General features: G+C 39.9%; 2 long non-coding RNA genes across 2 annotated transcripts; both read right to left on the minus strand.

Annotated features, from left to right (window-relative positions):
• Positions 1-5,256: 5,256 nt before the first annotated feature.
• On the minus strand, positions 5,257-30,307 carry LOC147361324 (uncharacterized). The gene is made up of 4 exons (XR_015137567.1): positions 30,015-30,307; positions 27,389-27,510; positions 8,751-8,942; positions 5,257-5,361 (listed from the first exon to the last, which is right to left on the minus strand). It is a non-coding gene; the product is annotated as an uncharacterized LOC147361324 (long non-coding RNA).
• Positions 30,308-49,621: 19,314 nt separating this feature from the next.
• On the minus strand, positions 49,622-50,988 carry LOC147361325 (uncharacterized). The gene is made up of 2 exons (XR_015137570.1): positions 50,335-50,988; positions 49,622-49,934 (listed from the first exon to the last, which is right to left on the minus strand). It is a non-coding gene; the product is annotated as an uncharacterized LOC147361325 (long non-coding RNA).
• Between the last annotated feature and the right edge of the window lie 9,960 nt (positions 50,989-60,948).

A 60,948-nucleotide genomic window follows, 5' to 3' on the forward strand; every position in this document is an offset into this window, starting at 1 on the left:
ATCACCCAAGGAGACTGACAGAGGACTCTATCCAAAAACATGTCCCCATGATTTGAAAGGAAGGAAAAAGAACATATCAAACCATCACTGTCCTTAAGGCTTCTGCCTGAAAGTAACACATAGCACATGCCTGAGTTCATAGAATAGAATATATAATTCATTTACAGAATAGATTATCAGTGGACCCATGTTTATTTTTAGCAGGAATCTGCTGGAGCTGAGTAGCAATTATTTCTTTGAAGATGTGTGCACACACAAATTTGCCAAAATCTTCATTACATTCTAAAGTCTCCCTGACATGGAGACACATGCTAGTTGCCATTCACTACTGCACTTTCAATTTTTTATATCATAATCTTTTTAATAGCAGCAATAAAAATAAAATGAAATATTTGTCTATACCCATGGAAGAAAAAGAAAAGGAGAACAAGAGAATTGAGTGTTTAAAGAAAAATGGAATAGATCTTATTTCATCATAGAAGTGAAGAATACTCCTATGAATTCAGCCTGCAAACAAGGCATATTTTCCTGCACACTCATTTACTTTACCTTGCTTTGAATTGTCCCCTCAAAATCTATGCTGAACTTCTAACCCCCTATACCTCAGAATGTAACCTTATTTATAAATAGAGTCCTCTCAGAGGTAATTCCCTAGTGGCTCAGATAGTAAGGAATCTGCCTGCAATGCAGGAGACCCAGGTTTGACACTGGTGGAGAAGGAAAAGGCTACCCACTCCCCTATTCTGACCTGGAGAATTCCATGGACTACAGTCCATGGGGCCACAAAAAGTTGGACAGGACTAAGCAACTTTCACTTCACTTCAGGACACTGGAGAAGAAAATGACAACCCATTCCAGTATTTTTGCCACAGAATTCCATCGACAGAAGGAACCTGGTGGGCTACAGTTCATGGGGTCGCAAAGAGTCAGACACTTTCACATTTTCACAGATGTAATTAGTTAAAATGAGATCATCCTAGGGTAGGGTAAATCCTTAATCACCTACAACTAGTCCCTTTAAAAAAAAGATGGAAAAGACACAGGGAGAGAATGCCACGTGACCACAGAGGCAGAGATTGAATTTATGCCGCACAAGCCAATAAACCCTTGGGCAACCAGAAGTAGGGCAGGATCCTCCTCCAGATACTTCAAAGGAAGCAAGCCCTGGCGAGACCTTGGTTTTGATCTAGAGTTGTCAGGGAATGAATTCCCATTGTCTAAAGCCACCCAGATGGTGGTACTTTTTTTCACTGCTGCCCTGGGAAACTAAAACTCTCTAAGCCCTGCAGGACCACACCCTCCTACTGAGAGCGCTGAGGAAACATGGACCCGGGAGAGTTCTGCATCTGTCTCTCCAAGTGAAGACTCCCTTCTTCTGGTTTATGTTTCATGGTGACACAACAGACTGAAGAAATCTTTCTGATCCTGATAGTGTCAGTCAGCAAGCCATGAACAATTTATTGCCAGTTGGTGGCCATGGACATAGGGTTATAGACTTTGTAGATTAACTGCTATAGGATCCACAATCCCATCAGAAAACTGGGTTCTCCAAGGAGGGGCATGTGAGCGCTACAAATCACAAGAGTCCAGAGTCGAGAGTTTAGAGCAGCGAGCAGGGAGTCAATATTCCAAGTAAACCAGCTGGGGTTAAAGTCCAACCAGAGAGCATAAGCCAAAAGATCATTCCAGAGGGTAAGGATGGAGTGTAGTCTCAGGTTTAGAGCAGAGAAGTAAATCCATATAAGGAGCACAGTGAACAATGACAATTCCTCCTAGGACAGAGATTCAGCTGTCCCTGCAGGGGTGGGTCTAGCAAGTCTCAACAGAGACCACACGAGACAGGCGAGACAGCACAGCAGAGGCACACAGAGCCGGTCCACAGCTGCTCTCCCTGCACTGCCTTCAGAGCTCTTTCAGAGAAGGGTCACATCCATCAAAGTGAGGTGAGCATATTTACCTGACTCAAGTACCCAAACCACGGCCTGGAGATGACTCACGAACTTACAAGATGCTGTATTGTCAACAGGAAAAAATAGCCTATTTTGCCTGTAAATACCATGTCATTTGGGAAATGATATTTTAATTGCCTGTTGGTAGTCTAGTCTTGTTTTTTAATCTTACAATTCAGGGCTTAATGTCTTCTCATTTGTGTTGTGTCAAAACTGTCCTCACTGCATTGTGTTTGCTATGCTTTCTCTATTTCTCACAAATCACACAATTTTTTATAAGGGGATTCAACTTTTATCTTTGTTTTCCATCATGTTCAATTAATTATAAGTCTCCTTCATCATTTCTCTCTCCTGTACATGCAAAGATACATCAATGCTGCTGCTGCTGCTGCTGCTAAGTCGCTTCAGTCGTGTCCAACTCTGTGCGACCCCATAGACTGCAGCCGACCAGACTCCCCCATCCCTGGGATTCTCCATTTCCTTCTCCAAAGATACATCAATACTAAAGGGCTAATTAATTTGGACTTTTATCCTTTGCTGCTTCCCTGTACATGTTAGCAGAATGGCCAGAGCACATTGTTTGCTAGTCAATTTTATAATAAGCATAAATTTTCATTCTTAAACAATCATTGATCTAAATAACCAACCATAAGAAAATCATTAAGAAAACTAAGCAGTTGCCATGTGATGGAAGGTTAGGCACCGCTAAACATGATGTTTAAAAATAATTTTTCATATCTTGAGAAAAGACTCACAATAAGTGAAAAGCCAGAATATAATATACAATAACATTATTATTCTAATTTATGTAAAAATATGTGTGTTAAACGCTAGGGAGTATTTCTTTCTTTTGTTCATCCTTCCTGTGCTTTTCAAAATTCCAATCATAAGTAACTATTATTTTTATAATCAGAAAAAGATAAACTCATAAAAAAATTTTGGAACTTGAATGGTATTTACACTATCTAGAATTACCTTAGAAGAATTCATAATTTTCACTCAAACTCATTGAACAATTTTCCCAATAAAAAATAAGAAATAAATTTTTATATTTATATTTAGACTACAACATTCACACTTGGGCATATGATCTGTCAGGGAAGTATTCCATAATGACACTGGAATCCAAAATGAGAGTCTGCAAACTGATTCTTATAGAGTGAAATAGTAAATATTTTCAGCTTTGCAGACTATGTGGTCCTTGTTGCAACTCTGTATACTCAGCTCTGTTGTGGCACCTTAATAGCCACAGGCAATGCTTAACCAAAGGACATGGCTGTGTTCCAATAAAACTTTATTTACAAAAACAGATGGTAGTTTGCTGATTCCTACTCTAGAGCACTGCATCTCAAACTTTAATGGGCAAAACAATCACCTGAGGATTTAGCAAAAAAGAATTCAGATTCAGATTCAGCAGGTCTACATTGGAGTCTGAGAGTCAGCATCTCTAACAAGTTCCCAGGAGATGCTATTGCTACTGGTCTGAGGACAACACTTTGAATAGCAAGGCAGAGTATCTGTTTTATCAGCCACATAACATATAGATTCTCTTGAGGTAAACTTCAGTAGGATATGATAATACACTGTTTATCCACAATGTTTGCATATAGTAATAATATTTGGGGCTTTCCAGGTGGCGCTAGTGTTGAAGAATCTGTCTGCCAGTGCAGGAGACACAGGAGCTGTAGGTTCAATGCCTGGGTTGGGAAGATCCCCTGGAGTTGGAAATGACACCCTACTCTAGTATTCTTGCCTGGAAAATTCTATGGGCAAGAAGCCTGGCAGGCTACAGTCCATGGGGTCGCAAAGAGTTGGATATGACTGAGTGACAGAGCAGATGGTATGTTAATTTTTTTTTTTTTACCTTATGGCTTGTTTTATTGAAACTAATTAAGGACATTAAGTGAGAGATTCAGTGCAGTTCAGTCACTCAGTCGTGTCCAACTCTGCAACCCCATGAACTGCAGCACGCCAGGCCTCCCTGTCCATCACCACCTCCTTGAGTTTACCCAAACTCATGTTCATTGAGTCAGTGATGCCAGGGGATGGATAATTTTAAATATTTAAAAAATAGTTTACTTAAGCAAATTATTAGTTGACTTTCGTGTAGACAAAAATTCATTTATTTATTCATTCAATAAATATTTACATTCCTTCTAGACTTTAAATTGCCAATTTCTTGGGATATAAGAATAAAGAAAACATGGTCCCTGCCTTCAAGGAGCTTATCATCAAAAGGGAGAGGCAAAGTCTTTTTGCAAAGTCTTTAGGTTGTAGAGAGAGATGTTGTTGCCCGATGCTGAAAATGCAGCCACTTATCAAACCGTGTCATGGAGGCATCCATCTTCTAACATGTCACCATGGCCATTTCCCTAAATATCCCTTCAGAACTTGCTATTTTAAGGGAATATTGTGAATGTAACCCCAGATTCCCTCAAGACTCATCACTTGAGGTACTCAGGAGTTCATGCTAGCTGAAATAAATCAAGTCTTGCTTTCCAAAGTCAGTATGGGCAAACCAAACTCCTGAAGCCCCCCAAATTTGCACCACTCATATTTTAAATCATTTGATGGCAACTTCATCTTTCCTGTTGTTCTAGTCAGCCATCCTTGACCCCTTCCTCTCTCTAGAACAACAAATTGTCTTAGCTTTACTTGCAAAATATATCCAGAATCTAACCATTTCTTAGACTTCCACTGTTTACCACTTCCTATGCTACCACAAGCTTCCATCTAAGTGACTGCAGTATTATCTTAGCTGACCTCCTAGACTGGAGACTATTCTCCACACAGCAATCTAAGAGATCCTCTTAAATGTAATCATGTCATTCTCTCCTCAAAACCCCACACAGTCTCCCCATTCACTCAGAGCAAATCCTTATAAAGGACTACAAGCATTCTGATCTGGTCCAGATCACTTTTCTGATCTCATTTCCTTCTACTCTCCCCCTTGTTCATTCTCCTCTGGTCACTCTGGCCTCCTTGAAGTTGCTAGACCATGCCAACCACATTCTCACCATAGGGCCGTTGTTCTAGCTACACCTGCTGCCTAGAACACATTTCCCTCAGGTGCCTGCTTGACTAATTCCCTCCTTCCTCCAATTCTTTGTTTAGATAATCCCCTTCTTAATGATTCATAGTCTGACCACCTACTTTCACTACAAATACACTCAGAATCTCACTATTTTGCTCTTTAAAATATTTTTTGCACATATCACTGCCTAGCAAACTAGACAATATTATATTTATTATTTATTGTATTAATCAGTTTGGGCTGCCATAACAAAATATACTATAGACTAGGTGACTTGAAAAACAATAATTTATTTCTCACAGTTTTGGAGGCTGGGAATTCCAAGTGAGGGCCCTCTTCTAGCTTGAAGGCCACTGTCTTCTTGCTGTGTCCTCACTTCTGGAAAGAGAAGAAGCCATCAATCTGGTGTCTCTACTTAAAGGGCACTAATTCTATCATGGGGGCTCCACTCTCATGATTTTGTGTAGTACAATTACCTCCTAAAAGGCCCCATTGTCAAATACCATCAGACTAGGGATCAGCATGTAAAGTTTAGGAACACAGTTCAACCCATTGCACTTATCTCCATCTTGCCCAAATTGTGTGTAAATTCCACAAGAATATAAATCTAATTTTGTTCACTGAAGCATCTCCAACCCTAAGAAGAGTGCTCAGCACAGATATGCTAATGACTGAGTGAGTTCTATCCCACTGTACCAACATAGGACCTTTTGTACCCTTTGAAAGTCTTCACAGTCATTTGAGCAAGTCTTCAGGAGTGTTTCCCATGAGTTCATGAATAGTCATTTCAGGTCTTTGCACTGTTGATGGTTGTTCATAATGATTCTTGACGGCACCTCCCACTCACCCCTGCTGCCAGCCCCATAACTATTAAAATGACACCCTGACTGTGCCAAGGACAGACAAATCTCTTGAATCTGCAAAGTAGCAAAGTACATTCTCTGAGGCCCTTGCTGAGGTGGTTTTAAAGCAATGGAGAGAATGCTCACCATTCTCATTTGTGGCCATGCATTGTTCCCTGGTGGCTCAGACGGTAAAGCATCTGTCTACAATGCGGGAGACCCGGGTTAGATCCCTGGGTTGGGAAGATCTGCTGGAGAAGGAAATGGCAATCCACTCCAGTACTATTGCCTGGAAAATCCCGTAGACAGAGGAGCCTGGTAGGCAACAGTCCATGGGGTCGCAAAGGGTTGGACAAGACTGAATGACTTCACTTACTTACTTACTTCACTTATTGTCTCTATGGCCCCACAACAGGCCTGCATATACAAGCATGTGGGCTACTGGCCCTGTACACTCCTCTGAAAGTTCAGAAATGTCTGAATTCCACCAACAGATGCAACTTCAAGTTCACTCATTCTTCACTTCCAGAATGATGCTTCTAAATTGTGCTGGTGGATGGGTAGATAATGTAAATATGCTACTTTGTCAAGAAGTTGGCCCTTGGCTTATTGAGTACTACTCTTAAGGCTCAAACCATTACTGTGGTATCCAAATTGTGAAGATTAATTGAAAAAGCATGTACCCAACAAACCACACCTAACCCAAAGTGCATAAGACACTTGTGGTGTAGTTTCTTGAAAATAAGGCATTAAACGAATAAAGAAAAGCTTTCTTGTTATACATTATTCAAAGGCAATTTGGATAACATCTTGTTATACATTATTCAAATGCAATATTTCACAATATCAAATAAATACTCAAAAATGCCCCATGGCCAAAGGATATATCAATATTGGATGAAGTTCATTCACAATATTTTATTTAGAAACAATTTAAGAGTCTGAGTCTATTACTTTTATAAATGTAAATTGGGTGGCTTTTTTCGTTCACTTTTACATTCCCTTTCCTTCAGACCAATCTAGTGCAGTGTTTCTGTTTTCATCAGAGGCCAGATGAGTATCAGGCAGAGAATCAAGAGACCTGCTGTGGTAGCATGGGGCTGTGTGGTGGTGTGCAGTCTGTGTCTCAATTTCCTTGTTGATAAAAAGAAAGGTTTGGATCAGATCATCTCTAATATTCAGCAATATGTTTTCATGATTCCATGTTTTAAGAAGAACCAACTGAATTTTAAGGGTCAGAAATGACTTGTTATCAGTGTATGTGCAAACTCATCATTAAGCAATCATTTCATTTTTAAAAGTTCAAAAACAATTACTTACATTGTAATTATATTGCTTAAAATTTCTACATATACTATAGGAGAATTACTTCCTGAAGTATGCTATACTAACATAATTATTTCAACTTTACAGATTCATTTATTTGGTCAACATTTTTTGAGCACCTAGCATATTTCAGGTATTATGTTAAGTCTTGAGTGTAAGTGTACATCATCACAACATAGTCTCTGCTTTTAAGGATTAGGTGAATAAGATAAAATAATGGCAATAAAAATGCTACAAATATAGGATGAATTCTATATACCATCCAGAGTGAAACATAAGAGAAAGAAGAGGTCAATTCTATCTGGAGGGAAGTTTCCATAGAGGAAATGGGGCTTGACCTGAGATTTGAAATTAGTAACAAGAGGAGTGATAAGAATGAAGGTGTTCTGGGAAAGAAAGATACACCTGCGGAGACAGTAAAGCTTAAGGTGACACCTTCAGGAGGACAAGTACTTCACTATGGCTTCAGAAAGGAAGAGTCAGGCAAGAGAAGATAAGAGAGGACTTTCCATCTCATGCTAAGGAACCAGGTTTTAACTAGCAGTGATAGGAAGTCATTTAGGAATTAAAATTGGGGAAATAATGAGGAGATGTGCATCACTGGAGGCTTCCTTTCACATTGTTTTGGAAGATGAATCAGACCATGGCCAAGGAAGGAAGGGAGATGATGTATTAGCTGGTCATGACTGCCATGACAAAGTGCCACAGACTGGGCAGCTTAAATAACAGGAATTTCTTTTCTCACAGTGCTGGAGGTTTGAAGTCTGAGATCAAAGGTGTCAGCAGGACTGTTGCTTTTGAGTCCCATCTTCATGGATTGTGATGATGGCCTTCTCTTTGTCTTCACACAGTCTTCCCCTGGTGAAACCCTTACAGCCAACAAATATGACTTCACTTGACTTTACCTCCTTAAAGGCTCAGTCTCCAAATACTGTTACATCTGAGGTACTGGGGGTTGGACCTTCAGCACAGGAATTTCTGGGGATGTAGTTCAATCCATAACAGATGACTTATGGAGAACGTGATGCAATGGTCCAGCAGAGAGACAGTTAGGGGCATGAACAAGGCAAGAGTGGTGGGCATGCAAGAGTGGTGATGGGCACAGGACACATCAAGGACTGGACACCACCTAGGTTGGGGCGAGAGGAGCAAGGAGAGAAGAAGTCCTCCTAGATTTCCTCCCTGAGAGAAGTAAGGCCAGGTGTGAGGAGGGGGCTTTGAAATTTTATATGTTTTGATGTGATATTTTACATCAACTTTTGTACTTAGCAACACATGACATGTATATACCTTAAAGAGTCACATATAACAGGCTTCAGTAAAAAAAAAAAGTCCTTTGTTTCCCACCCACTTTCTATGCATTCTCCCCTCCTCAGAAGTAATGACTTTCAACTATTTAGCTCTTTCATCTGGTGCTTACCACAATGTTTCTAAATAACATTAGCATTATGCTGATGGGACTTAACATCATTCTTCCTTCTGAGTTCAGAACTGACTGGGAGGCAAGCACAGGAGTCAGATGACTAAAGATGAAAGTAGCAGCTTATTACTGACCAAAACAGGTAAGGTGCCTAAAAGTTCACCCTGAATTTAACAAACCTGCCCGGGCATGGCCAAGGTGGATAAGCTGCAGGCAGAGCTTGCCCTGAGAGCTTCCTTTTCATCAGGCAGTGATATGGAACTCCTTAAACTGATGTCTTTAAAGACGATAGAGGAATCTGACCATATCTGGCTCCAACTCCCCAATTTACCAGTAAGAAAAGGTCCAGAAACAGAACAGTATCCCACCATCTGAAAAAAAAAAAATCAAGAGTTAAAAATAAAATTAAGAAAGAATGATGCTGATGATACTAAGGAATTATCATTAATTTTTAGTATAATGATACTACAGTTCTGTTTTTTTTAATATTTCTTTTCTTTTGGCAATATAAACTGAAATATGTATGCATGAAATGATATCTGAATTGTGTCAAATTAATATCAGAGAGAGGAAGTGAAGGTTTAGATGAAATAAGATCGGCTGTAAGTTGAAGCTGGGTGATGGTTACCCAGGCCTTCATTATTTTATTTTTCTTACTTTTATATTCATTTATTAAATTTTATAACAAAAAGTTTAAAGAAAAAGAATTGTTACAAAAACCAAGAAAGTGAAAGTAGTCGGAAATGATAAGGCTACTGAGAAGTTAAGTAAGATAAGAAAGGCAGAGTTCTTTGCTTTGTTGATTAGAAAGATATTTATTCATTTTATTCATTTCTTGAGCAGGTATTATGTAACTGGCACTACTCTGGGGACACACACAGGGGAGAACAAAATGGAGAAGATACCTGCCCTCTTAGAAATTACCTTCTAATGACAGTGACCTTTCTCCGAACAGTTTTATGCAGTGGTTAAGAGAGCTGTCTAATGGCAGTAAGGTACAGAGAGAAGGGAGGAGGTAAACAGAAGACAGAGTAAACTTTCCAAGGGGCAAAAATGCAGTAGATGGAAGAGGCTTTTTTTTTTTTTAATGTGAGAGAGACGAGAATATTGGCAAACTATAAGGATGGAGGTTGTAGAGGAGGGGACACTATAAAAACAGAAAGAACAATCAACAAAATCCTAGAATTACTGGGAGAGAATTGCATCAGACTGCAATAGAGGGATCTTCCTTGAATAAAAAAGGCCACGTTTTCCCTAAGTTTAGAGTAAAGGAGGAAACTCTTCAAAGGTGGATTCTGTAAAGGTGGATTCTGCAAAATAAGACTAGAGTGAGAAAAGTTATCTTGATCTAGGCCATAGGTATTATGTAGGAAGTGGGTACAGATTTTCTTATCCATAGACCACCACAAACGCTCATCTTTCCTTCCAATTCCCATCTGCCACTTAGATAAGCTCTTGATATCCCATTTACTTCCTTGAAAATTCCATCCCAGGCTCCACGGTTAAATTAGGTTCTCTGTATATCAGTTAGAAATGCATTCAGCTGCAATAGGTGAAATACTAATACCAAGAAGCCTCTTAACGATGCTATTAAAGCTCTAGACTTGCTCATTCCTTCTCCACTATTTTAACTGATGTTTGTTTCATCTCCATGGGCACAAAATGGCTCCCATAGCACCAGACATCACATCTCAAGTAGGAGAAAGAGAAAACGACAGTGCCAGGTGCATTTGTCCCTTTTATCAGAGAAAGCAAATGTTTTGGGGTTTTTTTTCCCCTTAAACCTTTTGCAGACTTCTGTTCATACATACTGGCCAAAACTATGCCTCTTGGCTATTGGGAAAGTATTTGTTAAATGGTGAAGTGAAGTCGTTCAGTCATGTCTGACTCTTTGCTACCTGTGGACTGTAGCCCACCAAGCTCTTCCGTCCATGGGATTCTCCAGGCAAGAATACTGGAGTGGGTTGCCATTTCCTTCTCCAAGCAGAAGTGTGCAAAAAGCAGCAACGATAAACTAGGCTGGGAATGGTGGTAGTGAACTAACAGTGTCTATCATACTCTATTATACTTTCTTACTAGACTCTTTGTTCCCTGCCAACAGAGCTCATGTCTATGCCTCTCACCAACATATGCCATCACTTAGAGCAATACCTGGGGCAGAAGGACATCTGAAACTTTTGCTGGCCAAGGATCCATCTTTTGTCCTTTCTTTTGGTTATAAAACCTTGACTTTCTTTGTAGTGGCCCCTGCCAGAGTGCATGCAATTCTAGTAGGTCTCAGTCAAGGGGTTCTATCCTTCCAGCAAAGATGTGAGAAGTGACTCAAGTCAGTCACTTTCCCATCTTTCCTGGAAAGTTAAATCTTCACAGGGTGCAAACATTGGAAGCATGGATGCCAGGAAATCCTCTCTCTTGCTGTTAGACCCTTGGAACTTCCATGAGTCTTGTCCTGGAGACCTGCTTGGTTTCAGCTTTGCCTTCTACTCTGTGAGACATCCTCTAGCTTGACCATAAACTCATTTTTTGTTATTTTGTTCCTTTATCAAGAGCATCAAAGAAGCCTGGCTGATAAATGAAGGCATTTAATTATTTGGTGAATGATGATTGTTTTAATTAAAGTTAACCTATAAGCCAGAGAATCCTGCAACCAAAATGAAATAAACTGAATAAGATACAAACTTTCATTTGGGGCCAAACTTCTTGATTTGCAGTAAGTTTTACTTTCGTGACTACAAAGTGTTTCTCCTTGTCAATCTCTTCATTTTAAATGTCAGTGATGATGTTTTCTAATACCTGGTTTACTCTCCCATGATGCTTCTATCCTAATTCCCACTGTCTGCCAGTCCATGCCCTCTTCATCCTCTCTCCTCTCCTTTTGAAAGGTGTCTGTTATCTCTAGACAAGCAGCCATCAAAGGAATCTCTTCTTCACACACATTTGTGAGTTGTCAGAATGACAGTCTCAGCGGGATGTTACATCACTACCTCCAACTCTGAATGGCACATTTTTTCCTTCAGGTTTGCACCTGGCTGTACAGTTTTGAAGTTATCTTTGAAAACCCTTTGCTCACAGCCAAGTTGTAGCTTCTAAGGGAGGAACTTTGGGGATATTCTGTTCCAACTCCTTCCCTTTGAAGAAGAGGAAGGCCCAGGGCATGCTGTGACCATCCCAAGGTCACACACTCTGCTCTTAATAGAGCTCCAAGTCTGGGGACTCCTTGATTCTTTCTACCAGATTTTCTTTTTTTGTTATACTCCTCTAAAACCACACACTATGTAAAATATTAAAATACTTCCCCCTAAAGTCTCTACCTCAACAGCCTAATTATTTTGTATCCTCAGCTAAAAGTAATTGCAGGCTGAGTTCTCCAGGACACAGATACTTTCATTGGTGAGTGCCCTTGGCACACACATCTGGGGAAGTGAGGAGAGGAAACAGAAGTGGACTCAGAGAGAAGTCAGTGGTGATGCAGGCCCTTGAGAGCTTAGCCATGCCAAGCTCCAAAACTAAAGCAGCCCTTCAGAATCCCCCAGTCAACCCAGGATGGTGGCTCAGTCACTGGAGATGGCCACCCAGGACAGACGTGACCATGATCTCAGATGGGCTGAGCGCTGAAGCAGCTGACTGCCAGCACTGTCAGCCAGGAGAGAAGTCCTCCTCTGAAGGGTGGTCATATCCACCAGACGTCGTTACCCTCTCAACAGCTAACCCTTTCTATTCTAGAAACTTGTCATGATTCCTGCCCCTGAGGAGACTGTAGTCCGGTGGGATAAATCATGATGATAATTGAAGTGTAAAATTAAACACATAAAGGTAAACATGCTCACAAGTAGGGCATGATTATGTACACACTGACTTGGGATAGATAAGCCCCAGGAGATGCAAGAGAGGAGGAAGAGCCAGCAGCCTCTGCCTTCCTTAGCAAGAGGAATCGCTCGTGTTCACACTGAAAAGTCTCTGTTTCCTTCCTTCCTTTTCACATCTCTCTCTCTCCAATATCTTCCCTTTGAATATAATGCTCTTAACTCCATTCCTCACTTATTTCATGTATTTTCCTTGTTTCTTCTAATGTCTGCTGCTGCTGCTAAGTCGCTTCAGTTTTCTCTATTCTTAAAAAGCTAGTCCCTCAGCCTGTTTTAAGGGGAGCTTTAAAAGCTAACTGTGTGCCATTTTGCACATTCATTGTGATTGCACATCTAGCAAACAGCATTTTCAAGGGATATGTAGACTTAATGGCTTCAGGTTTCAAATATGTACATAATTAAATTTCTGATGTTAATAAAAGACATATTCTAGATGAAATAAAATCCTGAACAGGGAGAGAAGAGGGGAGTGGAGTCCATTAACAAGTACTTACTCATAAGGACATGTTAACAGGTGATACTGCCAGATCTGAAAGGTTATGTTGCAACTTTGACAAAGGGAATATAATCAGAAAATGCTAAATTGGGACTTACAATTCCATGGCAGAAAGAAAGAAGAAGGGAAAGAAATAATGAATGAAAAACAACTTGTCACCTTCAGACTTGACAATTAGAGAAGAGAACATACACCAAAGTGCCTTTGAAAATAGCTGGCAGGTTGCAAGCCTCTTCAGAAAGCCTGGCCTCTCTCCCCGTGCTGGAGGAGCTGGCCTCAGACCCACAGCGGAAGATCACTGAGCAGTCTGGCATGCCCAGGCGCGGCCTCCTTTCCCAGGAGAGCTTCCCACACACGGCGAAAACAAGTGAAGGCAAACCACAAACCCACAGCACACGGCGCTGTCAAGCCAGACCCTTGGACTGCACACCGGCTGCAGCCTTTGTCAAGCGACAAATGGAAAGCGCCGGAAGCCTTTGCTGTCAGTGCCAAGAAAAGCTTGTCCCGTCAGGGACCCACCTGGGTCCTGCGCCTAGGAGGTTGGAAGGTGGATGGGGGCGGTGAGTAGACTACAATCAGCACATGAGCCAAAGCCTCCCTCTGCTTTGAGAATGGAATCAAGCCCCATCTGCGTTTGATGGCCTGTAAGAATGGATAATACAATACTACTCACAACCATGTTCCGGGGGCGGGGATCGTGAAATTTTCAATGGATTGCTCAGGCCCACCTGGAGGGCTGATAGATGCCCTGGGACACAGAATCATTTTGTCAGATGCCAAGGCAGCTTCCGAGTAGTCTGACCTTTACATTTGGAGTCCTTCGGTTCTGAAGATGAATTACAGCCTAATACAGCCAAAAGGTGTGCCAGTCTTCTCCACATCCACGAATTGTGTGAGCTCCTGAGAGGAGGGAGCTGATGATTATGCGCGAGTTCGGGTTTTGGCCCCTGTCCCCTGTTCCCTCTGAGCTCAGAATGGTACTATAGTCCCAGAGTCGACTCTGTGACACGGAAAACCAAAGCCAAACCTCAAACCACCAGCACCAGGTGCTGTTAAAACAACAAAGAACAAGTATGTGTGTGTCTGAGCCCACGTCCTCGTCACTGGAGATGTGGAAAACAAAGCCAAGGAAACAGAACACCAGCTGGCACCAGAGAGTGACATGTCTGCATTTAAATACTTCAACTTAAAAAGTGATTTTAAAAAATTATTTTCAAATAAATTATTCCTGAGCATGGCTGAGGTGCAGGTTGCATTTTGTATGTATAACTTTACTTTTACATTTAACCATCATTTGGGGACATCTTTTATGTATCAGTCATCGTGCCAAGAGGCAGGGGAAAATAAAAAACAAAGTTAAGCTTCCGATCAGATCATATCAGATCAGTCACTCAGTCGTGTCCGACTCTTTGTGACCCCATGAATCACAGCACGCCAGGCCTCCCTGTCCATCACCAACTCCCGGAGTTCACTCACACTCATGTCCATCGAGTCAGTGATGCCATCCAGCCATCTCATCCTCTGTCATCCCCTTCTCCTCTTGCCCCCAATCCCTCCCAGCATCAGAGTCTTTTCCAATGAGTCAACTCTTCACATGAGGTGGCAAAAGATGGTATATTATAGAGACTTCCGGGAAATAGTGTTCAGAATATTCATAACTAAACTTTGAATGAAAACACAATTATGGGGGCTTCCATGATGGCTCAGCAGTTAAAAATCCACCTGCCAATGCAGGACACACAGGTTCCATCTGTGATCCTGGAAGATTCCACATGCTGTGGGGCAATTAAGCCAGTGTGCCACAACTACTGAGACAGCACACTAGAGCTGTCCCCCAGGAGCTGCAAGACTGGAGCCGGTGTGCCCTAGAGCCTGTGCTCTACGACGAAGAGGAGCCCTCGCTCCCCGCAACTAGAGAAAAGCCTCCACAGCAATGAAGACCCGGCACAGCTAAAATGTAATAAAAATAAAATAAAACGCAGCTATGTCCTTCAGAGAGGCATCATTCATGGAGCCTTCTGCTCCTCAAACTACCCTGAATATGACCGGCTTTCCACTTTATTGCAGGGTAACTTTCTGCAGGTGAGTTTGTAAGGACAGCGTATGGCAGAGCCTTCCAAATGGGTCCTCTTGCTGCTGCAACTAAGCCACTGTCTGAAAGTAGTAGTGTGTCACACAGGGAGGGCAGGTAACTTATGAGTAACAGGGCTGAATGAGTCTTTTATTTTTGACATTATACTTTAAAAAGAAAACCATATATTTTAATGTTCACAAGAATTCTTAGCAGCTAATATTGACTATTTAACATGTGCCAACAACAGAGTTCAATGTTTCACATAATTTTTTTTTTTCATTTAGTGGTCAGAGAGGTAGGTGCAGTTATCCTCAGGTGAGGAAACGTGCTCAGAGAGTCTAAATCACTGACCTAAGGGCACACCAAAGCCTTTGACTGTGTGGATCACAATAAACTGTGGAAAATTCTGAAAGAGATGGGAATACCAGACCACCTGACCTACTTCTTGAGAAACCTGTATACAGGTCGAGAAGCAACAGTTAGAACTGGACATGGAACAACAGACTGGTTCCAAATAGGAAAAGGAGTACATCAAGACTGTATATTGTCACCCTGCTTATTTAACTTATATACAGAGTACATCATGAGAAACGCTGGGCTAGAGGAAGCACGAGCTGGAATCAAGATTGCTGGGAGAAATATCAATAACCTCAGATGTACAGATGATACCACCCTTATGGCAGAAAGTGAAGAAGAACTAAAGAGCCTCTTGATGAAAGTAAAAGTGGAGAGGGAAAAAGTTGGCTTAAAGCTCAACATTCAGAAAACGAAGATCATGGCATCTTGTTTCCACCACTTCATGGGAAGTAGATGGGGAAACAGTGGAAACAGTGGCTGACTTTATTTTTCTGGGCTCCAAATTACTGTGGATGGTAATTCCAGCCATGAAATTAAAAGATGCTTACTCCTTGGAAGGAAAGTTAGGACCAACCTAGACAGCATATTAAAAAGCAGAGGCATTACTTTGTCAACAAAGGTCCATTTAGTGAAGGCTATTGTTTTTCCAGTAGTCCAATCCAAAGAATTGATGCTTTTGAACTGTGGTGTTGGATAAGACTGTTGAGAGTCCCTTGGACTGCAAGGAGATCCAACCAGTCCATCCTAAAGGAGATCAGTCCTGGCTGTTCATTGGAGGGACTGATGTTGAAGCTGAAACTCCAATACTTTGGCCACCTGGTGCAGAGAGCTGACTCATTGGAAAAGACGCTAATGCTGGGAAAGATTGAGGGCAGGAGGAGAAGGGTAAACAGAGGATGAGATAGTTGGATGGCATCACCGACACAATGGACATAGGTTTGGGTGGACTTCAGGAGTTGGGGGTGGACTTCAGGAGTTGGTGATGGACAGGGATGCCTGGCATGCTGCAGTTCATGAGGTCACAAAGAGTCGGACACGACTGAACGATTGAACTGAACTGAACTGAACTGACTTGGACTTTGCAATTCTACCACCCCCTGTTGTCAGCATTGGGACTTCCTTATCACTTTTCAATGGAGCCTAATAAATGGGAGGGTGTCTAAAGAAGTGTTAGGACTACTTGATTGAAGAAAGTCTCCATTTGGAGACATTTATGGAGTAGCAGTTGCCAAGGCAGCCACATATACCTGCTCCCACCTTCCATACAGGGGCAATGTGATCTCTTCTGGATCCCAACACAGTTCTACTCTTCTATTAACCTCTACAATATTGATTTATTTATTGGTCTTTGTCCTCTAGTAAGTAATTATAACCAGCAGGAGGGATTTCAAATTATTTATCTTTGGATTCCCAGCACCTATCACAGTGCCAGGCATATTGTATGTTTAAACAATGAATGCTTAAATGACTCAATAAATGAATTAATCCAGAGAGCTAGATATTTAAAACAAAATAAATCAGAACTAAAAATATCAGATGAGTGGGGTAGAAATGGAATTTATTGAGACAGTATATGCAAAGTACTGTGATTTGCTTATTTTAATTTAATTAACCTTCAGAACAAACTTGTGAGGTAAATCTATATCTCCCATTTTACAGGCAAAGTAAGTAATGCTTGGAGAGTTTAAGCAGGTTGCCCTGGATCACACAACTAGTAAAGAGTACCACAGGAATTTAACTCAGGTTTTCTAGTTTCAAAGCCCATGTATTTTTTTTTTTTTTTCTGTCCTACTGCCTCCTCTAACTTTCCAGTTGCTACCACCAAGTTCTAAGAAATCTACTCTTCCTCAATTGCACCATACCTCATCTCCTTTCTTAAACTTTGTAAGGATAGTCTCATAATGTTAATTCTTTTATAATCTAGCAGTCTTAAAAGTAAGCTAAGTTTTAACTAGTGACTGAATGAATAAAATGATGGATGGATGGATGGATAAATGGATTCATTAGCACTTCTCTTATTCTTACTAAAACAACAATGTTAGTTGGAAAACTAGGGTTTCAACATTTAGCTGTAGAGCAAGATTTTGGTCTCTATACACAAGTGTATATCTCCATAATTTTCTTTGGTATTTTTTAATTGATTTTACAGAAGGTATGGAAATTAAAATTTATTTTTGCCTCTATATTCCTTAAAATATAATTAGAGTTTATAAGAAACTAAATTGCATTTAGCCACTTTAGAACAGTGCATTTAAAAAGTCATAATTTTAAGTGAAATTGCATGAGTTTAATAATAGAATCAAGTTTTTCATATATTGTTAGAAAGTGCTAGTTAAATAAATTCTCAAAAGACAAAAGTTGCTGTTTAGTACTTTAAAAATCTGTCAACAACTGCCTTGCTATTTATTAAATTGTACTATAGCACAGTACACTTCGAGAATTTTTATTTTGGCTTATAAAGCAGAATTAAGACTTTTCTCCTGAAATTTATTCAATAAACTTTATTAGTTCTTCTTTTGACCCTCACCAGGGAGAAAAAAGCTAAGGACACTCAATGAGTGAAGAGACAGAGCAGAAAATTGAAACTGGCAGTAGAAAACATGTAGAATATTCAGGCAGTAAAGGACTGGGAGTAAGTGGCAACATGTGAGTCCTTGGAGCATAAAGTATGACAGACAGTAGATTTGAGAGGGAAGAGAAATCCTGTGGTCGCTAAGTAGGGGACAGTTTTCACATATGTGGCATCATTGATATTGAGCATGTGAGAGGACTCAGTTTAGAGCCAAGAATGCCAGGCACTGCTTGAATATTATCTTATATGTGGAATCTAGGAAAAAGAAAAAGCAAGCTTACAGATACAGAGAATATATCTGTGGTTGCCAGAAATGGGGGGTGAGGGGGAAGGGATTAGATGGACAAAGTTGGTCAAAAGGTACAAACTTCTAGTTATAAAATGAAGAAGTTATGGAGGTTTAATGTCCACCATAGTGACTATAGTTAATAATGTATTGTATATTTGAAAGTAGTAAGAGAAATTTTTTAAAGTTCTCATCACTGGAAAGAGAAGGTAATGGGTATGACTTAGACGTGTTGTTTGCAATATGTACAAATAGCAAATCATTGTGTTTTGCTGACATATGTTATATCAGTTAACAGAAGCTAATATAATGTTATATCAGCTATACCTCAATTTTTTAAAATGTCAGACACTGGATGATTGGACTGGACAAGAGCAGTTACCATCTGATATGTATCTGTTTCTACTAAGTCTCACAACCAACCTCTCAGGTGAGTATGATTATCATGCCCCCTGAATTGAGGCTCATCTGTAAACAATGCCTCATCAGGGAGTAGTGGACATGAGATTCAAACTTCCAACTGCCATCTCCAAAGCTGTACTCCCCGACTAAGGTGTATTCTATGAACTTCCACTATAACCAGCCAGTTCTGCTACACTATAAAGGGTCTTCTACCAAGTTTCATTCTACCGCTGAGACTTACAAGTACACTGAGTTTTATTCTAGGTTGTCCAAATAACTTTTTGCAATAAGGAGTTCATGATCTGAGTCACAGTCGGATCCTGGTCTTCTTTTTTCTAACTGTATAGAGTTTCTCCATCTTCGGCTGCAAAGAATATAATCAATCTGATTTCGATATTGACTGGTGATGTCCATGTGGAGTCAGCTCTTGTGTTGTTTATAGACAGTGTTTGCTATGACCCACTGCATTCTCTTGGCAAAACTCTGTTAGCCTTTGACCTGCTTAATTTTGTACTCCAAGGTCAAGAAAGAAAGAAAGTGAAGTCGCTCAGTTGTGTCTGATTTGTTGTGATCTTTGTGACTCCATGGACTGAAGCCTACTAGGCTCCTCCATCTATGGGATTTTCCAGGCAAGAGTACTGGAGTGGGTTGCCATTTCCTTCTCCAAGGCCAAACTTGGCTGTTAGTCCAGGTATCTCTAGACTTCCTACTTTTGTGTTCCAGTCCCTATGATGAAAAGGACATCCTTTTTTTTTTTTGGTGTTAGTTCTAGAAGGCCTTGTAGGTCTTCATGGAACTGTTCAACTTCAGCTTCTCAACATTAGTGGTTGGAGCATGGACTTGGATTACTGTGATGTTGAATGGTTTGCCTTGGAAATAAACAGAGATCATTCTGTCATTTTGGAGATTGCACCCAAGTACTGCATTTTGGACTCTTTTGTTGACTATGAGGGCTACTCCATTTCTTCTAAAGGATTCTTGTCCATAGTAGATGTAAGGGTCATCTGAATTAAGTTCACCCATTCTGGTCCATTTTAGTTCACTGGTTCCTAAAATGTCCATGTTCACTCTTGCCATCTCCTATTTGGTCACTTCCAATTTATCTTGATTCATGGACCTAACATTTCAGATTCCTACACAATGTTGTTCTTTACAGCGTTGGACTTTACTTCCATCACCAGTCACATCCACAACTGGGCATTGTTTTTGCTTTGGCCCCATCCCTTCATTCTTTCTGGAGTTATTTCTCCACTGGTCTCCAGTAGCATATTGGGCACCTACCGACCTGGAGTTCGTCTTTCAGTATCCTATCATTTTGCCTTTTCCTACTGTTCATGGGGTTCTCAAGGCAAGAATACTGAAGTGGTTTGCCATTCCCTTCTCCAGTGGACCACGTTTTGTCAGAACTCTCCACCATGACCTGTCCATCTTGGGTGGCCCTATAGGACATTATTCATAGTCCAAATAATTCACTGGAATATAAATGGAGGTAGACCAAAAGATCCTAGGCTGAAGACCTAGTCAAGTGCTCTTTCTTGAACACAAGTGGCATATCAAGTACAGCACTTGAAGAAGTATGGCAATTTTGGTAGAGGATTCAGAATTATGAGTTCTGAAAAAAAGGGATATCTTTGATAGATAATATATCTGTATCTCATATAGTAACAGCATGTGAAAAAATGCTTCTAATGTTTTCACAATTGTGGGGAAAATATTTACATTAATTTTTAAAAGGACACACACACATACCAGTGTTGCCTGACAAATTATATTAAAATTTTCCCACATTCAAGAGTAACTGTGATGAAACTATGCCCAAAATAGTTTACCTGAAACATTATGGGTCAGATATGTTTTGAATTCAGAATTTTTTAGATGCTAGTAAAGTAACAGACTACTGTATTACATGACACCCTCAAATGGTATATGAAATTCTGACCTAAAATAGTAGACTGCCAGATATTTCTCCAGCAAAGACTGGTTTATTCAGAATCAAAGGGATGCAATTCAAGGTCTGTGATCATGGTGAGCCTCCTACAAGTCCTGACAGGAAAGAAGAATGCTTTCATAGAGAAAAGGGAACTCGAGAGGGGTATACTAAACAAAAAGTACTCAGCTTTTCCGTGGCTGAGTCTTTGCCAGGAAAAAAAAATGACTTTCTTCTTTATGGGCTCTGCTATTGTTGCAGGGTGTGAGAGCTCCCCCTTCTGGTTTTTCAAGTCTATTTAATTGAGGTCTTTATTAATTTTTTTACAGAGGCAGCATGAATATCAAATATTAATATTTCTGCCATGAAATATTGACACTAAGTGGGATAAGTAAGTTCTATGTTAAACTTCATGTCATTTCTAGTGAGGTTTTGCTGCCGAAAAAGTTTGTCACAAATTTATCAACAAACTTTTCAGAGAGTTTTTTAATTTCAAAATTATACATAAGGAGTTTTAGACCAATATTTTCTTGAAAAATCCTATTTCATATACATCATTAAACATTGTGGTGGTGGTGGTTTAGTCGCTAAGTCATGTCTGACTCTTGCAACCCATGGACTGTAGCCCACCAGGCTCCTCTGTCCATGGGATTTTCCAGGAAAGAATACTGGAGTGGATTGCCATTTCCTTCTCCAGGGGATCTTCCTGACCCAGGAATTGAACGAGAGGTCTCCTGCATTGCAGGCAGATTCTTTACCGACTGAGCTATGAGGGTGTCAGGAAGCATTTAACAGGAGGCTTCCTGTGTGCTGTTTTGGATCTGTCAGGAATCCTCTGTTCCCTCATAATTCCTGAATATTCAGGAATTAAGAGGAGAGGCAAGCCTCTCCTGGGGCTGAGGAATCCAGGCATTTCCTTCAGTAGTTTTTCAATACTTTAATATACATCGTGATAAGTACCCTCTTCCTTCTTGTGAACCATACGGTAAAAGTGATTATTTACAACTCTCTCTCTCTTTAATATGGATCACTTATGTTTTGTAAGTCTGGAATTTTAATATCTTTGCTGAGAATAACTACAGTATATATGCCTACACCATGTTGATTAAAACACCTTTGCTCCATCAGAGCTTTGGTCCCCATGCCTTTCTTTCTCTTTCTTTCTCTCTCCCTCTCTCTCAGGCTATTTCTTTGGAGTGCAGAGGCCCTCTGAGTTCACTTTCCTGCCCAGGCTTCTAAGACCTCTCGAGAAGGTGCTCTGCGCCTTCAGCCCCATCAAGAGGGCTCCTGAGGCCTCCATGAACAGAGCAAGCCCCGTGTCAGGAACTTTATTGGATTTCTGCATAAACCAAGGAATATCAGCCTCTTTCTCTCCTTTACTTTCTTACCGTCGACTCTGGACCACCAAGTTCTGGTCCCTTAAAGGACCTCAACATGAGCAAAGCCCATTAAACATTGTATTTTGTAGAAAAAAAAAGTCCACAACTCAAATTGCATTTTAGAGCAAAATAAACATTCATTCCATCATGCTTCTTTGTATAGTTATTATTTCAATACATGTGACAACCTGCAGAACATAAGCCAGTTAAATATGATATAATAGATGTATGAGGATTGGTAAAATTAGGATTTATAAAATCATTAGGATTGGTAAAATTATGAAGCTATAGAAGTGTTTCCATAACTCTTTCCCTATACTGTCAACCAAAAGCACTATGCAGGAAACTGCAAATAAGAAAAGAGTTTATTGGGGGTCCTAAGAATTGCAACTCAGGAGACACAGATTCAGGTAAAGCTTTAAGAGAGTTCCAGGGAACAGAAAGAGCCAGGGGCTTATAAACACCAAAAGGTTTGTCAACTGGAGAAATGTACCACCTAAAATTTGAAAATAACATTTTATTTGGCTGGCTTAAGATTTAAGCCCAGGATATAGCCTCTGAGACAGCTCTTAGGAGTTGTTAAAAGAGGTAAGGGAGGAGCCAGGATATATAGAAGTTTTTACTGGAAAGAAAGAGAGAGAGAGAGAGAGTGGAACACCAAAGATTACCACTAATCATGAAAAAAAAAAAAAAAACCAGACATCTCAATGAATAATTTTAGTGCCTTTCTATGTATGGAAAGAGGCAAGAGACTGGGCTTATTTAAATCATAAATGCATCTTAACTAGGGGCAGTATCCTGTTTTTCTCCATCCTGAATTCCCTTCTGTGTTCACTGTTGAGTGCAGCTGCAGTGGCTGCTGGCTTTATGACCATAATATCTTGCTTACTGAAATGGCATTTACCATTCTTAGTTCACAGTGCCTCCTCTTGATCATAAATTCAGCCAACATTTGGGAGGAATTTCATGACCATTTTGTCCCATCGTGCTAAGAAAGCTCATTCCTAGATCAGGCAAATATTCTGGTGAGAGGCCACTCAAGTGTGAATTTTTTGGATTAGACCCTGTTGGTAATCTAAAATTCTCTGGATCACCTGTTTTACTAGTTTACTATGATTCAGGAAATGTTTCCCCTCATTGTTCCTTCACATATATAGAGTTTCACTTTAAAATTATTCTATGTAGTTATATATATATATATATATATATATATATATATATATATATATGATTGACTGCATCTAGACATTTAGCCATCATTAACATTATTGAAAGAGATCAGAATACCAGAATACCACCTGACCTGCCTCTTGAGAAATCTGTATGCAGGTCAGGAAGCAACAGTTAGAACCGGACATGAAACAACAGACTGGTTCCAAATAGGAAAAGGAGTGCGTCAAGTCTGTATATTGTCACCCTTCTTATTTAGCTTATATGCAGAGTACATCATGAGAAACGCTGAGCTGGAAGAAGCACAAGCTGGAAGAACAAGATTGCCAGGAGAAATATCAATAACCTCAGATATGCAGATGACACCACCCTTATGGCAGAAAGTGAAGAAGAACTAAAAAGCCTCTTGATGAAAGTGAAAGTAGAGAGTGAAAAAGTTGGCTTAAAGCTCAACATTCAGAAAACTAAGATCATGACATCTGGTCCCATCACTTCATGGGAAATAGATGGGGAAACAGTGGAAACACTGTCAGACTTCATTTGGGGGGCTCCAAAATCACTGCAGATGGTGATTGCAGCCATGAAATTCAAAGACGCTTGCTCCTTGGAAGGAAGTTATGACCAACCTAGATAGCATATTCAAAAGCAGTGACATTACTTTGCCAACAAAGGTCAGTCTAGTCAAGGCTATGGTTTTTCCAGTGGTCATGTATGGATGTGAGAGTTGGACTGTGAAGAAAGCTGAGCACCTAAGAATTGATGCTTTTGAACTGTGGTGCTGAAGAAGACTCTTGAGAGTCCCTTGGACTGCAAGGAGATCCAACCAGTCCACCGTAAAGGAGATCAGTCCTGGGTGTTCTTTGGAAGGAATGATGCTAAAGCTGAAACTCCAATACTTTGGCCACCTCATGCGAAGAGCTGACTCATTGGAAAATACTCTGATGCTGGGAGGGATTATGGGCATAAGGAAAAGGGGACGACAGAGGATGAGATGGCTGGATGGCATCAACGACTTGATGGATGTGAGTTTGAGTGAACTCCGGGAGTTGGTGATGAACAGGGAGGCCTGGCGTGCTGCAATTCCTGGGGTCGCAGAGAGTCAGACACGACTGAGCGACTGAACTGAACTGAATATAATGTTTATTATATTATATATTAATATTATAATACTCATATATTGATATATTATTGTATATATATACTGTATGCAATATAACACTATTTGTATATAATTGCTGTATGTATACAATATGTAATATACATACTATATATAATATAACATCATATATAATTATTGTTGTTATTCAGTCACTGACTCTTTGTTACCCCATGCATGCCAGGCTTCCCTGTCCTTCACTATCTCCTAAAGTTTGCTTAAACTCATGTCCATTGAGTCAGTGATGCTATCTAACAATCTCATCCTCTGCCATCCCCTTCTGCTTTTGCCTTCAAATCTTTCTAGCATCAGGGACTTTTTCAATGAGTCAGCTCTTCATATCAGATGGCCAAATTATTGGAGCTTCAGCAACAGTCCTTCTAATGAAATTCAGTGTTGATTTCTTCTAGGATTGACTGGTTGGATCTCCTTGCACTCTAAGGGACTCTCTACAGTCTTTTCTAGCACAACAACTCAAAAGCATCAATTCTTCAGCACTAAGCCTTCTTCATAGTTCAACTCTCACATCCATACATGACTACTGGAAAAATTATAGCTTTGACTATGTGGACCTTTGTGGGCAAATTTGTATCTCTGCTTTTGAAACACTATCTAGGTTTATCATAGCTTTCCTTCCAAGGAGTAAGCATCTTTTCATGGCTACAATCACCATCCACGGTGATTTTGGAGCCCTAAAAAGTAAAATCTGTCACTGCTTCCACTTTTTCCCCTTCTATATGCCTTGAAGTGTTGGAATTAGTTTTCTGAATGTTGAGTTTTAAGCCAGATTTTTCATGCCCCTCTTTCACCCTCATCAAGAAGCTCTTTAGTTCCTGTTCACTTTCTGGCATTAGAATGGTATCACCTGCATATTTGAGGTTGCTGATATTTCTCCTGGCAATCTTGTCTCCAGCTTGTGAGTCATCCAGCCTGACATTTCCCATGGTGTACTCTGCATAGAAGTTAAATAAGCAGGGGGACAATATGCAGCCTTGTAGTTTTCCTTTCCCAATTTTTAACCAGACCATTGTTTCATGTCAGATTCCAACTGTTGCTTCTTGACCCACATAACAGGTTTCTCAGGAGACAGGTATGGTGGTCTGGCATTCCCATCTCTTTAAGAATTTTCCATGTTTGTTTGTTTTTGTTTTGTGATCCACATAGTCAAAGGCTTTCAAGTAGTCAATGAAGCAAAAATAGATGTTTTTCTGGAATTCTTTTTCTCTCTCTATTATCAAATGAATGTTGGCAATTTGATTTCTGGTTCCCCTGACTTTTCTAAACTCAGCTTGCACATCTGGACATTCTCAGTTCACATACTGCTAAAGCCTGTCTTGAAGGATTTTGAGCATAACCTTGCTTGCATGTAAAATGAATGCAATTGTACAATATTCAGAACCTTCTTTGGCATTACCCTTATTTGGCACTGGGATGAAAACTGACCTTTTATATTCCTGAGGCCATTGCTGAGTTTTCCAAATTTGCCAAGGTATTGAGTGCAGCACTTTACCAACATCATCTTTTAGGATTTTAAATAGCCTAGCTGAATTCCATCATATCACTGGCTTTGTTGGTAGTAATGCTCCCTAAGGTCCACTTGACTTGACACTCCAGGATGTCTGGCTCTAAGTGAGTGAGCACAGCATTATGGTTATCTGGGTCATTAAAACCTTTTTTGTATAGTTCTTCTATGTATTCTTGCTATTTCTTCTTAATCTCTTCTGTTTCTGTTAAGTCCTTACTGTTTCTATCCTTTATCATGCCCATTCTTGCATGAAACCTTCCCTTGATATATATGAATATAGATGTTTTTCTAATTTCTTTTTTCACCAACAGATAACAATAAACAGTTATTTCTAATGAGAGCTTTCTAAAAATTTTACCAATTTAGAATATTTTTCAATTAAAGGGCTCCTTCACCTGGTCAATGATGATATATCTAAATAGCAGCTCAAACCAATAAGACAGAAGTGGCATCCTCACAAAAGAGTGCAGTTTTTAGAAGATCTGGAAAGCTCACTCTTCCAAACTAAGAATATAAAGGGTCTTGTTGTACAGGCAATGCAACAAAAGGCAATGTGACAAAGATCTCTGTGAGTTGGCACAGACAGAAAAAGCCCTGCTCAGAATCCCAGTCTACATAACTGGGCCACCTACATAACTGGTGGCCAAATGTACACCATATGTGTACCTTCTGGATGGCAGAGATAAAGCCCTCAAAACATTGAAAAAGGAAAAACAACAAAATAAAACAATGCCTAAGATCAGTTAGAACATTTACATCTCAAAGACACAGGGAGATAAATACAAGGGTTATTTCTTTAAGGTCAGCATTCTGAAAAGATGTTTTCTGAAGCTAACTTGCAAAATTTCCTTGTAAGTGTAACGTTTGTACTTAATGAAAGCCTGGCTGGAATATTAGTGGGACGGTGGCAATCTGTTGTTCCTTTTGTTTTGAAACCTTTTTTCCCCATTCCAACGTCAGTTTGTCAAGATAAATTGCTAGTGATGACCATGTGGTACACCAATGTGCTATTTGTGAGCTTAATTTCTCTAGGTCTTTCAGCCCTCTTATGTGTCTCAAGTTCTCCCTTGGGTAGTTTACAACTACTGTGGCTGCCCAGAACACTGAGTAGCCAGCTCTTATGTGTGTCCCCAGCAGAGCAAGTTGCTTATTAAAATGAGTCCCCTATAGGGACAGCTGCATGGTATGAGGACTTGCTGCCACCACTTTGAATACTTTTTCAGTTTCCTAAGAAAGCTTTTGTCAGCTGGCAGGAAGATTTCCTTTATTCAGAGCTGAAAGCTCTCATGATATACTTCACTTTTATTCCAACAAATTCTATTAAAGTATCCAACTCAAGGAAGAACACCAGGCCAGTCTCCCACTAATTACCCGGCCCAACCCAACTCAGTGTCTAAGCAAAAATCTTCTCAATGTCTTTTAATGGAGTATAACCCAAGGTACTGCTTCTTGAAACTAAGTTTCAAGGATAACATACTCCTCCAGAGAGGAATTTATTAACAATATGACTGAATCTTCATATTGTTATCAGTCTACCTATCGTAGGTAGACTGAATCTACCTAGGATCTTCAGCCAATAACATGACATCCAAGAACCAGGAGAGACTCACCCAAATTTGCCTGAAATCCCTGAGAAGCTCCTCTGCTTCTACCAGGGTCCAGATATTTGTAGAGTTCAAGCGAAGGAAAAGACTCTGCTCTGGATCACTTAGTGGATCATCACAACTATGAACTGGGGGAAGGAAAAAAAAAAAACCCACAGCTTAAAACAGGAGCATTATATCTTATTCTGGACATTACTGAGGGCTATGTATATTGTCACCCTGCTTATTTAACTTCTATGCAGAGTACATCATGAGAAACACTGGGCTGGAAGAAGCACAAGCTGGAATCAAGATTGCCGGGAGAAATATCAATAACCTCAGGTATGCAGATGACACCACCCTTATGGAAGAAAGTGAAGAGGAACTAAAAAGCCTCTTGAAAGTGAAAGAGGAGAGTGAAAAAGCTGACTTAAAGCTCAACATTCAGAAAACGAAGATCATGGCATCCGGTCCCATCACTTCATGGCAAATAGATGGGGAAAGAGTGGAAACAGTATCAGACTTTATTTTTGGGGGCTCCAAAATCACTGCAGATGGTGACTGCACCCATGAAATTAAAAGACATTTACTCCTTGGAAGGAAAGTTATGACCAATCTAGATAGCATATTCAAAAGCAGAGACATTACTTTGCCAGCAAAGGTCAGTCTAGTCAAGGCTATGGTTTTTCCAGTGGTCATGTATGGATGTGAGAGTTGGACTGTGAAGAAAGCTGAGCGCTGAAGAATTGATGCTTTTGAACTGTGGTGCTGGAGAAGACTCTTGAGAGTCCCTTGGACTGCAAGGAGATCCAGCCAGTCCATTCTAAAGGAGATCAGTCCTGGGTGTTCATTGGAAGGTCTGATGCTGAAGCTGAAACTCCAATACTTTGGCCACCTCATGCGAAGAGTTGACTCATTGACAAAGACCCTGATGCTGGGAGGGATTGGGGGCAGGAGGAGAAGGGGACGACAGAGGATGAGATGGCTAGATGGCATCACCGACTCGATGGACATGAGTTTGAGTGAACTCCAGGAGTTGGTGATGGACAGGGAGGCCTGGCATGCTGCCATTCATGGTGTCGCAAAGAGTCGGACACGACTGAGGGACTGAACTGAACTGAACTGAACTGATAGCCTTTTAACAACCTCTCAGATAACCCTGAGAAACTTTTCCAAATAGGTAAGGGAGACCCAGGACATATAGGAGTTTTTGCTGAAAACAAAATTTAAAAACAAAACACGAAAACCCATGTAGTTGAACATCAAAAGGTTACTGCTAATCACACACACACACACACACACACACACACACACACACAAAACCAGACATCTCAAGTTAGTGACTTCAGCACCTTTCTATGTATGGGAGGATGTAAGAGTTTGGACTCACTAAAATCATTCCTCTGATTTGTATCTTGACTATCTCAGACTAGGATCTTGTTTTTCTCCATCCTGAATCCCCTGGGCATTCACAGTCCCCTGGGCATGCACTGTCCCCTGGTCATGCATTGTTGAGTGTAACTGCAGTGGCTGATGGCTTTATGGCTGCAGTATGCTTGGCTCAGTGAAATGGCAGGTGACATTCTTTGTCTACAGGTTGTTAAAAGTTGTCTGGTGAGTATTATGATAGACTCTAATGTGAATCAGAAAATATTTGTCCTTAAGGAATCACAGGTTATTTTACGGTAGGGGTCCAATAAGTAGATAGGCCATCACCAGCTATTTTAGGGTAAGGTTTTAGGGTGAATCTTGGGTTTCTGAAAGATGTTCTGGATGCCTTCATTAAGACAATAGTGGTCAAAAGGTCAGATTTCATCAAGGCTGAAATGTGTACACTTCCCCAAAGACCTCCCAGCAGCATTTTAGAGAGCTCACTTAGTAATACCAGCTCCACTTTGATTTTCCTCCCACAATGCCTCTTCCCTACCCGAGGCAGGTTTCTCCCTTCATGCTGACCCAGGAGTTCTCTGGGTGGTGACAGTGGTGATGACGGAGCTCTTCCCAGCTCCCCGGCCCTGTCTCTCACTCAGCATCTTCAGGGGCCTGCTCTTCACCCGAGGAGGTGCCTGTGCATGTGATGTGGTCTGAACCTCAGCAGCATCTCAGTTACTCAATTTAGAACTACAAGAAGCAAGATAAGTAACTTTTGTGCATCTTGCAGGTGAAAAAATAAGCTTAAAAAGACGAAGTAACTTCTTCCAGTTGGCAAATAGCTTGATCTGAACCCAGGTTTTCTCCCTTCTCCTCTAGACTCTTACGTGCTAATTCATCTGAAAATTCTCTTTGTGCTGAGAGGCAAGTCTCTTGGAGTGCTACTGTTCCAGAATACTGAATTAGAGCTCTGGAGGTGGGCAGGCTCAGCACTCTTCAAGTCAGATCATGTGGCTGCCCCCCCCTACCTGCCAACATCCAGCTTCAACCTGCTTCCCAGGGAAGCGCTGAGCCAAAAAGGAAGCAGAGTCCTGGAGTCCTCGCTCAGGGAAGGGAGGTGCATAAAAGCAAAAGGGAGTTTAAAACATGGTGGTGAGGCTTTTCCTAGCTTTTAATGCCCACTGAGAAAAGATTTTAAAACATGTAAGTGAAATAAGGCAAAGGCAAGTTCTGAAGAAAAGGGGAAAAAAAAATAGAAATATCACAGAGAAAAGACTTTTACTTCTCAAGAGGTGGCCACTCCAGCATCATTCTTCAAGAAGCGTTTCCTTCACAATCCAAATCACAGAGTTGCCACGAAGCAGCTCCTGCAGAGATGAGGAAGGTGCCCACTGAGCCAGGGAAACTGGAGGCTGGGATATACTATCAGAGCCTATGCTGGAGGCAGCTGTCAGGAAAGTCAGCCAGGCCAGTGCTGGCCCTGCTTTCACTAACGGGTACTCTGGTGCCCGCATTAGCAGGAGCAGAGCAGGTCAGAGTATGTGGCCCTGTGGTCCAAGGGAAGCCTCACAGACTGACCCCTTGGGCCTCTACCCCTGGGTCAGGCTCACTACTGACCCTGGGAAACCTGCCTTAAGAATTATTTGCACCTGCTGGGGAAACAGAATTAAAAACAAAATCTTCTCCTACACCAGAAAACCTCTCCACAAGGTAGTGGAGACAGAAAACAGGTGTGTTAGTGAGTAAAGATCAGAATGTGAATCACACCACTGGCAGAGATTTCAAAGACAGATAAAAACACACAAACAAAAAAATCCACCCCTTAGTAAAACCAAGCAGATAGAACCCATTACATACATGTCCTCAGACAATTACTAGTACTCAAGTAAGGGGTCTTGACAGCACCATTTGTCACACATAGTTCATCCTTGACTCACATAGTAAATGGAGTGCTGTCAGTGTTAGCTTATCAGCTGTATCTAGTACAGAAACAAATTTCTCATATTTTTATGACTGGAGGTAGTTTTGCAACTTGCAGCAAGGCTCCTACACTCTCACAGAAACTGGCAGATTGAAGTGCTATTTTCCTTGATGTTTACATTTCAAAGAGATGGCTCCAGGCCTTTGAGAAAAGTATTCATGGGTCATCAAGCTGACAAAAGGCCTATCTAGTTTTCAAAAGGGTTTATATACATTTCAAAGAGAGGAAACTACTTACTTACAAGCATTCTAAAGTATAAGTTCTGAGAAAAAGGAAGAAGACAAATCTCTTGTTTTCAACCAGAAGAAGTAAGCCTCTTATTTTTAATTTTTATTTGTCCTTAGACACCCTCCCCAATGTTCTCTGATTCTGCAGTTTTTCTGATTCGGATGCCTTCATTTGCACTTTTAAAGCTCTGCAGGAGATTCTGCTACTCAGTTTGGAACAGTGTTTCTTAGACCAAGAGCCTCCTGAAGTGTCACAATCCTCTGAGACTGATTAAAATGCATATTCCTGGGACCTGTACAGAGAACAGGTGTCTGAATTCCAGAGGTGGCTCTAGCAACTGCATTTAAACAAGTCTCTGGAGGTTCTGATGCTCTCTACAGGTGAAAAATCATTGCCTGTGGCTACAGTATTGACTCTCACAAGGAGATCCCTGTACACCTGGGGGAAATGACAATTTTCCATAGGCCACACAGACGAGTAAATTGAAGGAATAATTTTCTAGATCCTCAAATTTTTATTTTCACTCTTTGAAAAACATCTGAGAGTACTGCCCATGGTTGTTGTAAAAAAAAAAAAAGAATGTAGACTGTCTCAGAAGGTAAGCACGGCCCCGGGTTAGCTTTGTTTTTGTTTTAATATAAATTTATTTATTTTAATTGGAGGTTAATTACTTTACAATATTGTATTGGTTTTGCCATACATTGACATGAATCCGCCATGGGTATACATGTGTTCCCCATCCTGAACCCCCGTCCCAACTCCCTCCCCATCACATCCATCTGGGTCATCCCAGTGCACTAGCCCCGAGCACCCTGTATCATGCATCGAACCTGGACTGGCGATTCGTTTCACATATGATAATATACATGTTTCAATGCCATTATGCCAAATCATCCCACCCTCGCCCTCTCCCACAGAGTCCAAAAGACTATTCTATACATCTGTATCTCTTTTGCTGTCTCACATACAGGGTTATCATTACCATCTTTCTAAATTCCATATATATGCGTTAGTATACTATATTGGTGATTTTCTTTCTGGCTTACTTCACTCTGTATAATAGGCTCTAGTTTCATCCACCTCATTAGAACTGATTTAAATGTATTCTTTTTAATGGCTGAGTAATACTCCATTGTGTATATGTACCACAGCTTTCTTATCCATTCGTCTGCTGATGAACATATAGGTTGCTTCCATGACCTGGCTATTATAAACAGTGCTGCGATGAACATTGGGGTACACGCGTCTCTTTCAATTCTGGTTTCCTCAGCGTGTATGCCCAGCAGTGGGATTGCTGGGTCGTATGGCAGTACAATTTCCAGTTTTTTAAGGAATCTCCACACTGTTCTCCATAGTGGCTGTACTAGTTTGCATTCCCACCAACAGTGTAAGAGGGTTCCCTTTTCTCCACACCTTCTCCAGCATTTATTGCTTGTAGACTTTTGGATCGCAGCCATTCTGACTGGTGTGAAATGATACCTCATTAAGGTTTTGATTTGTATTGCTCTGATAATGAGTGATGTTGAGCATCTTTTCATGTGTTTGTTGGCCATCTGTATGTCTTCTTTGGAGAAATGTTACCGTTGGTAGCTTGATAGGGATTGCATTGATTCTATAGATTGCTTTGGGTAGTATACTCATTTTCACTATATTGATTCTTCCGATCCATAAACATGGTATATTTCCCCATCTATTAGTGTCCTCTTTGATTTATTTCAGCAGTGTTTTATAGTTTGCTATATATAGGTCTTTTGTTTCTTTAGGTAGATATATTCCTAAGTATTTTACTCTTTCTGTTGCAATGGTGAATGGAATTGTTTCCTTAATTTCTCTATTTTCTCATTATTAGTGTATAGGAATGCAAGGGATTTCTGAGTGGTAATTGTATATCCTGCAACTTTAATATATTCATTGATTAGCTCTAGTAATTTTCTGGTAGAGTCTTTAGGGTTTTCTATGTAGAGGATCATGTCATCAGCAAACAATGAGAATTTTCCTTCTTTTTTTTCCAATTTGGATTCCTTTTATTTCTTTTTCTGCTCTGATTGCTGTGGCCAAAACTCCAAAACTATGTTGAATACTAGTGGTGAGAGTGGGCACCTTTGTCTTGTTCCTGACTTTAGGGGAAATGCTTTTAATTTTTCACCATTGAGGATAATGTTTGCTGTGGGTTTGTCATATATAGCTTCTTTATGTTGAGGTATGTTCCTTCTATTCCTGCTTTTTGGAGAGTTTTTATCATAAATGGATGTTGAATTTTGTCAAACGCTTTCTTTGAATCTATTGATAATCATATGGTTTTTATTTTTCAATTTGTTAATGTGGTGTAATACATTGATTTGTGGATATTGAAGAATCCTTTCATCCCTGGGATAAAGCCCACTTGATCATGATGTATGATCTTTTTAATATGTTGTTGAATTCTGTTTGCTAGAATTTTGTTAAGGATTTTTGAATCTATGTTCATCAGTGATATTGGCCTGTAGTTTTCTTTCTTTCTTTCTTTCTTTCTTTCTTTCTTTGTATCATCTTTGTCAGGTTTTGGTATTAGGGTGATGGTGGCCTCATAGAATGAGTTTGGAAGTTTACCTTCTTCTGCAATTTTCTGGAAGAGTTTGAGTAGGATAGGTGTTAGCTCTTCTCTCAATTTTTGGTAGAATTCAGCTGTGAAGCTGAATGGTCCTGGCTTTTGTTTGCTGGAAGATTTCTGATTATACTTTCAATTTCCATGCTTGTGATGGGTCTGTTAAGATTTTCTATTTCTTCCTGGTCCAGTTTTGGAAAGTTGTACTTTTCTAAGAATTTGTCCATTTCTTCCAAGTTGTCCATTTTATTGGCGTGTAGTTGCTGATAGTAGTCTCTTATAATCCTTTGCATTTCTATGTTGTCTGTTGTGATCTCTCCATTTTCATTTCTAATTTGATTGATTTGATTTTTCTCCCTTTGTTTCTTGATGGGTCTGGCTAATGGTTTGTCAGTTTTATTTATCCTCTCAAAGAACCAGCTTTTGGCTTTGTTGATTTTTGCTATGGTCTCTTTTGTTTGTTTTGCATTTATTTCTGCCCTAGTTTTTAAGATTTCTTTCCTTCTACTAACACTGGTGTTCTTCATTTCTTCCTTTTCTAGTTGCTTTAGGTGTAGAGTTAGGTTATTTATTTGACTTGTTTCTTGTTTCTTGAGGTATGCCTGTATTGCTACGAACCTTCTCCTTAGCACTGCTTTTACAGTGCCCCACAGGTTTTAGGTTGTTGTGTTTTCATTTTCATTTGTTTCTATGCATACTTTGATTTATTTTTTGAATTCTTCTGTGATTTGTTGGTATTCAGCAGCATGTTGTTCAGCCTCCATATGTTGGAATTTTTAACAGTTTTCTCCTGTAGTTGAGATCTAATCTTACTGCATTGTGGTCAGAAAAGATGCTTGGAATGATTTCAATTTTTTTGAATTTACCAAGGCTAGATTTATGGCCCAGGATGAGATCTATCCTGGAGAAGGTTCCGTGTGCACTTGAGAAAAAGGTGAAATTCATTGTTTGGGGTGAAATTTCCTATAGATATCAATTAGGTCTAATTGGTCTATTGTATCATTTAAAGTTTGTGTTTCCTTGTTAATTTTCTGTTTAGTTGATCTATCCATAGGTGTGAGTGGGGTATTAAAGTCTCCCACTATTATTGTATTATTGTTAATTTCCCCTTTCATACTTGTTAGCATTTGTCTTACATATTGTGGTACTCCTATGTTGGATGCATATATATTGATAATTGTTATATCTTCTTCTTGGATTGATCCTTTGATCATTATGTAGTGACCATCTTTGTCTCTTTTCACAGCCTTTGTTTTAAAGTCTATTTTATGTGATATGAGTATTGCTACTCCTGCTTTCTTTTGGTCTCTATTTGCATGGAATATATTTTTTCCAGCCCTTCACTTTCAGTCTGTATGTGTCCCTTGTTTTGAGGTGGGTCTCTTGTAGACAACATATGAAGGGGTCTTGTTTTTGTATCCATTCAGCCAGTTTTTGTCTTTTGGTTGGGGCATTCAACCCACTTACATTTAAGGTAATTATTGATAAGTATGATCCCGTTGCCATTTACTTTGTTGTTTTGGGTTCGAGTTTATACACCCTTTCTGTGTTTCCTGTCTAGAGAAGATTCTTTAGCATTTGTTAGAGAGCTAGTTTGGTGGTGCTGAATTCTCTCAGCTTTTGCTTGTCTGTAAAGCTTTTGATTTCTCCTTCATATTTGAATGAGATCCTTGCTGGGTACAGTAATCTGGGCTGTAGGTTATTTTCTTTCATCACTTTAAGTATGTCCTGCCATCCCCTCCTGGCCTGAAGAGTTTCTATTGAAAGATCAGTTGTTATCCTTATGGGAATCCCCTTGTGTGTTATTTGTTGTTTTTCCCTTGCTGCTTTTAATATTTGTGCTTTGTGTTTCATCTTTGTTAACTGGATTAATATGTGTCTTGGGATGTTTCACCTTGGGTTTATCCTGTTTGGGACTCTCTGGGTTTCTTGGACTTGGGTAATTGACTATTTCCTTCCCCATTTTAGGGAGGTTTTCAACTATTATCTCTTCAAGTATTTTCTCATGGTCTTTCTTTTTGTCTTCTTATTCTGGGACTCCTGTGATTCGAATGTTGGGGCGTTTAACATTGTCCCAGAGGTCTCTGAGATTGTCATTTCTTTTTATTCGTTTTTCTTTTTTCTTCTCTGTTTCATTTATTGCTACCATTATACCTCCTACTTCACTTATCCTGTCTTCTGCCTCTGTTATTCTACTGTTGGTTCCCTCCAGAGTGTTTTTGATCTCATTTATTGCATTATTCATTATATATTGACTCTTTTTTATTTCTTCTAGGTCCTTGTTAAACCTTTCTTGCATCTTTTTGATCCTTGTCTCCAGGCTATTTAGCTGTAACCCCATTTTGTTTTCAAGATTTTGGATCATTTTCACTATCACTATTTGGAATTCTTTATCAGGTAGATTCCCTATCTCTTCCTCTTGTTTGGTTTGGTGGGCATTTATCCTGTTCCTTTACCTGCTGGGTATTCCTCTGCCTTTTTATCTTGTTTAGATTGTTGTGTTTGGGGCGGTCTTTCTGTATTCTGGCGGTTTGTGGAGTTCTCTTTATTGTGGAGTTTCCTCGTTGTGGGTGGGGTTGGACAGGTGGCTTGTCAAGGTTTCCTAGATAGGGAAGCTTGTTCGGTGTTCTGGTGGGTGGAGCTGGATTTCTTCTCTCTGGAGTGCAATGAATGAAGTGTCCAGTAATGAGTTATGAGATGTCAGTGGGTTTGGAGTGACTTTAGGCAGCCTGTATATTGAATCTCAGGGCTATGTTCCTGTGTTGCTGGAGAATTTGTGTGGTATGTCTTGCTCTGGAACTTGTTGGCCCTTGGGTGGTGCTTGGTTTCACTGTAAGTATGGAGGCATTTGTTGAGCTCCTATCAATTAACGTTCCCTGGAGTCAGAAGTTCTCTGGTGTTCTCAGGATTTGGACTCAAGCCTCTGCCTCTGGTTTTCAGTCTTATTCTTACAGTAGTCTCAAGACTTCTCCATCTATACTTCACTTTCAGATAGTTCCTTGATCCAGCTTATATTTCTCAAGATCTATAGGCCCCTTCCTATGTGGTCAGTGCTAACTACAGGGTTTTAATCTATTGCACCTGTCACTTCCAAGGTGGTTCCCTCTGTTTTAGCTTCTTCTGTTTGCTGGTCTCTTCAGTGTCTAATTTCCACCCTGACACAGGGGGGCGGTGCTGGGCACTTTTTTAGGCTCACTTGCTCTATCGTGCTGTGGGGAGGGAGGAACACTGTAAACAAATAGCACTGGCGTCTGTGGGGAGTGCTCCCAGTATCTCGGCCACACTGGGTTTGCCCCTGCTCACAGCAAGTGTACTTTCCCTGTCTACACTGCTTAGGCTCTAGGTTGCTCTGCCAGGAACTGTCTGAGGCCAACCCTGGGTTGTATGCACTTCCCAGGTCTAAGCCACTCATGTTCACGTACTCGAGTACTCCACAAAGGCACAGACTTGATTGGGCCTGTGTTTTGTGCCCTTCCCAGGTCCGAGCAGCTCAGGTGACCAGGTGTTTGGCAAGCACGATTGCTATGACTTATCGCCTCCCCTGTCCCTGCTGCTCAGTTTTCTGGGTGTACAACTGGTGCACCTTCTCAGGCGGATGTCAACCGTCCAGAATCCCAAGAAGTCTTGGTTAGCAACAAAGGCTGCTTGCTGTTTGGTAGATTATGCCTTTCTGGGCTACGATTGCCCCCTTCTGGCTCTGGCTGCCCTCACCTGCCTGTCTCCGCTGGGGGATGGGCCGGTCTGCAGATGGCTATTTCTGCTCAGTCCTTTGTTCTGTGAGCGGGCCTGGCAGTGTCTTAGGTTAGGGCTTTTTGTGGGGTAGGTATCCCACAGTCTGGTTTGCTATCTCAAGTTAGTTCCCTCAGATTGCCCTTGGGGCATTCAGGCCCAGTCCTTACTCTAAGCAATGCAGCCCGTGCCTCCCTGCACAGTGTCCGCTTGTTAGTGGCGGATGCAGGTGTCTGTGCTGCTTTTCCGCTGGGAGTTACCATTGGGCACGTAATCTGTGGGTTTTAATTATTTATTTTTCCTCCCGGTTATGTTGCCCTCTGAGGTTCCAAGGCTCGCTACAGACTCACCAGTGAGTGTTTCCTGGTGTTTGGAAACTTCTCTCTTTTTTAAGACTCCCTTCCCAGGCCGGATCTCTGTTCCTACCTCTTTTGTCTCTCTTTTTATCTTTTATGTTTTTTCCTACCTCCTTTTGAAGACAATGGGCTGCTTTCTAGGTGCCTGATGTCTTCTGCCAGCATTCAGAAGTTGTTTTGTGGAATTTACTCAGCGTCCGAATGTTCTTTTGATGAATTTGTGAGGGAGAAAGTGGTCTCCCCATCCTATTCCTCCGCCATCTTAGGACTGCCCCCCGCCTTAACTCTTATATATATATATCACTTGCAAATATCTTCTCCTATTCAGTAGAAGATAGTTTCTCATTTTATTGACAGTTTCCTTCACTGTGTAAAAGCTCTTTATTTGTTTTTTAAGTTTTTATTTATCGTTTTGGCCTCATCATGTGGCTTGTCATTGGACCACCAGAGAAGTCCCATGCGAAAACTCTTTAGTTTGATGTAGTCCCACTTGTTTCTTTTTGCCTTTTTCCCCTTGCCTGAGAAGACAAATCCAAAGAAAATTTCAAAATTGTTATATATATATATGTATACACACACACACACACACACACACATCAAAGAGTGTATTGCCTGTTTTCATCCAGAAGTTTTATATGGCTTAAGGTATCATGCTGCTGCTGCTGCTAAGTTGCTTCAGTCGTGTCTGACTCTGTGCAATCCCATAGACGGCAGCCCACCAGGCTCCCCCGTCCCTGAGATTCTCCAGGCAAGAACACTGGAGTGGGTTGCCATTTCCTTCTCCAATGCATGAAAGTGAAAAGTGAAAGTGAAGTCGCTCAGTTGTGTCCGACTCTTAGCGACCCCATGGACTGCAACCTACCAGGCTCCTCCATCCGTGGGATTTTTCAGGCAAGAGTACTGGAGTGGGGTGCCATTGCCTTCTCCATACTTAAGTCTTTAACCCATTCATTTATTTTTAATTCATTTCTTTTTTTTATACAGCATGAGAAAGTAGTCCATTTTGATTCTTCTGCATGTAGCTATCTAGTTTTCCCAACACCATTTGTTGATGAAGCTGTCTTACCAAATGCATACTCTTGCCTCTCTTGTCACAGATGTATGTTTATCTCTGGGCTCTCTATTCTGTTGCATTGATCTGTATGCCCGTTATGTGTCAGTTCCATACTGTTTTGATTGGAATAGCTTTATGTATAGTTTGAAATCAAGAAGTGGGATATCTTTAGCTTTGTTCTTGCTTCTGAATATTGTTTTGACTTCTGAGATCTTTTGTGTTTTCATAAAAATTTTAGAATTATTTGTTCTAGTCCTGTGAGAAATGTTATTGGTATTTTGACAGAGACTGCACTGAATCTGTAGACTGCCTTGAGTAGTATGGTCATTTTAACAGTATTAATTCCTCCATTCCATGAGCAGGCTGTATTTGTCCATCCCTTATAATGTGAATGTTACTACACTTGATGTTGCCCTAGAAGTCAAACTTCCCTCATTTTTTTTTTTTTTTTTTTGGTGATGTTAAACTGATTCAAAAATTTATTCTTTCCCACCTATTTTGGGTCTTTTTTTGATGTATATATGCAAGAGAAATTGCTTGTGAATATTTGTCTAAAATTTTGAACACTGTTGGAATTTAATTGTTCTGACATATTTGTCAGTTTTACTTCTACACTTTTAAAAAATATATTTATTTTTTAAGTGATTGATATCTTTACAAAGTTGGTTTGATTTGTCATACAGCAACATGAATAAATCATAGGTGTACATGTGTCCCCTCCTTCTTGACTTTCCCTCCCACCTCTTGCCCTTTTCCACTCGACTAGGTCATTACAGATCCCCAGTCTAATTTCCCCAAGTAATACAGCAAATTTCCATTGGTTATCTATTTACATGTTCTATGCTGTGAATGGGTTCATCAGTACCATTTTCTAGATTTCACATATATGTGTTAATATACTATATTTGTTTTTCTCTTTTTGACTTATTTCATTCTCTGTAATAGGCTCTAGGTTCATCTCCTTCATTAGAACTGTCTCAAATGCATTCCTTTTAATGTCTGAGTATTATTCCATCATATATATGTACCATAGGTTCTTTATCTATTCAACAGTCGATGGACACCTATGTTGCTTTCATGTCCAAGCTATTGTGAATAGTGCTGCAAAGAACATTGGGGTGCATGTGCCTTTTTCAGTTTTGGTTTCTTCAGGATATATGTCTAGAAGTGGTATTGCTGTGTTGTATGATGGTTTTATTCCTAGTTTTTAAAGGAATCTCCATACTGTCTTCCATAGTGGCTGTATCAATTTACATTCCCACCAGCAATACAAGAGTGTTCCCTTTTCTCCACACCTTCTCCAGCACTTGTTTGTGGATTTTTGGTGATGGCCATTCTAACTGGTATGATGTGATATCTCATTGTAGTTTTGATTTGCATTGCTCTAATAACGAGTGATGTTGAATATATCTTTATGTGTTTATTAGCCATCCATATGTCTTCTTTGAAGAATGTCAGTTTGGGTCTATTGCCCACTTTTTGATTTTGTTGTTTCTTTTTCTAGTATTGAGTCATATGAACTGCTTGTATATTTTGGAAATTAATCCTTTGTCAGTTGTTTTATTTGCTATTATTTTCTCCCATTCTTGGAGAAGGAAACGTCAATCCACTCCAGTATTCATGCCTGGAAAATCCCATGGACCAAGGAGCCTGGTGGGTTACAATCCATGGGGTCTCAAAGAGTCAGACACGACTGAGCGACTTCTGTGTGTGTGTGTCTCCCATTCTAAGGGTTGTCTTTTCACCTTGTTTTAGCTTCCTTTGCTGTGCAAAAGCTTTCAAGTATAGTTAGATCCCACATATTTATTTTTGTTTTTATTTCCATTATTCTAGGAGGTGGATCATAGAGGATCTTATTATGGTTTATGTTATCGAGTGTTCTGCCTATGTGTTCCTCTAAGAGTTTTATAGTTTCTGGTTTTACACTTAGGTCTTTAATCTATTTTGAGTTTATCTTTATGTGTGGTGTTAGGAAGTGTTCTAATTTCATTCTTTTACATGTAGCTGTCCAGTTCTCCTAGCACTACTTATTGAATAGACTCTTTTTCTTGCATCCTTTCTCAAAGATAATATGTGCATAGGTGCGTGGGTTTATCTCTGGGCTTTCTACCTTGTTCCATTGGTCTATAGTTGTGTTTTTGTGCCAGTACCATACTGTCTTGATGACTGTAGCTTTGTAGTATAGTCTGAAATTAGGTAAATTGATTCCTGCAGCTCCATTCTTCTTTCTCAAGATTTCTTTGGCTACTTGGAGTCTTTTGTGTTTCCATACTAACTGAAATTTTTTGTTCTAGTTCTGTGAAAAATGCCATTGGTAATTTGATAGGGATTGCATTGAATCTGTAGATTGTGTTTGGTAGTACAGTCATTTTCACAACATTTATTCTTCCAACCCAGGATCATAAACTATCACTCCATCTGTTTATGTCATCTTTGATTTCTTTCATCAGTGTTTTATTGTTTTCTGTATACAGCTCTTTTGTCCCCTAGGTAAATTTATTCCTAGGTATTTTTATTCTTCGTGTTGCAATGGTAAATGGGATTGATTCCTTAATTTCTCCGACTTTTCATTATTAGTATAAAGGAATGAAAGTTCTTTCTGTGTATTGATTTTGTATCCTGCATGACTTTACTAAATTCACTGATTAGTTCTAGTAACTTTCTGATAGTTTCTTTAGGGTTTTCTATGTACAGTATCATGTCATCTGCAAAGAGTGAGTTTTACTTCTTCCTTTACAATCTGGATTCCTTCTATTTCTTTCTCTTCTGATTGCTGTAGCTAGGACTTGCAAAACTATGTTGAATAATAGTGGTGAGAATGGGCACCCTTGTCTTGTTCCTCATATTAGAGGGAATGTTTTCAGTTTCTCACCATTAAAAATAATGTTTGCTGTGTGTCTGTTGTATATGGCCTGTATTATGTTAAAGTAGGGCCCTTCTATGCCCATTTTTTAAGAGTTTTTATCATAAATGGGTGCTGAATTTTATCAAAAGGCTTTCATGCATCTATTGAAGTTATCACATGCTTTTTATCCTTCCACTTGTTAATATGGTGTATCACATTGATTGAACTGCATATATTGAAGAATCCTTGCAACCCTGGGATAAACCCAAGTTGATCATGGTATGATCTTTTTAAAGTGTTCTTGAATTCTGTTTGATAGAATTTTGTTGAGAATTTTTGCATCTATGTTCATCAGTGATATTGGTCTGTAATTTTTTTTCATGATATCTTTGTCTGGTTTTGATATCATGGTGATTGTGGCCTCATAGAATGACTTTGGAAGTGTACCTTCTCTGAAATTGTTTGGAAGAGTTTCAGAAGGATAGGCATTAGCTCTTCTCTAAATTGGATAGAATACACCTTTGAAGCCATCTGGCCCTGGGCTTTTGTTTTTAGGGAGATTTTTTTTTTTTTACCAGAGTTTTGATTTCAGTGTCTGTAACTGGCTTATTCATAATTGGGCTTCCCTCGTAGCTCAGTTGGTAAAGAATCTGCTTGCAATGCAGGAAGCCCAGGTTCAATCCCTGGGTCAGGAAGATCCCCTGGAGAAGGAAATGGCAACCCGCTCCAGTATTCTTGCCTCAAGAATCCCATGGACAGAGGAGTCTTTCAGGCTATTGTCCATGGAGTTGCAAGAATCAGACATGACTTAGCAACTAAATCACCACAGTCTTGGAAGGTTGAATTTTTCTAAGAATCTGTCCATTTCCTCTAGGTTGTCCATTTTATTAGCATAGAGTTGTTTGTAATAGTCTCTTATGATCCTTTGTATTTCTGTTGTAACCTCTCCTATTTCATTCCTAATTTTGTTGATTTCATTTTTCTCCCATTTTTTCTTGATGAGTCTGGCTAATAGTTTGTCAATTTTGTTTGTTTTCTCAAAGAACCAGCTTTTAGTTTTATGCATCTTCATTGTTTCCTTCATTTCTTTTTCATTTATTTCTGCTCTGACGTTTCTTTCCTTCTACTATCTGTTTTTTGTTTTTTGGTTGTTGTTGTTTGTTTGTTTTGTTTTGTTCTTTTTCCAGATGCTTTAGGTGTAGAGTCAGGTTGTCTGTTTGATGGTTTTCTTGTTTCTTGAGGTAGGATTGTATTGCTATAAACTTCCCTCTTAGAACTGCTTTTGCTGCATGCCATAGGTTTTGGGTCATAGTATTTTCATTGTCATTTGTTTTATTGGGATCTTTTTATTTCCCTTATTTCTTCAGTAACCTCTTCATTACTTAGAAACGTATTGTTTAATCTCCATGTGTTTGTGTTTTTTGCAGTTCCCGCCGCCCCCCACCCCTCCCCGCCCCGTAATTGATACCTAGTCTCATAGCACTTTGGTCAGAGAAGATGTTTGATAAATTTTAAATTTTCTTAAATTTACTAAGGCTTGATTTGTGACCCCAGATGTGGTCTATCCTGGAGAATGCTCCATGTGCACTTGAGAAGAAAGTGTATTCTTTTGCATGTGAATGGAAAGTCCTGAAGATATCAATTAGGTCCATTTGGCCTAATGTTTCATTTAAGGTTGTGTTTCCTTATTGATTTTCTCTTTTGATGATCTGTCCATTGGTGTAAGTGGGGTGTTGAAGTCCCCTAATATTATTGTGATACTGGCAATCTCCCATTTTATGTCTGTTTTTATTTGCTTTATGTATTGAGGTGATTCTGTGTTGGGTGTATACATATTTACAATTGTTATATCTTCTTCTTGGCTTGATCCCTTGATTATTATGTAGTGTCTTTATCTCTTGTAATATTATTTATTTTAAAGTCTGTTTTGTCTGAAATGAGAATTGTCACTTGGGCTTTCTTTTGATTTCCATTTGCATGGAATATCTTTTTCCACCCTTTTACTTTCAGTCTGTATATGTCTCTAGGTCTGAAGTGGGTCTCTTAGTAGACAGCATATATATAGGTCTTGTTTTTTATCCATTCAGCTGTCTGTGTCTTTGGTTGGAGCATTTAATCCATTTACATTGAAAGTAGTTTTTGATATATATTTCCTATTGGCATTTTCTTAATTGTTTTGGGTTTTTGTAGGTCTTTCCTTTCTCTTGTGTTTACTGTCTTTATAATTCCTTTTAGTATTTGCTGTAAAACTGGTTTGGTGGTGCTAAATTCTCTTAACTTTTGCATGTCTGTAAATCTTTTGATTTGTCCATCAGTTTTGAATGAGATCCTTGCTGGGTAGAGTAATCTTGGTTGTAGATTTTTTTTTTTTCTTTCAGTTCTTTAAATATGTCCTGCCATTCTCTTCTGGCCTGCAGAATTTCTGCTGAAAGATCAGCTGTTAATCGTATGGGTTTTCCCATGTATGTTACTTGTTACTTTTCCCTTTCTGCTTTTAATATTCTTTCCTTGTGTTTAATCTCTGTTAGCTTGATTAGTACGTATCTGAACATGTTTCTCCTTGGGTTTATCCTGTATGGAACTCTTTGCGCTTCTTGGACTTGATTATTTCCTTTCCCATGTTGGGGATGTTTTCAACTATGATTTCTTCAAAAATTGTCTCAGTGCCTTTCTTTTTCTCTTCCTCTGGGACACCTATAACTCATATATTGCTGCATTTAACATTGTCCCAGAGGTCTCTGAGGCTATCCTCAATTCTTTTCATTCTTTTTTCCTTTATTCTGCTCTTCATCAGTTATTTCCATCATTCCACCTTACAGTTCATTTATCCATTCTTCTGCCTCAGTTATTCTACTATGGGTTCCTTCTAGAGAGTTTTTAATTTCAGTATTGTGTTATTCATCTCTGGCAACCCACTCCAGTACTCTTGCCTGGAAAATCCCATGGACGGAGGATCCTGGTAGGCTGCAGTCCATGGGGTCGCTAGGAGTCAGGCACAACTAAGCAACTTCACATTCACTTTTTACTTTCATGCATTGGAGAAGGAAATGGCAACCCACTCCAGTGTTCTTGCCTGGAGAATCCCAGGGACAGAGGAACCTAGTGGGCTGCCGTCTATGGGGTCGCACAGAGTCGGACACAACTGAAGCGCCTTTGGCAGCAGCAGCAGCAGCATGTCCTTGTTAATTTCATTAACTGTGTTAATTGCTTCTTGCATTTTCTCTATTCTATTTTCAAGGCTTTGGAACATCTTTACTATCATTATTCTGAATTCTTTATCACGTAATTTCCTCTTTGTTTATTTGGCCTAGTGATTTTCTACTTTGTTCCTTCATTTGTGGTATATTTCTCTGTCTTTTCATTCCATTACCCCCCCCCCCCACCACCACCACCACCCCGACTTAATCCATTTGAGGTGTCCTTTTCCCAGGTTTACAGACTAGAAAACTGAGCCAGAACAGAGTTTCAACTGTGGAATATAGCAAAGAAAGTATAATAAACTAACATATATGGTGTAAAAAGTAGGAGAAAAAAAAAAAGCAAAGATAAACAGATGTTTGTGAAAAAGATTTATATATATTAAGGAATTCTTTACCATCTGAGCCCAGATGGTAAAGAATCTGCCTATAATGTGGGAGACCTGTGTTCAACCCTTGAGTTGGGAAGATCCCCCTAGAGAAGCTGCATAGCAACCCACTCCAGTATTCTGTCCTGGAGAATTCCATGGACAGAGGAGCCTGGCAGCCTACAGTCCATGGGGTTGCAAAGAGTCATACATGACTGAGCAACTAAGAACACAAACCGTAGGGAAAGAACAATAAGAAAAACAGTCAAGCAGAACAAAAACAAAATTTTAAAAGTCACAAGAAAAGGAAGAAAAACAATCTTTAAAGAAAGTTTTACAAAAGAGAGAGAGAGAAAAAAAAAGGAAAACTCCACAGCATTGCAAAAAGCCAATACAAAGGTATGTAGGGAGGATTAAAAGTGTGATTTAAAATAGAAAAAAGAAAAAGTTTCTCCAGGTCCTAGATCACATTTCTTAGTTTTGGTATCTGCCCTCTGTGAGTGGGGTTGGTCTAGTGTTTTGTGATGGTTTCCTCATTAGGGGGACTTGTGCCTGTGTTCTGGTCAATGGAGCTGGATCTTGTCTCTCTGAAGGGCAATGCAGTGTCCAGTAGAAGGTTTTGTTTGGGGTGTCTATAGGTTCAGTATGGCTTTGGGCAGCCCTCTCAGCTTTGGCAGTGATAGACACATCTATTTCCACAGCCATGTCAAAATAGCCCCTCAGCACATCTTCACTGTTGTCAGCCCCCTACGTCTCCCCAGGGTCTTTCCCAGAGCCTCCGCCCCCTGGTCTCACCCTATGCTGCAGGCCATAGCTTGCTAGCTAGAGGCTTCTATGTGGGTCTCTTGGTTCCCCTAGCCCACTCTGTATGCTGGAGGCTCCTGTGTGCTTCTCTTGGCACAGAGTCTGCCTTCTGCTCAGCGGAGACTTGTGTGCATATCTCTCAGCTCCCTGCTCCAACCCTCTTAGCAGGGCTAAGACTTGTGAGCTGTTCATGGGCTGAGAAGTGCAGCCCTCTCTGTATTTTGCCTTTTGGGCCCCCGATTTGCATGGCTCTCTAAGGTTCTGCAGCTTCCCCTTGTTCCTGCCTGTGAAGGATTTCCCAGTGCATGAACTTCACAACACTCTCCCTCCCTTGGGGCACAAGCTCCTGTCCTGAAATTCTCTCTAGGGCGCGCGTACTTTTTTAATGTCTTTATCTTTTCTCCTACCTCATTCCAGGGAGTTTAGCTTGCTTCTTTGGAAGCCTGGGGTCTTCTGCTGTCATTTAAGAGGTTGCTTTGTAGGAGCTGTTCCATATCTTGATAAGTTTTTGTATCTGTGGGGAGACTGGCCATCTTCATCTTACTCTCCTGCCATCTTCGTCTTACTCTCCTGCCATCTTCTTCTGACACTCTACTTCCCTTATTTTAAAAAATTCTTTTTTTTTTTTTTTCTATTAAGCTTGGGTAATTGTTACTACTTTCCCAGTTCATTGAGCCATTCCTCTATACCATCTAATCTACTGTTGATTTTTCTGCAGTGTATTTTTTATTTCAGGTGTTGGATCTTCAACTCTGTTTAAATTCTTTATATTTGTCACTTGTATATCCTTTCTTATTCCTCGTTCTTTGAACACCTTTATGACCATCACCTTGAAACCTTTATTAGTGACCTTATTTTAAGTAATATGTCAGGCCCTCTCTATGCACTGATTGTCAAACGTGGCAACAGGGGGATCCTAGAAGATTGATCTCTTGTGCCTGACTCAAGTCTTTATCTTGTGCCTGACTCAAGCCCTTCATTTCTCCCAGTGTTGGACCCTGTGGGTGCTGTGTGACCTTATTCCTGTCCACATCTTTCTTGGAACTAGCCCTGTGCTGCCACCCACCTGCTGTCTGCCAGGCACTCACTGGCACTAAACAACAGACAGTCCTGAGTATGTTTGAATCCCAGAGAGAAGGACCTGTCTCAGCATATGGAATCTATTCCTCAGGCTGAACACCTGCTCCTCTTGATTATACAATCTACTTCCAATTGTATGTAAGGCAGTCAGTTCAGTTGCAGTCGTGCCCAACTCTTTGCAATCCCATGGACTGCAGCAGACCAGGTCTCCCTGTCTATCACCAACTCTCAGAGTTTACTCAGACTCATGTTCATCGAGTTGGTGATGCCATCCAACCATCTCATCCTCTGTTGTCCCCTTCTCCTCCTGCCCCCAATACCTCCCAGCATCAGAGTCTTTTCCAATGAGTCAACTCTTCACATGAGGTGGCCAAAGTACTGGAGTTTCAGCTTTAGCATCATTCCTTCCAAAGAACACCCAGGGCTGATCTCCTTCAGAATGGACTGGTTGGATCTCCTTGCAGTCCAAGGGACTCTCAAGAGTCTTTGCCAACACCACAGTTCAAAAGCATCAATTCTTTGGCACTCAGCTTCCTTTATACTCCAACTCTCACATCCATACATGACTACTGGAAAAACCATAGCTTTGACTAGACGGACCTTTGTTGGCAAAATAACATCTCTGCTTTTTAATATACTGTCTAGGTTGGTCATAACTTTTCTTCCAAGGAGAAAGCGTCTTTTAATTTTATGGCTAGTGTCACCATCTGCAGTGATTTTGGGGCCCAAAAAACCAGTCTTTCACTGTTTCCCCATCTATTCTCTATGAAGTGATGGGACCAGATGCTGCGATCTTGGTTTTCTTAGCGTTAAGTTTTAAGCCAACTTTTTCAAGCTCCTCTTTTACTTTCATCAAGAAGCTCTTTAGTTCTTCTTCACTTTCAGCCATAAGGGTGGTGTCATCTGCATATCTGAGGTTATTGATATTTGTCCCAGCAATCTTGATTCCAGCTTGTGTTTCCTCCCAGCCCAGCGTTTCTCACGATGTACTCTGCATATAAGTTTAATAAGCAGGGTGACAATACACAGCCTTGATGTACTCCTTTCCTGATTTGAAACCAGTCTTTTGTTCCATGTCCAGTTCTAACTATTGCTTCCTGATCTGTATACAGATTTCTCAGGAGGCAGGCCAGGTGGTCTGGTATTTTATGTAAACTACTAGTTATGACCAACCTAGATAGAATATTAAAAAGCAGAGATATTACTTTGCCAACAAAGGTCTGTCTAGTCAAGGCTATGGTTTTTCCAGTGGTCATGTATGGATGTGAGAGTTGGACTGTGAAGAAAGCTGAGCACTGAAGAATTGATGCTTTTGAACTGTGGTGTTGGAGAAGACTCTTGAGAGTCCCTTGGACTGCAAGGAGATCCAATCAGTCCATGAGTTTGGATGAACTCTGGGAGTTGGTGATGGACAGGGAGGCCTGGCATGCCGCAATTCATGGGGTTGCAAAGAGTCGGACATGACTGAGTGACTGAACTGAACTGAACTGATGCACCAAATTCAAGGTTTCCACAATTTTAACCATAGATGTGTCCTCTTTCCTATTCCTTTAAAATCATTTCTGATGTCTCTGGCCCTGTCTTATCCCTTATGCAAGCATATTATGCTATCTTCAGCTCAGTTCAGTCAGTTGTGTCTCTTTGCCACCCCATGGACTGCAGCACGCCAGGCTTCCCTGTCTATCACCAACTCCTGGAGCTTGTTCAAACTCATGTCCATCGAGTCAGTGATGCCATCCAACCATCTCATCCTCTGTGAGAGAGTCGATTCCTAGACAGGTTGATAAGAAGTCTGTTGTCCCTGAGGAGAATGGGGTCTGGGGCTGGTCTTGGGCTCTCAAGGAGGACAAACTTTTTTTTCTTTAAGCCCAGAGCTAATAATCACACAACAAAACAACTCAGCTTAAACTCTGTACTAAGGATTATATAACAATGTATCCTGCTTGAGGACATGTTTCTCCTTCTTGAGAATCTTCTGACTAATCCTGTTATTTTCAAATGTAAATTGTGGGAGTGGGTCTAGAAAGATCTTGACAACCTTGAGACATTCTTTTGATTTCCTGTAATAACTAATTGAAAACGTATACAGCTCCCTTGCTAACACACTAGCGAGTGGGCATTCTCAGTCCCCTTCTGATGTCTATGTCAGAAGCTTTCTCTGTCCCTTGTTCACTTTAATAAAACTCTGCTACACAAGAGGTCTTGAGTGATCAAGCCTGGTCCCTGGTCCTGAAGCAGAATCTTATGCAGAGAGCATGAATCTGATGTCATTCACCATAAGCTAGCATCTGTGGTCCCCTTCTCCTCCTGCCTACAATCTTTCCCAGCATCAGGGTCTTTTTCTAAGGAGTCATAAGGGTCTTTTCTTTGCATCACATGCCCAAAATTTGCTATTTTATTGAAGATAAACTTCTATAGCATTTCACCTGAAGAATTTTTTGATATTTTAAAAAAACACATAAATAAATGTGACTTCCACGTATTAAACTACCCGTGTAGTTATCCAGGTGACAAAGCTAGGATAATAGCAAGATTTCTTCCCCCTAACACAAAACCTGGTTTATTGCAGTATTTTTCATCTTAGTAAATGATATTACCATCCTTTCAGTTGCTTTGGAAAGATAAAACGTGAGTTAGAAAAGAGTGATGAAATTTTTACACAGTTTACTTTTGAAAAATAGCATAATTTATCTACCAAAAATGGGACTACAGACAGGGCCTACTAAAGGTCCTCTACATCATGCACTGACACCCCAGCTTGCTCAAACATGGGGCAAGGTCTTGTTTTCCTGTACATTCCAGTGACAGGTCAGTGCTGGGAAGTCTGATGGCCGCTCCAGCCTGGTCATGGAAGCACCCCTCTTAGCACCCGTCAGTCATATTTTCCTTCTTTGCTCCATCCATGTTTACTCCTTGTGGGCAGTGGGGTTAGCCATGATGAGTAGAGTCACAAAGAAAGGCCTTTGAGAGATGAATCTATATAAAAATAGTAGAGAATCACATAATGCCAGGCAGGGGGGCAGGGGTTGTCATCATGGCCTAAACCTGGATGGTCCAGTGAACGACAAACCATTTAATGTGACAGAAACAGTGTCTTCACTCTTAGTCCTGTGAAGCTAGAAGTGAAAAGAAAGAGAGAGAAGAAAAGAAAGAATGAAGGAGGGAGGAAATGTTGGAGGGAGGGAGGGAGGAAGGAATCCTTTGGCCAAAACAACTGACAAAATTTACTACTTTGCTTTGAAGGAGTGCTTCTTAGGAATCTCTTGGAGCCTGTTACCTCTCCGTTTTCTTCAGTTAGGCCACAGTTATTTCTGTAGAATCTTAATAAGTGGAGTGGGCATAGGGTGGGGAAAAGTGGTTATCAGTGCTAACTGACCTTCAGGTCAGGTCTGCTCTGGAGATCTGCTGTGGAGAAGTAGCCAAAGTATGGAGACAACTTCAGGTGCTTCCCTGTATCTAGAGGACTTTCTTCAGAAACAAATGTCCATGGCTCAGGGGTGAAAAACATTTTTAAAATTAACATTTTGCAAAGCAGAATTGAAAGGTAAAATATTAAGACTAAAAATTGATAATTATTAGAAGTCTAGCAAAAGTAAAAGTCAATGAAATACATTTAAGAAAGGAAGTTGATAATAAAGAAAAGGAACATAATAAATAAAATAATAAATAAACAAACAAATAAATAAATAATAAACAAATAAATAAACAAATAAACAAATAAAATAATAAATAAATAAACATAATAAATAAAATAAAAGGAGCTACACCTAGAGCTTGGGGAGATTTGAGATCATGCTGGTCTTATTTACAGCATAGCACCTAGAACACAGTTAGTACTCTGTACATATTTACCGAGTAATTTTTGAATTATAAATAGAACCACTTTTTGAAAGGAAAAAAACTCTAAGAACTTGAGCTAAGAGTATAAACACGAAAAGTCAAAGAAAAGTAAGATTTTAAACAAGAGGAAGAGAGAAAAGGAAGGAGCAGAACGAGTGAGGTGGGGGAGAGGAAGAGGCCACGAAAGGGGAAGGGATGGCTTTGCCATGGAACTGGGAGCAAACAATGCAAATGAACGTCACACGTCATGGCGATGACAAACTGTGAAGCAAACCTAAGGGGCTGATTAACTTGACAGAATATAACCATAACAAAAACCAAACCAAAACAAAAACAAAGAGTAAGAAGGGAAAAGGGGGAAGTCCTAGAGTTGTGAAGATGACAAAGATAACGAATGAAAAATACTTACCACCATGCTCTTAGAACTTCACCAAACTAGTAATTAATTATTGCACATCTAGGCCTACAGCTGCCCTTAGTAACAGAAAGTCATGGCGGAGCTTAGTTTTTACTTGGTCAGTACATCTTGCTGTCACCTTCAGTGCTCCAGCAGCCTCCAGGGCAGATAGGTTGGCCTCATTTGCCTTCCAACCTAAACTTTTCCTTGATGCCTTCAGGTCAAATTATATATGTCACATACTATCTATCGCACAGAACTATCCTCAGGGATTGTTACCATGACAATCACTAGGCAACACTAGTGCCATCCACTTTAGAGACTCTTCTATGTTTAGCACTGTCCTAGGGACTACTGTCCTCATCTACCAATAAGAAAGTAGAGAGAATCAGTCCTTTAAGCCACTCTCAGACCTCGGTTTACATTCTTCTGCCTTTTCCTTTACTGGCTAACTTATTAGTGGTCAAACATGGCCCTTCCTCTGGTTTTTAACCCAGGATATGCATTAGAATTACTTGGAGATCTTTTTTAAGAAAGCAACCAATGCCCGGGCCACTCCACTTCTTGTTATGAAGCATAGGGATGGTTAAAAAAAAAATAAGAAACAGGAGGAGGAGCTAAGATGGCAGAGGAGTAGGACGGGGAGAACACTTTCTCCCTCACAAATTCATCAAAAGAACATTTAAACGCCGAGTAAATTCCACAAAACAACTTCTGAATGCCGGCAGAGGACATCAGGCACCCAGAAAAGCAACCCAAGTCTTCGAAAGGAGGTAGGAAAAAACATAAAAGAAAAAAAAAGGGACAAAAGAGGGAGGGACGGAGTTCCGTCCGGGGAAGGGAGTCTTAAAAAGAGAGAAGTTTCCAAACACCAGGAAACCTTCTCACTGCTGAATCTGTGCCGAGCCTTGGAAGCACAGAGGGCAACATAACAGGGAGGAAAAATAAACAATTAAAACCCGCACACTGCGAGCCCTATGGTAATTCCCCCAGCGGAGAAGCAGCGCAGACGCCTGCATCCGCCATTAGCAAGTGGGGGCTGGGCAGGGGGGAGGTGCGGCGCGGGCTGCATCACAAGAATCTGGCCTGAATACCCCAAGCGCTATCTGAGCGAAATAATTTGGGCTAGCAAACCAGACTGTGGGATATCTACCACGCGAAAAGCCAGACCTAACCTATGACACCGCCAGGCCCATGCACGGAACAAAGGACTGAACAGAGATAGCCGGCGGCAGACCATCCCCCTCCAGTGATAGGCAGCCAGAGCCGGAAGGGGACAATCGCAGCCCCAGAGAGACATTATCTATAAAATTGTAAGCAGGCTTCTTTGCTAACTAAAACTTCTTGGGGGTCTGGACGGTCAACATCTGCCTGAGAAGGTGTGCCGGTGCACACCTAGATAACCGAGTGGCGGGGAGGCGATAAGTCGCAGCAATCGCACGCACCAAACATCTCATCACCTGAGCTGCTCGAATCTGGGAAGGGCACAAAACGCAGGCCCAACCAAGAGTCTGCGCCCCTGAGGAGTACCCGAGTGCCTGAACCTGAGCGGCTTGGACCTGGGAAGTACAGGCAGGCCAGGGCCGGCCACGGATGGTTCCCAGCGGAGCAACCTAGAGCCTGAGCAGTGTGGGTAGAGAGGCTACACGCGCCGTGAACGGGGGGCAGACCCAGTGTGGCTGAGGCACTGCGAGCACACGCCAGGGTTATTTGTTTGCAGCATCCCTCCCTACCTCCCCTCAGCGCGACTGAACAAGTGAGCCTTAAAAAAAAAAAAAAGTGTCCTCCACCGTACCCTTTGTATCAGGGCGGAAACCAGACACTGAAGAGACCAGCAAACAGAAGAAGCTATAACAGAGGGAACCGCCTTGGAAGCTACAGGCAATAGATTAAAACCCTGTGGTTACTACCAACTACATAGGAAGGGGCCTATAGATCTTAAGAAATATAAGTCAGACCAAGGAACTAGCCAACAATGAACTGAACCCACAATACTCACAACAAAACCGGAGAAAGTCCTAGATATATTTTTACTATTTGTACGATCATTCTTTCTTTTTTTTTTTTTAATTAAAAAAAAAAATTTAAGTCCTCTATTATTCCTTTAATTTCCGCTTTTATAACCGATTACTTTGCAAAAAAAAAAAAAAAAGACCCTTTTTTTTTTAAAGCAAACTTCATATATATATATATTTTTATAATTTTTGACCTTTTTTTTTTCTTCCTTCTTTTCTTTAACATTGTATTTTTGAAATTCCAAACTCTACTCTAGATTTTTAATTTTAGCTTTTTGGTATTTGTTATCAATTTTGTACCTATAGTTTTTTTGTTTTTTTTTTTTAATAATTTCTGTGACCCTTTTTTATTTTTTCTTATTCTTTTTCTCTGTTTCTTTTTCTTCTTCTTTTAAATAACATTGTATATCTGAAATTCCAAACTCTACTCTAGATTTTTAATTTATGCTTTTTGGTATTTGTTATCAATTTTGTACCTATAGTTTTTTTTTTTTTTATATAATTTCTGTGTCCCTTTTTTATTTTTTCTTATTCTTTTTCTCTGTTTCTTTCTCTTCTTCTTTTAAATAACATTGTATATCTGAAATTCCAAACTCTACTCTAGATTTTTAATTTATGCTTTTTGGTATTTGTTATCAATTTTGTACCTATAGTTTTTTTTTTTTTTTTAAATAATTTCTGTGACCCTTTTTTATTTTTTCTTATTCTTTTTCTCTGTTTCTTTTTCTTTTTCTTTTAAATAACATTGTATATCTGAAATTCCAAACTCTACTCTAGATTTTTAATTTATGCTTTTTGGTATTTGTTATCAATTTTGTACCTGTATTTTTTTTTTTTTATATATATACTTTAGGCGACTTTGTTCTTGTTTGTTTTTTTTTTTTCTCTTTCTTTTTCTTCTTCTTTTTTTAACATTGTATTTTTGAAAATCCAAACTCTACTCTAGATTTTTAACTTTTGCTTTTTGGTATTAGTTATCAATTTTGTACCTATATTTTCTTCATAATTTTCGCGACCTTGTTTGTTTTTGTTTGTTCATTTTTTTCTCTCTTTTCCTTCTTCTTTTCTTTAACATCGTATTTTTGAAATTCCAAACGCTACTCTAGATTTTAAATTTTTGCTTTTATGTATTTGTTACCAATTTTGTACCTTTAAGAACCCAATCTTCAGTACCCATTTTTCACTAGGGAGCGAGAATACTGGCTTAACTGCTCTCTCTCCCTTTGGACTCTCCTTTTTCTCCACCAGGTCGCCTGTGTCTCCTCCCTAACCCCTCTGTACTCTACCCAACTCTGTGAATTTCTGTGTGTTCCAGATGGTGGAGAATACTTAGGGAACTGATTACTGGCTGGATCTGTCTCCCTCCTTTTCATTCCCCCCATTTATCCTCCTGGCCACCTCTGCCACCTTCGTCCTTCTTCTCTTCTCTGTATAACTCTGTGAACAACTCTGAGCGGTCCAGTTGTGGAGTGCACATAAGGAAGAGATTACTGAATATCCCACTCTCTCCTCTATTGATTCCACCTCATCTCAATCGGGTCACCTCTAACTCCCTCCTCACTCTTCTCTTCTCCATATAACGCTGTAAACCTCTCTGGGTGCAACAAGTTTCAGGGCAAGACATACCAAGCAAATTCTCCAGCAGCAAGGAACACAGCCCTGAGATCCAAGATACAGGCAGCCCAAAGTCACCCCAAAACCATAGACATCCCATAACTCATTACTGGACATTTCACTGCACTCCAGAGAGAAGAAATACAGCTCCACCCACCAGAACACCGACACAAGCTTCCCTAACCAAGAAACCTTGACAAGCCACCTGTACAAACCCACACAGAGCGAGGAAACCCCACAATAAAGAGAACTCCACAAACTGCCAGAATACAGAAAGGACACCCCAAAATCAGCAATTTAAACAAGATGAAGAGACAGAGGAATACCCAGCAGATAAAGGAACAGGAGAAATGCCCATCAAACCAAACAAAAGAGGAAGAGATAGGGAATGTACCTGATAAAGAATTCCGAATAATGATAGTGAAATTGATCCAAAATCTTGAAATCAAAATGGAATCACAGATAAATAGCCTGGAGACAAAGATTGAGAAGATGCAAGAAAGGTTTAACAAGGACCTAGAAGAAATAAAAGAGAGTCAATATAAAATGAATAATGCAATAAATGAAATTAAAAACACTCTGGAGGCAACAAATAGTAGAATAACAGAGGCAGAACATAGGATTAGTGAATTAGAAGATAGAATGGTAGAAATAAATGAATCAGAGAGGATAAAAGAAAAACGAATTAAAAGAAATGAGGACAATCTCAGAGACCTCCAGGACAATATTAAACACTATAACATTCGAATCATAGGGGTCCCAGAAGAAGAAGACAAAAAGAAAGACCATGAGAAAATACTTGAAGAGATAATAGTTGAAAACCTCCCTAAAATGGGGAAGGAAATAATCACCCAAGTCCAAGAAACTCAGAGAGTCCCAAACAGGATAAACCCAAGGCGAAACACTCCAAGATACATATTAATCCAATTAACAAAGATCAAACACAAAGAACAAATATTAAAAGCAGCAAGGGAAAAACAACAAATAACACACAAGGGAATTCCCATAAGGATAACAGCTGATCTTTCAATAGAAACTCTTCAAGCGAGGAGGGAATGGCAAGACATACTTAAAGTGATGAAAGAAAATAACCTACAGCCCAGATTACTGTACCCAGGAAGGATCTCATTCAAATACGAAGGAGAAATCAAAAGCTTCTCAGACAAGCAAAAGCTGAGAGAATTCAGCACCACCAAACCAGTTCTCCAACAAATACTAAAGGATATTCTCTAGACAGGAAACACAAAAATGGTGTATAAACTCGAACCCAAAACAATAAAGTAAATGACAACGGGATCATACTTATCAGTAATTACCTTAAACGTAAATGGGTTGAATGCCCCAACCAAAAGACAAAGACTGGCTGAATGGATACAAAAACAAGACCCCTACATATGTTGTCTACAAGAGACCCACCTCAAAACAGGGGACACATACAGACTGAAAGTGAAGGGCTGGAAAAAGATTTTCCATGCCAATAGGGACCAAAAGAAAGCAGGGGTAGCAATACTTATATCAGATAAAATAGACTTTAAAACAAAGGCTGTGAAAAGAGACAAAGACGGTCACTTCATAATGATCAAAGATCAATCCAAGAAGAAGATATAACAATTATAAATACATATGCACCCAACACGGGAGAGCTGCAATATGTAAGACAAATGCTAACAAGTATGAAAGGAGAAATTAACAATAACACAATAATAGTGGGAGACTTTAATACCCCATTCACACCTATGGATAGATCAACTAAACAGAAAATTAACAAGGAAACACAAACGTTAAATGATACAACAGACCAGTTAGACCTAATTGATATCTATAGGACATTTCATCCCAAAACAATGAATTTCACCTTTTTCTCAAGCGCACACGGAACCTTCTCCAGGATAGATCACATCCTGGGCAATAAATCTAGCCTTGGTAAATTCAAAAAAATAGAAATCATTCCAAGCATCTTTTCTGACCACAATGCAGTAAGATTAGATCTCAATTACAGGAGAAAAACTATTAAAAATTCCAACATATGGAGGCCGAACAACACGCTGCTGAAAAACCAACAAATCACAGAAGAAATCAAAAAAGAAATCAAAATTTGCATAGAAACGCATGAAAATGAAAACACAACAACCCAAAACCTGTGGGACATTTTAAAAGCAGTCCTAAGGGGAAAGTTCATAGCAATACAGGCATACCTCAAGAAACAAGAAAAAAGTCAAATAAATAACCTAACTCTACACCTAAAGCAACTAGAAAAGGAAGAAATGAAGAACCCCAGAGTTAGTAAAAGGAAAGAAATCTTAAAAATTAGGGTAGAAATAAATGCAAAAGAAACAAAAGAGACCATAGCAAAAATCAACAAAGCCAAAAGCTGGTTCTTTGAAAGGATAAATAAAATTGACAAACCATTAGCCAGACTCTTCAAGAAACAAAGGGAGAAAAATCAAATCAATCAAATCAGAAATGAAAATGGAGAGATCACAACAGACAACACAGAAATACAAAGGATCATAAGAGACTACTATCAACAATTATATGCCAATAAAATGGACAACGTGGAAGAAATGGACAAATTCTTAGAAAAGTACAACTTTCCAAAACTGAACCTGGAAGAAATAGAAAATCTTAACAGACCCATCACAAGCATGGAAATTGAAACTGTAATCAAAAATCTTCCAGCAAACAAAAGCCCAGGTCCAGACGGCTTCACAGCTGAATTCTACCAAAAATTCAGAGAAGAGCTAACACCTATCCTGCTCAAACTCTTCCAGAAAATTGCAGAGGAAGGTAAACTTCCAAACTCATTCTATGAGGCCACCATCACCCCAATACCAAAACCTGACAAAGATGCCACAAAAAAAGAAAACTACAAGCCAATATCACTGATGAACATAGATGCAAAAATCCTAAACAAAATTCTAGCAATCAGAATCCAACAACACATTAAAAAGATCATACACCGTGACCAACTGGGCTTTATCCCAGGGATGCAAGGATTCTTCAATATCCACAAATCAATCAATGTAATACACCACATTAACAAATTGAAAAATAAAAACCATATGATTATCTCAATAGATGCAGAGAAAGCCTTTGACAAAATTCAACATCCATTTATGATAAGAACTCTCCAGAAAGCAGGAATAGAAGGAACATACCTCAACATAATAAAAGCTATATATGACAAACCCACAGCAAACACTATCCTCAATGGTGAAAAATTGAAAGCATTTCCTCTAAAGTCAGGAACAAGACAAGGGTGCCCACTTTCACCATTACTATTCAACATAGTTTTGGAAGTTTTGGCCACAGCAATCAGAGCAGAAAAAGAAATAAAAGGAATCCAAATTGGAAAAGAAGAAGTAAAACTCTATTTGCAGATGACATGATCCTCTACATAGAAAACCCTGAAGACTCCACCAGAAAACTACTAGAACTAATCAATGATTATAGTAAAGTTGCAGGTTATAAAATCAACACACAGAAATCCCTTGCATTCCTATACACTAATAATGAGAAAACAGAAAGAGAAATTAAGGAAACAATTCCATTCACCATTGCAATGGAAAGAATAAAATACTTAGGAATATATCTACCTAAAGAAACTAAAGACCTATATACAGAAAACTATAAAACACTGGTGAAAGAAATCAAAGAGGACACTACTAAATGGAGAAATATACCATGTTCATGGATTGGAAGAATCAATATAGTGAAAATGAGTATACTACCCAAAGCAATTTATAGATTCAATGCAATCCCTATCAAGCTACCAATGGTATTCTTCACAGAGCTAGAACAAATAATTTCACAATTTGTATGGAAATACAAAAAACCTCGAAAAGCCAAAGCTATCTTGAGAAAGAAGAATGGAACTGGAGGAATCAACCTACCTGACTTCAGGCTCTATTACAAAGCCACAGTTATCAAGACAGTATGGTACTGGCACAAAGACAGAAATATTGATCAATGGAACAAAATAGAAAGCCCAGAGATAAATCCACACACATGTGGACACCTTATCTTTGACAAAGGAGGCAAGAATATACAATGGATTAAAGACAATCTCTTTAACAAGTGGTGCTGGGAAAACTGGTCAACCACTTGTAAAAGAATGAAACTAGAACACTTTCTAACACCATACACAAAAATAAACTCAAAATGGGTTAAAGATCTCAACGTAAGACCAGAAACTATAAAACTCCTAGAGGAGAACATAGGCAAAACACTCTCCGATATACATCACAGCAGGATCCTCTATGACCCACCTCCCAGAATATTGGAAATAAAAGCAAAAATAAACAAATGGGACCTAATTAAACTTAAAAGCTTCTGCACAGCAAAGGAAACTATTAGCAAGGTGAAAAGGCAGCCTTCAGGATGGGAGAAAATAATAGCAAATGAAGCAACTGACAAACAACTAATCTCAAAAATATACAAGCAACTCCTACAGCTCAACTCCAGAAAAATAAATGACCCAATCAAAAAGTGGGCCAAAGAACTAAATAGACATTTCTCCAAAGAAGACATACAGATGGCTAACGAACACATGAAAAGATGCTCAACATCACTCATTATCAGAGAAATGCAAATCAAAATCACTATGAGGTACCATTTCATGCCAGTCAGAATGGCTGCGATCCAAAAGTCTACAAGCAATAAATGCTGGAGAGGGTGTGGAGAAAAGGGAACCCCCTTACACTGTTGGTGGGAATGCAAACTAATACAGCCACTATGGAGAACAGTGTGGAGATTCCTTAAAAAACTGGAAATAGCACTGCCTTATGATCCAGCAATCCCACTGCTGGGCATACACACTGAGGAAACCAGAAGGGAAAGAGACACGTGTACCCCAATGTTCATCGTGGCACTGTTTATAATAGCCAGGACATGGAAGCAACCTAGATGCCCATCAGCAGATAATGGATAAGAAAGCTGTGGTACATATACACAATGGAGTATTACTCAGCCATTAAAAAGAATACATTTAAATCAGTTCTAATGAGGTGGATGAAACTGGAGCCTATTATACAGAGTGAAGTAAGCCAGAAAGAAAAACACCAATACAGTATACTAACGCATATATATGGAATTTAGAAAGATGGTAACAATAACCCTGTACGAGACAGCAAAAGGGACACTGATGTATAGATCAGTCTTATGGACTCTGTGGGAGAGGGAGAGGGTGGGGAGATTTGGGAGAATGGTATTGAAACATATAAAATATCATGTATGAAACGAGTTGCCAGTCCAGGTTCGATGCACGATACTGGATGCTTGGGGCTGGTGCTCTGGGATGATCCAGAGGGAGGGTATGGGGAGGGAGGAGGGAGGAGGGTTCAGGATGGGGAACACAGGTCTACCTGTGGCAGATTCATTTCGATATTTGGCAAAACTAATACAATATTGTAAAGTTTAAAAATAAAATTAAAAAAAAAAAAGAAAGCCAAAAAAACAAAAACAAAAACCCCATACTATCAGCCATGTCTTTCTCACCTGTACTCTTTCACTTATTAAGATACTGTAGAAACAAACAATTGACTGGGGGCTAACAAACAGAACTTAGAGTTAACTGGCCCTGAGAAAATGCCCAATGCCTTCTCTATCAAAGCCAAGTACTAATTTTTGTCAATTATTTTAACCAGAGAATTCTGTTTTCCCCTCCCTTCCTTCATCCCTCTTTCTCCTTAAATTTTAACCACTCACTTTTGACTTCATAAGACTGAGACTATGGGGCTATTATTTTTGTCCTATTAAGAACCTATAGCTCAGAAATATTGGTTCTCTGCAAGGAGATCCAACCATTCTGAAGGAGATCAGCCCTGGGATTTCTTTGGAAGGAATGATGCTAAAGCTGAAAACTCCAGTACTTTGGCCACCTCATGTGAAGAGTTGACTCATTGGAAAAGAGTCTGATGCTGGGAGGGATTGGGGGCAGGAGGAGAAGGGGACAACAGAGGATGAGATGGCTGGATGGCATCACTGACTCGATGGACGTGAGTCTGAGTGAACTCCAGGAGTTGGTGATGGACAGGGAGGCCTGGCATGCTGCGATTCATGGGGTCGCAAAGAGTTGGACACGACTGAGCGACTGAACTGAACTGAACTGAACTGAATGAAGATT

This window comes from Bos grunniens, chromosome 12, assembly GCF_055505025.1.
Source record: "Bos grunniens cultivar Pamir isolate PY7600 chromosome 12, Bosgru_T2T1.0, whole genome shotgun sequence".
Lineage (NCBI taxonomy): Eukaryota > Metazoa > Chordata > Mammalia > Artiodactyla > Bovidae > Bos > Bos grunniens.